This window comes from Crotalus tigris, unplaced genomic scaffold (assembly GCF_016545835.1).
Source record: "Crotalus tigris isolate CLP2741 ecotype Arizona unplaced genomic scaffold, ASM1654583v1 scf7180000017952.28453644438:3035480, whole genome shotgun sequence".
Classification (NCBI taxonomy): Eukaryota; Metazoa; Chordata; class Lepidosauria; order Squamata; family Viperidae; genus Crotalus; species Crotalus tigris.
In genome coordinates, this window is record NW_024096741.1 from 404,368 (window position 1) to 476,456 (window position 72,089).

The 72,089-nt window shown below is 37.0% G+C and overlaps 3 protein-coding genes across 7 annotated transcripts; 1 reads left to right on the forward strand and 2 right to left on the reverse strand.

Annotated features, from left to right (window-relative positions):
- Positions 1 to 10,674: 10,674 nt before the first annotated feature.
- TRAM1 (translocation associated membrane protein 1) lies at positions 10,675 to 22,224 on the reverse strand. 2 transcript variants are annotated; one of them, XM_039345402.1, is made up of 11 exons: positions 22,085 to 22,207; positions 19,087 to 19,150; positions 17,521 to 17,642; positions 17,244 to 17,360; positions 16,708 to 16,766; positions 16,339 to 16,423; positions 15,323 to 15,393; positions 14,690 to 14,794; positions 13,934 to 14,077; positions 12,470 to 12,627; positions 10,675 to 11,238 (listed from the first exon to the last, which is right to left on the reverse strand). In XM_039345402.1, exons 1-11 carry the CDS (start codon positions 22,205 to 22,207, stop codon positions 11,165 to 11,167), a joined length of 1,122 nt encoding a protein of 373 aa, XP_039201336.1. In that variant the 3' UTR covers positions 10,675 to 11,164. The 2 variants fall into 2 exon arrangements, with proteins under 2 accessions (XP_039201336.1, XP_039201338.1); XM_039345404.1 differs by lacking the exon at positions 19,087 to 19,150 and having other exon boundaries at positions 11,034 to 11,238; positions 22,085 to 22,224.
- A 3,933-nt stretch (positions 22,225 to 26,157) lies between these two features.
- Positions 26,158 to 37,379, reverse strand: LACTB2 (lactamase beta 2). Its single transcript, XM_039345410.1, has 7 exons — positions 37,122 to 37,379; positions 33,854 to 34,017; positions 32,102 to 32,225; positions 30,257 to 30,435; positions 28,647 to 28,795; positions 27,719 to 27,800; positions 26,158 to 26,501 (listed from the first exon to the last, which is right to left on the reverse strand). Exons 1-7 carry the CDS (start codon positions 37,241 to 37,243, stop codon positions 26,458 to 26,460), a joined length of 864 nt encoding a protein of 287 aa, XP_039201344.1. The 5' UTR covers positions 37,244 to 37,379; the 3' UTR covers positions 26,158 to 26,457.
- Positions 37,380 to 43,854: 6,475 nt separating this feature from the next.
- XKR9 (XK related 9) lies at positions 43,855 to 53,557 on the forward strand. 4 transcript variants are annotated; one of them, XM_039345405.1, is made up of 4 exons: positions 43,855 to 44,262; positions 45,824 to 46,302; positions 50,692 to 50,885; positions 51,528 to 53,557. In XM_039345405.1, exons 2-4 carry the CDS (start codon positions 45,965 to 45,967, stop codon positions 52,154 to 52,156), a joined length of 1,161 nt encoding a protein of 386 aa, XP_039201339.1. In that variant the 5' UTR covers positions 43,855 to 44,262; positions 45,824 to 45,964; the 3' UTR covers positions 52,157 to 53,557. The 4 variants fall into 4 exon arrangements, with proteins under 4 accessions (XP_039201339.1, XP_039201343.1, XP_039201341.1 ...); XM_039345409.1 differs by having other exon boundaries at positions 52,072 to 53,557; XM_039345407.1 differs by having other exon boundaries at positions 46,208 to 46,302.
- Positions 53,558 to 72,089: the final 18,532 nt, after the last annotated feature.

Sequence of the window (72,089 nt, forward strand, 5' to 3'; positions counted from 1 at the left end):
TACAAGAAAGATCAAATGAAGAACAGAATAGAGGCATGGGAAGACAAAGCACTACATGGCCAGTACATTAAAAAAATAGCTGGGAAAGCAGATAATAAAAAGACCTGGCAATGGTTAAGAGCAGGAAAATTGAAGAAAGAGACCGAGGGACTAATTCTGGCTGCACAAGACCAAGCCTTAAGGACAAATGCATATAAAGTCAAAATTGAGAAGACAGCAACAGACAGTAAGTGTCGCCTATGCAAAGACACTGAAGAAACAGTAGACCACTTGGTAAGTTGCTGCAAGAAGATCGCACAGACTGACTACAAGCAGCGGCATGACAAAGTAGCAACAATGGTGCATTGGAAGATCTGCAAGAAATATCATTTACCTGTAAGCAAGAATTGGTGGGATCATAAAATAGATATAAAATGATAAAATTAAACTGCTCTGGGACTTCAGAATTCAAACAGACAAGCACCTGCAACATAACACCCCAGACTTAACAATTGTCGATAAGAAAGACAAAAAAGTCTGGATAGTGGACGTGGCAGTGCCTGGAGACAGCAGAATAGATGAAAAAGAACTGGAGAAGATAACAAAATACAAAGACCTACAAATAGAAATAGAAAGACTGTGGCAAAAGCAAGCAAGGGTAGTACCATAGTAATAGGCGCCTTGGGTGCAATCCCAAAACAACTGGAGCACCACTTGAACACCATTGGCATTGACAAATTCGCCATTAGTCAATCGCAAAAGGCGGCCTTACTAGGAAACTGCTTCCATCCTGCAACGATATCTGTAATAACATCAAACATTCACATCTGCCTATCCCAGGTCCTTGGGAAGGACTCAATAGGTAGACAAAATGCCAAATCCAATCTGAACATCTGGCTGACTGTGTGATGATCCATAATAATAATAATAAAACATTATCAGTATTAATATCTCTTTTGGCTTCCAGGAGAGATATGATGAACAGCTCTATGAAAGCAAAACCAATGACCACAGCAAAGACCAAGTAAATAGACTGGTTCCTTGAAATGTCTCTGAAGAGAACAAAAGATCATGCACATGTGCTCTGGATGGCTATTCTGACAAGGAGGCTGCAGGACAATGGTTTTGTGCAGGTTAGAATGCCAGGAGATGATGGGATTAGTGAGCTTGTTCATAACTGTGGCCAAGTCTTTTAAAGGACACTAAATTTGCAAACCTCACTTTCCAATAATTTTCAAAAATTGCTAACCCTACCCCTAAGACATGTTTGAAAGCACCAGGTGAATCTGTTTTCAATTTTGAATGAAAGAAAAAATTAATCATAAGCTTAAGAATTTAAAGAAACTGGAATAAACAGCAAAAAGCTAAATAAGATTTTGATTTAGAAAGTGATAAATAGACTAATGGTCCAAATAAAACTGGAATACTGAAACTTTCACAATAGAATTTTGAAATTAATTATAAAGAAAAACAGGTTCTCTTGAGAAATAGGTTGTTTTGTTTTTTACAAGAAAAAGCAAAGATAAAAATGTCATCCTCTAGAGCAGTGGTTCTCAACCTTTCTAATGCCGCGACCCCATAATACAGTTCCCCATGTTGTGGTGACCGCCAACCACTTATACATCACTGGGTGCCAGGGGCATGGCCAAAGAAAAGGGGAAAAAAATGGTGGACAGCCTTGTTTGGTGACCCCCGTGAAATGGTCGTTCAACCCCAAATGGGGTCCCGACCCACAGGTTGAGAACCACTGCTCTAGAGTCTAGACTATGTTTGAAAGATGGTATTGAAGAAATACAGATGTAAAACAAATTTTATTTGACAAGATAGAGATGGTATTGAAAGTGGATTTACAACTGACAGACCAAAAGAATGGCTTAGAAAAGGATCTTCTCTGGATGTACAAATGAAATTCACTAAAGTTTTAAAATTTAAAAGGAAAATAAAATGACAAATCAAAAGAATGATTTGGATACTTTTTCTTACTGGATTTACAAAAGAGGCTTGTAAAAACTTTGAAGAACTTTGGATGATAGGACAAAGAAGAAATATAGAGAAATCAAATTGTATAACAATATTTGAATGAACTAAAGATTTAATATTAAAAATAAAAAGAATATAAAGTTGCTTTATTTGATTAAGGTTAAAATAAGAAATGTTGAATTTTGGCAACCCGTTATGAACTTTCTTTGACACCATGATGGAAAACATGATGCTTTATGAATTTGTTTATAAGTAAGGAATAGATTATGGGATGAAGAGATAAATGTTTGTAACCTTAGAGGTGGTGAAAAGTCATTAAATCTTTTTATGCTAGTGATAAAGTATTCCTTTTCATTTTGTTATATTCTTACTTTTTTCTTTCTTTCTTTTTTTAATTGCACTTTTTACTCCTTTCTATTTTTTCTTTAAGTTTAGTTTGTATTATATTTTACTATTATAATCAAAATTCTTAATAAAAATTATACATGGAGCTGCACTAATATCCATTCAGAGCCAAACTTTTGATCCACCTCGTATTTAAAAGAAGAACTGCAATTTCTGTAGTTGGAACCCATTACATGTAGATTTGGTGGAATTGTCAGACTAATACCAATAGTATGTATTGTCTGACTATAATAGTTGATACATGTCAGTGCACTGCAAACTATTGTAAAATGGGAAATCTCCTTCCAGTCAAGCTCAATTCCTAATTATTTAATGGACATACACATATACTTTTATTGGCAGCAATTCAGAAATACCTTTTCTTGTGATGTTTGACTTCTCAGTCTAGCCTACTAACCTAGGAAAAACTGAAATTTCTGAGAAGTTCCCATTTAAATATTAACCAGTGTCATACTGCATAGCTTTGTTGATCAACTGCTGTCCCCCCACCTGAAATAATCTTTGCTAACATTCTACCACATGCCAGTCGCAGAGGGAATTATCTTGTTAAACAAATATTTATCCAATATTGTATTTTTCCTAATCATGTTAAGTATTTTGCAGTAGACTCCTTGGCTATAAATGACTCAAATAAAAGTCAACTTCTGCTCTTTGATTACTGCAATTTTAACCTGATAGAAAGTCTTTTTTTGGATGATTAACTTTTAATAACATTTGCTATAGAATAATATGGTTGTTGTAAAATGCATAATTTTATGCAGATACAGCAAATATGGTCATACATATAGGCAAATCTGTCAGATGAATGCAAATAGCAGATTCCAAAATAACAAATAGAATTGTGTTACCCATATGTACCTTAATGATAAATATCAGAATACTAGCACATTTAGTAGGCAGAATGCTATATTTGTGGCAAAAATGCTTATTTTGTTCTAACTCTAGTGCTGATGATGTTTTGCCAACTGCCTAATCACAATTATGAAATCAGAAGTTGGTGACAGGATCGATAGTAAATCTAGGAAGTGAAGTCCACACATCTTAGTCATTGAGGTTGAAAGAACTGCACTACAGCATCACTCCTCAAGTGCCAGGACCATGATTGAAACATTTACAATTTTAAAAGAAAAATAGAGGAGGGGAAACTTTCTCTCCTTTCCCTGCAAGCACTATGTCATATGGAAATGGGCAAAATCACAGCAGTGATAGCAGTGGGCAGAATTACAGCTAAAAGTGCTAGAGTTAGCCATCTTCTTCAATTTCCCCATCCCCTACTCCTTCTGGTTTAACATTAAATTTCTCATCTCTTCTGTAATATTTGCCTCAGCACTGAGAGGAACAAATAACTTCCACATTTCTTTCTTTCACTTCACTGATTACCTTTATAGATAGTTTATTGAGTCCTGGATGGTCCAAAATCGTGACAGACCTTCAACTGTTAAAATTTACATAGTATGAAAGTATAGGTGGAAAGAACATTTTAGCTTTTTGAAGGATCTATGTTTCACGGAAGCATGCTTTATTGAAACATAATGAACTCAATTCACCAGCTATCAATAAATACTAGAGTATGAGGCTGAAATGAAATCCTATTTATTATAACCAAACAAGAATATTTTCAATAAGGATATAAAACATGGATGGCTGAGTTGGAGGCTTTTGGTTTAGAGCAGTGGTTCTCAACCTTTTTAATGCCGCGACCCCCAACTGGTCGTAAGTCGAGGACTACTCAACTGGTGCAGCACCATTTGCAGAATGGGACTTTTGGCGGGCTCAGCAGGGCAGAGACAGCCTGGACAATTCCTATTGGCTTTTGATAGCCAATAGAATTAGACTCTATTCAAAAGAGTCTATTCTATTGGCTTTCAAAATAGAATAAAAGAGAGTAGCACAGCTAAGGAAAAGGGGGAAAAATGGCGGACTACGTTGTTTGGCGACCCCAGTGAAATGGTCGTTCGACCCCAAATGGGGTCCCGACCCACAGGTTGAGAACCACTGGTTTAGAGTTAACAAAGAAAAGTTTATTTACTCTGTTCTTGATTTTTGTGCCTCAGCAGCAGCAGCTGGGGAGAAGATAAATAGCTAGATCCCTTGGAGTAATGATAGGAAGCAGTGATAGAGAGTAGGGGAGCCAAAAGGGCAGAGATGGGGGAAACATAAGTAAATGGAGGAAGGTAAACACACATTGCAATCACAAATATGGATGGACCTGAATTTTGATTGTGTGAATGCAGTTCCCCAATTACAATGGCTGTAACTTTAAGGGACAGCCACTACCATTTGTCCAGGATTGTTGTAACTTTGAATGGTCACTAAATAAATGGTTGTTAAATAAGGACTATATGTAAACATGTCATGAAAATTAGAAGGTTTTATAAAAATCTGTCACTTCCAGCTGTCCTTCCCCTGGGTGAAGTTTGCTGTAGCACTCCAGTTTTTCCTACTGAGTTGTCCTTCCTGGGCCCACATTCTGAAGTACAGTAGTTACACATCAGAATAGACTACTACCTCCTGATATTTTAGTGGAAGTGCAATATTTCTCAAATAGTTTATATTTCTAATTAAAGCACTATCATATTTGCATTAATTAGTTCAAAGAAAAAATGAATACCCTTTTCTAAATTTTGGGCCCGATTATGGATTATAAATGTTTAACATAGTATATAAATGAAGCAAATGCTCATCAAGATAGAAAATTATTTCATTACTGAAAAAAATTAAAACAAAATATTATTTGCCTATATGAGACTCATATCAGAAAAAGGGTACAAAGTATTTGATTTATAAAACTTTGTGTGAAGAATTTATTTTACCAGATATCAAAGATGTTGAACTGTCTTGTATATTAACCCACAATTAAAACCAGAACTTGCATTGATTGACTGTTCTCACAAGGCCTCCTGCACTCCTTACCTTATTGCCATGCGTCTCCCCTCAGGGGCTAAAGGTCTTGCTTGGATTTCAGCTCCCTAGTCTCTGGAAGAAGGTTAAAAGTGCCTCTGCTGAAGGATTTCAGCTCAGTACCTGCTTTGCACTGAAATCCTTTGGCAGAGCAGGCACAAAGAATTTTCTTTTTTACTTTTATTTATTTATTAAATCTCTGCTGATGGATTTCAGCTCCATGCAAGCAGGCATGAAGGATTTTAGTTCTGTACAAGTAGGTACAGAGTTGAAATCCTTTGGCAGGAAGATCTTTCAGCTACTCTCCAGAAACAAGACGGAATCCTCTTGGCAGGTAACAGCAGCTTGTAACCTTTCCTGCAGGCTTCTCCATTGACTTTTTGGGGAAGCCAGCAGAGAATATTGCAAATGGCAATCACAGGATCATAGCATGCTTGGTAACTGTCGTAAGTGCAAATGTGTTGCCAAGCATCCAGATTGCAATCACAGACTGCAGGGGGGAGGGTTGCGACATAATATGGGATATAAATGAATAAATTTTATAGTGGTTGGAAGTGTTTTACATCCCATCATTAATCTGAACCATCTTTAAGCAGTTAACTATCGTTCCTTCTCTTTTTTTTCATTTTGTATATTTCTTAATTTTTATTTTTTTAAAAACTTGTTTGTGTGTGTAGAAATTTTCTGAAGGGCAATATAGTGAATATTCTTATACACTGATTAAACATTATCACTTGGTCAGTTTTTAGCAACATATATCAATAATTCCCAGTTTTAAAACTGTAGCATGGTAACATAATATTTCTTTAAGAAGGCTGGGGATTTATTTGCTTTTGTTTTACTTTTGTGGTTGTCCCTTTGGCTATGATGGGTTTGTGATTTATTAATAGCACAAATGGACATCTCTACAAATACAGTGTATGGAATTGTATAGCTGTGTACATCCCAGACTTCATGCTTAATTTAGTAACACTTCTGTTTCAAAAAAGAAAGCTCACATATGCAACAGGTTTCTTTGATCTGTCTTCCAGAGTCTATAGCAAAATGAAACCAAGTTCACAGGAGTGGCATTAGTTACCTCAAAAGTTGGTATTTTCTGATTATACTAGACAACGTTCCTAAGTTAATGCATTTTGGTTACTAAAGTGCAGTTAACTGTTATAAACCGGTGCCAATGGTCCCTTCTGTAGTTAGCAGGAATATAAGTATATATATGACTATACTAATATAAAGTATAGTCAGCAAGCCCAGTGGCCCTCAAATATCTGCATAATTAGGGATATATTTCATAAGATAGACACAGGTCACTAGAAAAACAATGCTGCAAATCCAGATTTTCAGGAGTTGCAACTTGAAGAACAGCTTCAACCTTTTTTGGCTCAAATTTAATTCCTTCAGCTGAGACATATCCTGATATAGCAATTTCTTCAAGACCAAAGTGGTATTTGCTTTCATTTGGTTTAAGTTCTCTTTAATGGCATCAGCCAAAAACTCCTGTCAGTGTATGGCAGAGCTCTTAAACAGTTGCTGTACAGCTAACAACATCAACCATATGCCAACAAGAAGAGTCCTCAGGCTAAACTCTATTGCCTTTTGATAAGCTTCCAAAGTACTTGAGATAGGAAACAGTGAACTTTATAGAACCTCAGTTCATTACTATAATCGTCAAATGGCAAGATTCTGCTGCCAATTTTATTTGCCAAAATATTGTGGAACAAGTCCTTGGTTAACAACTGTCTTGTTTAGTGACCATTCAAAATTACAACAGTGCTGAAAAAGTAATTTACAACTGGTCCTTGCATTTATAACCATTACAGCACAATGATTGTAATGTGGTTTGTAGTTTTTCTTTACAGAATATAAAGGCCAAGAGTAGCTTTTCAGCCGAATAATGGATCTTGAGCTACATGAACAGCAGTCATATTATTTTTCCAAGAAAACTGCAATACAGCATAACATAAGCATACGGGTAAATGGATCTGTCATGGAAAAAAATGCTGGCAACAATTTTATTCCTTGCTGGAAAATACTGCATAATAAAGACTGTTGCAAATAAATTTCTATACAATCCCACTATTAATCATTAATTCCTGTTGCTTCCCAATAATGCTGTCATTTTTTCTTCAGCATTTATAAAATAAACTCTTCCTCTTCCCTATCGTCACTTTTTTGTTGCACTAAAAAACTTACAAATTTTTCCTTGAGAATGTTTATGTCCTGGCTATGAAATTATTTCTGGCTATCTTGTAACAAATTTAAGCTAAAGGACCCATTTGCAATATAAAGAAAGTGGTCACTGCATTCTGTGACAACAACAATCCACAATATCACCACCTTTTGCTGATGGATATGATTAATGAAAAGGCCTACAGCTGCTATCAATCCTTTTCATACGTTCTGGTTGTGACGAATGCTTTATTCACTCAGATTTTCCTGCTGCAGATATATATCATGCTGAGTTTGCGGAGTTCTTTTTGTACTTATGGTTTTTGTTTTTGTTGTTGGATGTCTGTTAGTTTGTTTTCTTTCCCTGCCTTTGTTTTGTATTTTATCTTTGGAGATAAATAACATCACTTTTAGACAGTGTCTGTCCAATCTTTCTCCGTCTCGTCTCTTAAATCTTTCCTCTTCCTCTCTGCCACAATGTCTTTTAAGTCTTGTAATATTACACTCTAATCAATTTTTATTTTTTCTTATTTTCTTTTAAAAGAAGTATCATTATGGTTATCCACAGAAAAAATTTCTTTCCCCCCCCTGCAATGTAACTAAGCCTAATCTTGCATGCCATGTGCCTAAATCTATGTCAAATCTACCTTCCAGAGTTGGCAAAAGGCTGAAATTTCACTTTAATGTCTGTTACAGTTATGGCTTTGATACTATCACATCAAAACTATTCACTATATTCAAAGCTTTCCAAGTGTGACAGTTTCCTTCTTGAGAAATAGAAGCCACTAGTTCCTTAAATGCTTTCTTAATCTCAGCTCAGCATGTAACTTTTTTTAACTTTTCCATTTCCGGGAGAAAAATATAGCAGTGTGGCAGAGTTAAACAGAGAAATGTAATCTGTGGTTTCTCATTTCTTTGCTATTTGTCGGAAAGAAAAAGCTTGACTATAAATATCTATCACTCTATTCCCTTTCAAGATAAACAATATCATGGTAAATACAGAAAAGAAAAAAGAAATATTAAGCAAAAGAAAGATCATAAGAGAAACAGAAATACAGTTAAAATTAGCTCCATCTTATTCTACCTCCTCTTCAAGTAGAAAAGGAAAGTTAAAAAAAAGTACCTGGATACAAAGCTCACATATAATGCAAATCAGCAACATAATCCAATTATTCAAGGTAAGGACTTTTTCAAAAAATAAGAAACACCTAACTCCAACAACAGGAAAATACTGCTGTCAAAGCCCTTTGTATCTTGGTTACAAGGCAGGGAAATCTGGTTCAAAGGATTAGTATTGGATAAACAGACAGTAGTGTTAGGGAATAAACAGACAAAAGAGAAACACTTCTAACAAGGGTATGCATTTTCAGCTTAGAAAATTGGATATACCAGACTCATTTATGTTAAATGCACTACTGTTGTACAGAAAAAGGGAAGTTTGTGATTCTTCCTTATTTTCACAAAGACAGATATTGATTACAGGTAGGCATCAAGCAATTTTAACTTATTTTAAGAAAGCATGCCATTCTTTAGAAGAAAGTTTTCTTGGGGCATATTACAATACTTTTTCTTTTCTCCCCAAAATGATTCTTGTTAGATTAGGTTGGGTCTATTATATTTTTTATCATATTGATAATCAGTCATAATCCAACATGGAATTACAAGAACAAAATGACTCTGATGATTTTTGAGCAATTTTTCTTTTCATAACTACTATACTATTGAATTCATATATTTTTCACTTACAGTGCCCAAGGGTTTCTTCATTTAAGCAGTTCTTTTAAACTGTAAAGCTGAAACTCATGTAGATCAACCGCATTCTACCCAAAAGCTATTCCAAGTACTCAGCTTTTCTATTAATCCTGATCCATAAAAAAAGTGGCAAAAACTGAAAAAAGAGAGTATTAGACTGTAAGTTGTTTGGCTTCTTTAACCATTTGGAAGTTAGAAATATATAACATAAATTAGTTGCAAAGAAGCTCTTCTTAGGCATTACTGGTGATTCGATAACTCCTATTACCACCTTTAAAAAAAAAACTTTAAAGTTTTGTTAAGCTCAGTAAATGCTACAAGGAGTAATGTTTGTTCACGAATCCTGGCCCAACCTAGTAACATTAAATATTAACATTGTTAACATTATATAGTAGACCAGATGATTGAGTCTTACTAGTTTTTGTTAGGTTTCTCTTATTCAAGGTCATAATACAATATAGAAAAGAAGAAGCAATTTTTGAAATGATATATATCTAATTTGTAAAACTTAGGACATCTGTGCCCAACATCCAGTAAGAACACTTTCTGGACCAGCAAAGGTATAGGGATAGGAACTTCAAGTAAGCTGCTCACATTGTTCATTTACAATTGAGAGCAAAGATGTTTGAGGTTGCAAATGAATTACTTTCATTAGCCTAGGAAGCAAAATTATCATTTTGTCAGCCAGCTATTTCTGTGTTCTCTCTTCAATTATATCAGATATAATTAAGAAATCTGAGAAACAAACATCATAATATAACCCTTGTAGAATAGTAGTTTAAGTGTAGTCATGAGTCCAGAGAAACCCATCACAAACAGATCAAAGTATTCATGGGATAACTTTAGGCCAGCCACATCTCTAAGTGTACTCTATCTTGAAGGGCTGTTGTAAGGAGCACATGAGATTTTGAAGAGCAATCCCTTGAACTCCAAGAGGACAGGTTAGAGTTGAGTATAATAACAAAACAATAAAAGACTCAATACTATTTTGAATTCCATACAAGTTGTATTTGACTTATTAACTAAATATTTATATTCATAGATTAGGGTTGTGAATCTATGAACTTCATAAGGATGGTCAGCATCATTACATTACTGAAATTCAAAATTCAAAAAAAATGGCCGATTTCCAGAAAACTTGTCCCATTTCCTCCCTTAAAATCTCTCCTCCCACAAACTGCATTATTCAAGTTCTGTTGCCTTACAAAGGAATCTCAGTAAGAGGATTTTTAGCAGTTTTCAGATCTTGTACAGATTTTAAAGGTGAGAGTAAAAGCAGTCAGCCTTGTGACCCATTCCTACCTTTAAACTTCCCAAAGTCTGAAAAATTCTGGCCATATCATGGAATGTTTACTGTAACCTTCCAACAGACTGGAAGGTGATAAGTCCTCACTGGTCTCAGTGGCTGGTCACCCATTCCTAAATAACATCTTACTAAATCTAGAATTACACAAGAGATTCCTAGATAAATGCATACACAGCAACATTTTAATCAGTTAACTGTGTTTTAATAAGGGAATTTTTTGAATCAATGTAGATATTGTCTACAAAAAAATGATTATTTTGGCGGTTACAAATTCTGTTCCAAACTGTGTTTCAAAATATTAGAGAATGCCTAAAAAAATAGTACAACTTTAACTTTGATTTAACTTCTCCTTTAAAACAAAAATGTCCTAACATAATATTCAAATGGATTAAATTCAATCACTATAAAGCTATAAGGACTGGCAGACTATATTCCTGTGTTTAGAAGTAAATTCTCATTAATACCCAAAAAGATTTTTATAGCTACTAAAAATAAAGTGGCCTTTTTCATTTAAACGTTTAAAAAGTTGCAGAAAACATTCTGATATCAATAATCAAAAAGGCATTAATTTTATTATTTTTTGTTAACAGTAGGAACTATGGTGCTGAAGGATTTTCCAAGTAAAAAGCAGTTCTCTTTGGGGATATTAGTCAATTAATTTAATAAAGTTCTGTTTTAAGAGGATTTTTCTTTTCTGTTGCGAGGTGAGTCTGCTCCATTTGAGGTTAATGTTCCATTGATTCCATTTTCTAAAAATAAAAAACAAACATAATTAACTCTTTTCTCTGGATCCAAGCCCATAGATTATGAAGATTTAAAACATCTTAATAGAGAGCTTTAAAATTAATTCAGGGGAAGAAGCTTCAAGCACATCATAAATCAGAATGTTTCTCACAGATGCTCTAACAGTATAATGTCCAGTGATTTCTACTAGCCCATTTAAAAATGGTGTCCATTTTTGTTCTAACAAAAAAGACTGCTGAATCATGTTCAGCCACTTTAGAACATTATGGAAAAGGAGGAAGCAGGTCCTTCTGGGGAAGAGTACAGCTCATCAGTTTTCTCCTTCTAGGTGGTAACATTCTTGCACCATGTATGACCATCACTCCTGAATCGCAATGCATTTTTCTTCTCTCTGATCTTGTATTCCATTCTAGCTTTCACTTGAAGAACTTAATAGTTTCAAGGGCTTTGCCCAAGCTTGCTCCTCTCTTCCCTTTTTCTTCATTCCCCAGGCCAAGCCATCTACTAGTACTCTCGGGAGAAATAAGCACAATAGTCTTTTTATAAGCTGCTTAGGAAATAGAAGTAGTTCTTGGGTTATGATGGCAATTGGGATTGGAATTTCCATCATCAAGTGATGTGATTGTAAAGTATGACATTCATGTGATCACACTGTTTAGTGGTGGCAATCCTGGCAGTACTGGTTGCCATCATAACGCCAGAACCATGTGGGTCATTAAGTGAGGACATGAAATAACTACATAGGCAGGAATTCCAGGCAAGCAGGCTGGGGTGTGTATGTGAAGTGGTGCTGCATGTTGGTCTTGTGAAGCAAGAGTAATCGCCATGGGGTGGGTGCTATGGGGAGCGAACAAGTGACTTGCGACCTCCAGCTGGCTTTCCAATTGACTTTGCTTGTGAGAAGTCAGCAGGGAATTTTGCAAATGGTGACCCTGTGCTTCCAAGACACTGCAGCTATTATAATTGCAAGCCAGTTGCCCAGTACCCATGGACGTGACCACAGGAATGCTGCAACAGCCATAACTGGTTTGCAGAAGTTGTAACTTTGAACAGTCACTGAATGAATTTTAGTAATCCAAGAACTACCTGCACTATATGTCCAATGATGTGTTGCAGACTTATATTAGAGAACTTATCAGATTAAACCACATCATTTATAGTTTCCTAATTGTGCAAAGCATCTACTTCCCTTTTGTACTTCTGTCAAAAATATACAGAAATAATTAAAGCACAAACCTCTTTCTTTTTTCGAGGGCTTGCCTTTTGTTGTCGTAAACTTCTTTTTCACTGGTTGAGGAGGTGTAGAATGTTCTCTCCACCTTCTTAATTGGAAATTAATGAATTTCCACATCATAAAGGCCTGTGTTAAACAGATTGATGCCAGCACACTGATTCTATAAAGATCAGATATAGAATATTAGAATTTCTGATGATCCAGACATGGAAAGGATTAGAAAAACTGTTTCTTTTAGGAAGATGTTTCTTGAGGATACTAATCTTTATTTTGCTAGATAAATGCCAGCACAATATCTGAAGAATAGAAAATATTGTGATAGCATCCTTCCAAGAACTGCAATACAGTCCTAGTCTTCTGTAATAGAAAGTAAACAATGAGTTTACTTTGAAAGTGAATATCAAGTTGTTGCCGCTATTCCTCTTCTTCCTTTTTGTACTTTCTAATTATCAGACACACACTAAGCAGTCACTCTCATTCTACCATAAAAATGTAATAGGTCTCTTAAAAGATAACATTGAAAAAAATCAAAGTAAATTTAGTACCATGTTTTATATATAAGACTAACAAATTTTAGGCCCTCAACTTAATTTCAGATTTTTTTTTGTTAAAAATACAGATATAGAACCTAGGAAGGTTCTGGGAAAGTTGTTAAAGGAGAAAACAGAATATGCCAAATAATCTATTTTCCTACTGACTTTTAACTTTGGTGCCATTCACTATTAAATATTTTGATAACCATCTAAATGTACGTACAAGTGGCCCTTGATTTGCCACAATAATTTGTCAGTAAGTGACATGACTGCCCCCAATTTTATGACTTTTGTTGCTGTGGTCATTAAGCAACTTAACCATGGTCTTTAAGTGAGACATTACATGACCACTGGCTTTCCAATTGACTTTGTCAGAAACCAGCTGAGAATGTTATAAATGGTGATCATGTGACTGCATGATGCTGCAACTGTTGTTAACTGGCTTCCAAGCACCCATTTTGTAATTAAGTGTCTTCAGGAATTTTGTGATGATTGTTTAAGTGTGAAGATCAGTCTTAAATCATTTTCTTCAGCACCACTGCCACTATGAACAGTCGTTAAACAAATGGTCATAAGCGAAGGACTACCTGTATCATATAATTATCCTAATTCAACACAGATGGCACAATTAGCAAGCATCTGCTAATTTGGAACATTACAATTTAGTTTTGCCGCATAGATGATTTAAACAAGCCCAGGTGGAAAAATTATTATTTTAAAGCATCATAAAAATGACAAAAGAATTTGCAAAATATAGTAAAAGGTATTTTAAATATTTTAAATATTTTTCTTTCTCATAATAATATACCCAATATTCCTAACAAAGACCAGAGTTTTCTCAAGCAATTAGATCAAGAAAAATCTCTCTGAAGATAATTTTTAACTATTTTGTTTTAATATTATATGCTCCATGAACACATATCCGTGTTATACCTGATGGGTAGCACATTAAAGTTTCCAGTACTAAAATCCAAAGTTTGATTCTCTGCTCTAGCAAGGCCAAATCCAACAGTAAGGACAGACAGAATTAAGGTCAGGAGTCTTCCCAAAACAAAAAGAACAGCCCACAATGTAAACCTAGCAGAAAGAAATAAAAGATACATGATTTATCAGAATTCATCCACTAATTGCGTTACTCACATCTTCAGTTTCAGACATTTATACACATTATGTACTAAGTATTCTCGGTGAATAATTCTGCTTGTTAAGATAAAACATTTCTGAAATGTATCAGGAGAGATTTTTCAGTATATCGTATTATCGAGCTCTGGCACAGATTTGATACAACACTGCTCTTCTCCCACTGATAAATAAAGCACAAGAAACCTTCTGGAAAGGCAGTTATGTACTCTTCAGTTGAAGGATACATTCTAGCAAAGATTCCAAGGTATGGACAGTCCATCCTTTAAAATGAACAGATTTGAGGTCCTTGCATATAAATGAATATACCAATCATGTTTAATTCTATTTTGAACAAAAAGCTCATATAAGCACAGCTACTAATATATGACATATTGCATACATATTTATTTTATCTAAAAGTAGGTAGTATTCCCTATATTGTTATACAGTATACAATATATGCATTTATGCATGCAGTAAGTATTAACTAAATATGAACAATATTTATAGACAATATTTATAATGTGTGAGATGGCATATGTGAAATATAACAGTAGAAGCACGTACCCTTTCTGGTATTTTTCATCACTGAAGTAAAAAAGTCTGGAAATATGGAACAGAAACTCCACAAAGTAATGTAACACAAGAAGAACAAGACCAAGATGGGTCAAACTATAAAAAAGAAAAAAAATTAGCACCAGATGCTAATTGGCAAAGAAACAAAAGATCTTTAGAATTATGTTTGTCATAAAAATGCATCTTGAGAACATTTGGTACATCCAGGATAGAATACCAACCTCAAATTCTCAGACGCAACTGAAGGATAGAAACTGGCGTTGTCCCATCCTCCCCGTGAGTTGTGTAAAGAACAACATACATCTATTTGCATGGTAGGGAGGACAGTAGAATCCAAGCATGGGTAGCTGCCAAGGTCTCTCTTTCTAGAGACCTCTGCTATTGCTATGCTATCTATTAAATGTGGGATGGAATCCTTCTAAACATTGGCACAACATATTGAAAATTGATATGTACTTTTATAGCTTAATTTGTCTTCTGAACTATGCTACAGGAAATATTGCAAGATAACCTATAATGTATCATTGGAGGCATCAGTTTTCTACTTTATTTATTACAAATTATTGGACTGTATTCTACAAATTACTGGACTCCCTGCCCCAGCAAAATAACAATGTCACTCACTTTAACAGATAAGCTCCAGTGATATGGAAAAGATATAACCCAATGTAAACAAGCTGGCGAGGAATGTCTTCCTATGAAAGAGATGCAAGCTTATGAATTTTCCAAGAATTCTTATCATATTTAATTAGTTTTCATAACTGTGTTTTATCTATGACCCTCTCTAATTGTTAAAGGTTGCAGAATATGCTGTTTGGGAATTATAGGAATTGTTGTCCATTATCTAGGAATACTTAGAAAAATAATAAACTTATCAATTTACTGCAAAAAATTCTGATCAATAAATCCTCTCTTTCTTGCTTACTATTGTTTTTAATGGAAAATACCATATTTGTTAATGATATAAAACACTTAACTATTCCATTACTGCCTAAAAATAATCTGTTTAATTTATGTAGTGATCTTAAAAAAGGACACTATGACAGGATATATAACATGCTAAGTTGTAACAGTTTATTTATTCATGTCTCAGCGTACTGTATGAAATCAGCCAAAAAGCTTTATTAAAATAAATGATGACATCACCCACTCACAAGTTCCAGGACAGGTAGATTTATAACTTAAGTGCCATACTGTAACAGCTCTTACTTCAACAGTCCAAAACTGAATATGGGTTAGGGTTAGAGAGTGGGGAGAGACTTAACATCAAACCAGAATCTTAGAAGAAGAAATTATGGAAGGTTCATTTCCTGGTTCTTTAAACTAATCAAGAAATTGTTTCTCAATTTGAGAAACTGCTTGAACTGGCTGCAGGAGCAGTGAAGAGAGGCAGATTTGGATTGGCTGAAACAAGAAGCAAAACCTTCCAATTACTGAAGTAGGAGAAGAGTACAAGACTCTGAAGTTACATATCTAAACCTTACTTTCTGACATTTTTTCAGATTACGAGCTCCATTTTAAAGGTATCTTTCTTTGCAAATCACATAGATATTTCTGCTTCTTCTTATCTAGATAACCATGTTTATTATTTATGTATTTATTTGATAAGCTTATGGACAAGATCTTAGAAGCAAACTTACTTTTTTTATCTTTTGAAAATAGAATTCTGGAAAAGCATGAAACCAGTATGCCATCTGTGAGATATAAAAGAACTTCATTTGAAACCTGCAGAATACAAGATGTAAAAATCAAAATTAAAATTTACTGATTATTTCATATAAAAACATCTGAGTTAAGATTATACAATGGAATATTTTAAATTTTTTGGAGTACTTAAAAACTAATGACATAAGATTACTGTAAATGCATTGTTAATAAAATAACTTGTTATTTGCCTGAAAATACTAGATATCTTTATACATAATTAAGTAATTATATTAATAACTACAAAAATTAGTTGGAATAGATACAAGAAATTATTGATGTCATTCTTAATTAAAAAAACTCACGGCATTGATGTGTGTGGATAGTCTCTCCAGAGTGATGTTGGATCTGATACATAGTTTTCCTGAAAATAAGACACAGGAAATATTAAAGTATAGTGCAATCCTTGTGAAGTTGCTTAACCTCTTTCTAAGCATGGCCAATAGCAGGGAAGGCTGACACAGAAATCTGAGTTAAATAACTTAGCATGCCTCAAACTGAACTGATTCCTCATTTTAAACAAAAGTGCTTCTAAAATACAAGAAAAAGAAGCAACAGTTTTACATGAACTACAAATTTCATAGAGCTCAAATTAATGCCAGATGCATATGAGACAACTTCAATAAAAAGTGAACTCCTTGTTGTACCATAAAAACTATCTGAGAATCTTTCCTAGCCACAAACATTATCTTGGCTGGCAAGTTCTCATTAACAAACTACCATCCCCACTTAATAATTTCATTTAGCAACATATTTTCTAAGTTTTTTGCATTCTAGGGTTAACATTTTAAACTTTAGCATCTAATGTCCCAGGAAAGTATTGATCCTCTGACATACTCACCGACACAAGGATGCTTGTTCCCCAGACGCAAGAGAAAAGATAAAATGCACTAAGTTGTCCAGATTCATTGAATTTACTATGTTTTGTTTTGGAAAAGTGCATTCGCCTGTTAATTTTCTAAAGAAAAAAGTTATCTCATTATTGATAGTTATGATAGTTTAGATAGTAAGTTACTTGTCATATATATCAAAAGTCCATAATGTAAGTCCACAATGCATGCAATCAATCAATTTCTACTGTGGTAGAGCCCATTATTAGTCTAACAAACAATACTTACATCTAACACATATTCTTGAATAACAGCATGTATGATTATTGCCACTAGCATGTAGAAGAAAACAGTAGCCAGATCTTTGATACCATAATGATATAATGTCACTGTTTCTGTAGGCTGGTTTTCTGAGAGAAACAAAGAACAATATTTAAGAATGCATTTGTTTTAACCAGCCTCATTCAATTTATATCGGGAATCAAAAACAATACTTTAGAATTATATCTAATTTTCTTTCTATACTCCAAGTGAGTACAAACAGGAGTAGCAGTACAGGAAGAACAATCCAGGCAACAGTTTAAAATATTGAGATTGATCAGATTTTCACTATCTTTCTGTCCAAATTTTAAATTCAAAAGCTGATTAGCAAACAGATTTAATTTAAGATGTGATTCCTAAGCTGTAATCTGCAGATACTGGTGGTTCATATGGATTCCCATGTTGATTTGCCAAAGCCCATACTCTGCCTTAGATATGCTCTTCTCTTTTCCTTGGCAATTAGCTGGCTGGCTGACCAATGGTGCAAGATGGAGGTTAAGTGAAGGCAGAAATTGGGCTCAGGCTCTGGCTTGGCCAGCTGGCTGATGGTGCACTTAACCAGGTCGCTAAATCAGTTGGCCAGAGTCTGTTCACCTCTTAGCTCAAGTAAACCTGTAAGTTCTTGACATACTTTTTTTTTATACAAAAGTTAGTTTAAAAAGTTTTTTTTTTTAATGGAAGACATGACTATATTATACACAAACTCATCTTTTGACATACAAAGGAGAAGGGAAATCCATGTCTTTTCGGAACATTTAGTGGTTTGTGTTGTGTTCAAGTGATACTCCTTTAGGGCAGGGGTTCCTAATCCCTGGTCTGTGGACCGGCACGGGGCCACGTCATGCCAGCAACCGGTCGGCGCAAACAATTGAAGCCCTGTCTGCAGGATGCAGGCAGCATGCAAAACCACGTCCCCTCTGGTCTGCAGAAAAACCTTTCTTCATGGAACTGATCCCTGGTGCCCAAAAGGTTGGGGGCTGCTGCTTTAGGGGATGCAAAGCAGATGCCAAGGCCTAGTTTCATACCATGTAAACAAGCTTTGTAAGATTGCCAGATTTATTTCCACTTCTAGAAAACTGATTCCTTTCTATATCTGCAGTATGCAATGATATGTCATTTTGTTGGAACTGGTAAAGATTCGCTAGTACATTAAATGCAAGTCAAAATTAAAAAACTAGGATCAAATTGTGGCATCATATTTTATTGTTTTGATGAAAGAACTAATTCTGATTTTCCACAAACCAGGAAGATAAAGATGAAATCTCCATCCAAGAGAAGAGGAATGAGCGAAGACTGGAAGAATCCAAACCTCAGAGCCTTTCAAACAGCAACCATACTGCACTGAACCAGTTTGATTATATATCTAAACCATTTCTGTGGTCTCATGCCACAAATGGAACAGCATTATCACCCGCTAAACATTTCTCCTGATGTATGTCATTCACATTTGATTATCTTTCTCTTAAGACTCAGTATGTTCCTAGTGTGTAATAACATTGCAGACAAATACCCAAACATTTATTAGAAGATTACCTGTGACAGGAATGGTAATATTGTACTGAAGTGTAACAAAGACAACAGCTGCTTTGGCTGTAACCTGCAATAAAACAATTTGTCTGTGTGATTGCACGGTAAATCATAGGAACATGCTATATTCCTTATATCTGAAAAAATACATTTAACTGGCTGAAAAATAATGAACTAGGCTGAGTCAAAAATAAAAGATGACTGGCTAAACGCAAATAAGCATTCTGACATTTTTGGTTAGCCTGCTTACTATTGTTTGTTTGAAGTCCAAAGGATGTAAACTTCCTTGGCCAGTTATATGGTAGGAAACTTTATATCTATAGTAGGGGTGTCAAAGTCAATTTCACTGAGGTCTGGTGTCCTGGGTGAAAGAGAAGTTCTCAGAATTTGGTCACCCTGCGGGGCACAACAGCCACCTGAGATGCCAGGCCCCATACGCTCGCTGCCTCCTCTGCACCAGGCAGGTTCGGCTTCTCACTAGCTTCGTGCCGCCCGGCCCAGTCTTAGTGCTGTGAGGAGAGCGCCCTGCTGCCTGCCGAAACTGAGCAGGCTGGGGGCTGGGTGACGTTGCATAGGTAATGTTGATTGTCATGCCGCTCGTGGAGTCTCCTCCCCCGCAGCCCACCAAGCCAGACATGTGAAGTAGGCGAGGGTCATTTGCTGGCCACTTCCAGCAATGGTGCATTTCTTCATTCCTCACGAAGGGTGACACCTCCCCAGTGCACCCCCATGGAGCGGGGCCGTCGCAGTGGGGGCGATGGATCCCTTGCAGTTTCCAGACCTTGTGGAGCAAAGACTGAATATGTTCCAGCATGGATGGCCACCACGAAATTGTACATTGGCTCCTGGCCAGCCTGGGACAGGGCCAAGGCAGTGGGGCTGTTCCCTTACTGTTTCCAGGATGGCTTTGCAGGCCTCATGAAACCACTTTGTGTGACATGTCTGATCTACAGCATGGCAAATGAGCTATCATCTATAAATCACTGCTGTCCAAGTAATGAAAGTAATTATGCTACTAAATTATCATTTTTTAACCACAAAAGCCTTATTTAAAGTAGTCATTAGCCAATTAGCAATTTAATCAGGATAAACCTATTAGGACATCACAGATAGGCAAAATAATACCAAATAGACTTCATCTTCTGCAACCTCTTCTTCATATGATGAACAAATCCACCAACTAAATTAGTATTATACTGATTGAATACATTTTACACAGTGGTGGCTGAGTTCATACTGAACCATCATTAATTTAAGAATGGATTACTGAATTCAATTTCCTTGCTTTGCACAACAGTGAACCGTAATGATACTAGTTACATTCAGACAAAATTCTGAATTGAAAGCCAATTCATAATCCACAGGATTTTCGGCCTATGAAGTTTGGGACCCCAGCCAATGATTATTCAGCACAAAAGACAGACTGCTATTCCTACTTGAAATTCCAATTTCACACCTTTCAAGAAAGCATATTTTCTCCATGCTAAAAGTGATCAGAATTAGAAATTTTAAAGTTATGCCATTTAAGTCCTTTATTATCTTCTGGAACAAATTTTCTAACAGTGGGTGAAGCTCCAAGGATTTTATCTCCGCTCCACTACCACCGAAAAGCAAGTTATGGAACTGGGGCGTGCTGCAGCTTTTCTTCCGGTACCTGTTTCTACACTCCAGCCGTAACAGGCAAAACTGGATACGTGTCATACCATCCTCAGGGGCGTGAACCAACCCCGCCCCTTCTGATGTGCATCGCGGACGACTCTCTGTACACGTCACCAATCATTTCACCGTTTTCGAAGCGGAGGGGAGGAGTCGCTTGCCGCAACGCCCCATGGGGTTTGTAGTTCTCCGGCTGCACACAAAAGCCAGTGCCTCTTCTCTGCCCCCCTCACCCTCCCGTCAGCTTTATCAAGGGGAGACGCCTCGCCAGCAGCCCCCCTCGCCCCAGCCCTGCCGGCCCTTCCCGCCCCCAAATCGCAGAGGGGCGGCCAACTCCCCCCGCCCTGACACCGAGCTCGCGCTCCGAGTGCCACGTAACCTATCCGAGACCAGGAACTCGCGCGCTGGAAGGAAGCGTGCGCGGCGCAGCGCCTTCTGCAAAACATACAACTCTCTTTCCCTTTTCCTCTTCTTCCCTGCCAATTTCGGGAAGCTAAGCATCGCAAGTCGCTGCTGCACGCTTGCTTCGAAAGCCGTTCAATAAATTGTATTTCCCAGGAAAGGGGCGTAAAATACAAATGAGTAAAACAGGCTCTCAGCATTGTATTTAAGCCCGGGTTGCTCCAGGATACTGCAGCTGCCCGAAGAAGCTCCACTGAGACGAGCGACAGAGCTGCAATGGGTGGGAAACCCTCCTAGACGACTCTCTCAGAAACGGTTTGATGAACCAACAGGGACAAGGCCACGACCAGCCTATCCATCGAGAAGGGACCACCGCTCCCGCCGGCAGGTGGTTGCACCTTTGAGTTGCCGTTCTTCCCATCACCTCGCTACAATCATTGCTGAGCCTTCAGACAAAAACAGGCAATACAAGGAACGACCATGATATGACCCAGAGGACAGACAGACAAACGAAGCTGCCCTTCCACATGGAGTCACAATCTCCATTTGCTTATTTTTTTCCTCTTCCTCTAAACTAGCTACTAGAGAGTTCCGACAAAGATTTACGAGCAAGAGACGATCGCTTTCCTCATCCGAATCAGCCAAGCAATTTGTGGTACGGGGATCCATATGATCACACACTTGGGTATCTTTAACACGTATACCGCTTCAGGCATTGCGTTTACCCCACCCCGGCAACGGCAGTTAGGAGAAGCGGCAGCCAAGGAATTAAAGACTGCTACCAGAGATCAGTTCTGGCTTTCCTGGTGTTGACCATTCCCATTTGGTCTCCTCATCCGTATCACTCCGAAACATCTTCCCCGCTAATCTCCGCCCGGCCCTTCCTATAGGGTATCCGGCAACCGCACTGAGGTCTTGCAGCGCTTTGCCTTCTCCCTCCTCTCACCTCGAACATGAGCCCCAGCAGGAAGACCATGGCCATGCAGGAGACGATGTCCGCGTGGTTCTGCACGACGAACTCATGGCTGAGCACGGGAGGGTTCTTGTTAGTCTTCTTGCGGATCGCCATGGCGAGACCCTCCTCGGCCCCTGCTCAATGGCCTCTCCCTCCGTCCCCTCGTGCGTCTGCTGCGCGGCCCGAAAAGAAAGCTCAGGCAGCCGCTCCGCCCAACTTCGCCTCCGCCTTTTCGGGCGACTCTCTAGCTCCAGCGTCGTACAAAACCGCCACTCGTCGTTTCCTGCCGCTCAACTCGAACGGAGGGACCTCGCTCTCTGTGGGTAGTCGCAGGAAATGTAAGACAGCACCCCCTTTCGGATAGGCAGACCAAATCCGGAACTCGCAGCTGATTGGCGGTAGCAAAGACAGGATGAGGCAGCTGGGACAGCTTGGGGCGTAAAAGGTAAAAGTGGGAGGTCCTTTGCCCAGCCCCCTCGCGCGTCACCTCAACGTTCAGGAGGGACGTTAGCCAATCACAAAAATGCTATCATGCGGAGAAGCGCGCGCCTCCAGAATAGTTTTAATCGTCTGTTGTCTGCTGAAGCTGCAGTCTTCCCCCATAGTCGTTCACCAGTTGGGTGCTGTCCAAATAGGAATTCTAGACCGTGATTTTTGAGAGTTGTAGTCTGAACACATCTAGAGGAATCCTGCTCTAATATTCACCTAAGACAATTTGTTCTTCTCATCTTTTCCTTTTATTGAGCAGGAGGTTTTATGCCTACAATTCTTTTGTTAACTTTCTGTCGACCTGGTTCTGTTTGAAAGGGAATCTCATAGGCAGAATTTCAAATAAAAATCCCAGCCTGTCATACCTTGGGTTTCAGAAAATATGCAAAAAGTCATTGCAGAGATGACTATCGGAAAGTAAATATTGTTAAGATTCATTATAAGAATAAAACCTCATTTGTGTAGGAATCCAACTGATAACACACTTGAATAGACTAGACTAGCATCCTTACTGTACAAAAATTTAAACTTAGAACTTGTGAAGCAAAACAGTTTGAGCTTATTCAGTTTCCCAGCCCAACTTGAAAGAAGTTTTATAGTAGCTTTCATTGCCCTCCAGATGTGTGGACTTTGATCTGCAGAATTGTCCACAGTAGCTGTACTTGTTTGGGAGCTGACGTGTAAATATTTGGAGAACTCCCTGATTAGAGGAGGTGATTTTAGAGGACAACATTGATATTTTCCTCTCACATTTTCTCTTTATCTTTTCCTTGCTTGTACTTTCTTTCTTTTAGATATAAGCCATGATTTATTTTGGAAGTTGTACTGGCAAACATTTTGGTTAAATGATCCATTCCATTAGGTCCTATATTGGAGGGACCTAAACCCAGGAAAAGTGAGAAAATTTAAAATTTAATCTGGATGTAGTAGAGGATACACAGTCCATTCAAAATATAACAAATATAAAAATGTGAATTTTAAAAATGAGTTCTTGGATTTCTTTACAGTTATGCCTTTAATATTGTGGAAGACCAGTTTTTATTTAGTGTGCCAAATTCTTTACATATGTTTAGGTAAGGGAATTATCACTTACTAGGGTACCTGTCAGTGATTTTGCGCTTTCATTTTGACCATGACACTGAACATATCTGAAGGCAATAAGTTGGGGACTAGTAATTAAGAAGTGTGCCCAAAAGCAAATTTTTATTGTGTAGCACTATTTACTTTTCAAATCAATACAAAAGTATAACTTGATTTCATATTAAAAGGAACAAATGAGATTATGAGTGTTGGTAATCCAAAACTGAGGCAACAAGATCGGGTCAGGATCATCTAACACAGGGGGATTCATCTTATGGCAGTGCCTGATAGTTAATTAAAGAAATGCGGAAAATGTGTTCTTTGAAAATGACCACGATGCCTAATATCTCTTTATTTTCTTTCAGTTAGCATTCTCCCAAAGCAAAAAATGGCATAGTGGTTAATATACTGTATATATTAACTTCTATCATTATAATAGAATTTTTCAAAACTAGTTTTAAAATGGTCTCCTTATATCAATTTTTCTGAAAATTTAACAATTAGCATGTTACCATTCAATCTTACTTCTGCCGCTTTTGGGATCAAAGAACATTTAACAACTTTGGATATCCTGACAAAATGTTATAAACATGTCTATTAATTCTAAGCTCAAAATAGAATGTATTTTTTACTTAGATCTTTTACTATTGGAACAGTGGAACAACCTGCCTCCAGAAGCAGTAAATGCTCCAACACTGGAAGTTTTTAAGAAGAGACTGGACAGTCATTTGTCCGAAATGGTGTAGAGTTTCCTGCCTGAGCAGGGGGTTGGACTAGATGACCTCCAAGGTCCCTTCTAACTTTACTACTACTACTACTACTACTACTACTACTACTACTATTATTATTATTATTATTATGAAGAACGGCTGCAGGACTTGGGTTTGGCTAGTCTAAAGAAAAGAAGAAACAGGGGCGACATGATAGCAGTATTCCAGTATTTGAGGGGCTGCCACAAAGAAGAGGGTGTCAAACTATTCTCCAAAGCATCAGAGGGCAGGACAAGAAACAATGGTTGGAAACTGATCAAAGAGAGAAGCATTGTGGAGAAACTTCCTAACAGTGAGGACAATTAACCAGAGGAATAGCTTACCTTCAGAAATGATAGGCACTCCATCACTGGAGATTTTTAAGAAGATACTGGACAGTCACTTGTCTGAAATGATATAGGTTTTCCTGCTTGAGCAGGGGGCTGGATAGAAGACCTCCAAGGTCCCTTCCAGCTTCCATTCCATTCTATTCTATTCTTTCACAGCTAACAATCTATTTTTATTTCACAAGATACCATATATTTTATTTTTTTTCTAATTGACACAAGTATTGCTTATTTGCTGTCAGCAGTATAAGCATGTAGCTCTCCTTTAGGGCTCAGATGAGATGCTTGGTGTAATCAATGTCAAATTTTCACAATGTTCAGTAGAATGCAACTTCATTATTCAAAACATTTAATTCTGTCACTCCACATAGCTTATACAGTATAAAGACTACACAGCTTGTTCTAATGCCTTACAGGCTTTTCCTAAAGCATTCACCAAATATTACTGAACTACAACTTTCAGCATTTCATATTGCTAAGGAATGCTGAAAATTATAGATTGACACTTCAGAAACACATTTTCCCACACTGATTATTATTTTTTTTGCCATTGTTATGAATGTAAAGGCTGCAAGCTCAGACATTCATGGTTTATCGGACTTTAAGCCAAACAGACTCAGATAACTCACATTCAAAAGAGAAATATATGTTTTCTGTGATATGAACATAGGAAGATAATCCAGCCCCTTGCTCTGCTAGATATAAAAAAAGTTTTGATCCTTTTAAAACTGGGAGCAGAGGTTACTGTCATGAAAATATAAAAGTGAGGGCTTTAACACTGCTCCACCATACCTTTTGATTAAATCTTAAAGTTTCCAAAAAGGTAGGAATACAGGAAATTTGAAACAGGAAAAGAGATGCTTCAGGGGAGGCCAATTCTGAAGAGATAAGTCAAATATTCTAGTGAGGAATATAAATTTTAATTATTCTATGTTGTGCTTTTAATGTCATTTTTTTTTCTTTATATAATTTATAGAATTGAATGATTGTATATTTGCCTATATCTGGCCACCATGCTTTTCATGCTTTTTTTTGAAGATGCACAGAATTTTATCATTACTGTACTACATGCAGATTTGGTAATTTGCAGGAAAATTGCAAACAAAGTTCAGATGTAAACATTTCATACTTTCATTCAACTGTATTTAAATGAGGTTGAATGTTATATTGCTAGTATTCATTAATCTGTAGAAATCTATTCTATAGTATTTTCTAGTCAAGTTAAAAAAAGATTCTGAAAAAGTATATAATGATTATAATAATGACATTATAATGATGTCAAAAAAGGAAAACAACTAAATATGAACAAAAATAGTTAGTTGTTGTATTTATTATACAAATAAAATAGTGACAATGAAATTACAATGTTTAAATAAAGAAACAAGCTTAAACCCTCATATTGCTGAATCAGAAAGCATACAAATTTAATCAATAATAACATTCCAAATTTCTTTACAAAACTATTCAAATGTTCAAAGGAAGTTTTAAATATTTTGCTTTGAAATAAATAATTCACTTGTTCCTCCCTGAATGATTCTTCCAATCGCTCTCTGACAAGTTATTATTTAATCAGATTAATAATAAAATCCAGGTCCATTTATGTATGCGATTTATATGCAATTTTGGCATTAAAAATGTTAGTGCTTTTAAATTCAGAATATAGAAGAGCACGTCTGTCAAACTTGTGTATATGCCATATTTATAAAACACTTTTCCACTTGAAGTTAGGAGAATTTTCATATACTGTAACAGAAAGAAGGGTCATATAAATAACCTAATCAATAAAACTTCTTTAATGCCCTAACCCAGTGATGGAGAACCTTTTAGAGACTAAGTGCCCCAAACCAGGCCCCACCTCCTGCCCCATCCCACCTGCCCTGCCCTGTCCCCCACAAGGCCACTCACCACCTCCATGGCCCACCACAGATTGCCCAGGTGGCCCAGCAGCGCCACGGTGGCCACACCATCCACCCATGCCCCACAGAATCAACTGTGTGCGATGGGGCGCAAGGGTGGAATCTTGTCCCTGTTGCCCGGCTGCCATGTCCTTGGCTGCGCTGCTCCATGTGGGCTGCGCTTGGGGGCGACTCTCCTCTGGGGGGGGCTGCTGGTAAGGAGGGAGCTGTGCATGGAGGCAGGGCTGGGGCAACGACCCGCGTGACCATAGAGAGGGCTCTGAGTGCTGCCTCTGGCACACATGCCATAGGTTCGCCACCACTGCCCTAACCAATAATATGTAAAATATTTATCTTAAAAAACATAAATGTATATACATATTAACTACATTTCAGAAAATCATGAAATCGATGTAGTTAATTTTCATGTTTTCTGATGATGATACACAGAGAAGCATTTTGTCAGATAGTTTTAGTCATTCTTTTAATCATCTTTGTAATATTTTTAACACAAGTTATTTTTTTTTCACCAAATAAGAATGTATAAAGAGTATAGATAGTCCTTAACAACCACTAATGGGACTGTCCAATTCCACTACTAAGTGACACAGTTGTTAAGTGAGACATCATATGAATGTGACTTGCTGGCTCCTCCATTGATTCTGCTTGTTGATAGCCTGCTATGAAGTGTGCAAATTAAATAAACAAAAATAAATGATGGTCATGTGATGATGGGATACTATAAGGTTTGTAAATGCTCACTGATTGTGGGCAGCCCAAATCCTGATCACATGATTGCGGGGAAGCTGTGATGATCCTAAGTATAAGGACTGGTTGTAATTTTTAGCACTGTCGTAATTTTGAACCATTGCTAAACAGGATAGTCATTAAGTGAGAACTATCTGCACCGATCATGAAAAAACAGATATCAAGTTCTGTTTCTAAAAATTAAAAAAAATATATAAGACACTGACATTTACAATCAGAATTGAACATTTTATCTTTCTTTCACTCCTTCAGTATCCAACAATGTAACTGTTCTATATAAACAGTGAAGTTACTTACAAGCTTTCCCTTCTTTTTCTAGCTTCTTCAAGTGATGTTGGAGATTAATTTCTGCAGCTGGATGCAAATGGACAGGTGTGTCCTGGAATAAAGCATTAAAAGGATACATATTAATAGAACTTCATTTTTTAAAAAAAATCAAAATCAAAATCAAATCAAATCAAAAAGAACAAACATAACAGAGATAACACAAACCTAGAAAGAAACAAAGAAAAAGAAGAAAAGGGGGTTTCAATCACACTTTTCAAAGGCCTGGGTGAAGAGCCAGGTCTTCAAGACTCTTTGGAACACCAGTAAAGTGGGGGGGGGGGAATTCATATCTCGTGAGGGGGGAGCCTCATTCCAGAGGGCAAATGTTGCTACAGAGAAGGCATTTCTTTATATTTTGAGTGGTTCTTTGCAAAAAAAAAAATAATAGGGATATAGAGAACTCATTGATTCAGGGACAGAACATTCCTTAGAACTTAGGAACATTCCATGCCCCACCCCAGTGTTCCCCTCCCCCCATAGTGAACCTCTTCCTAGACCACAGTGAAACTAGGGTTAATTTGAAAGTGTCTGGAATAATTTCTTCAAGCTGGAAGCAATTTGAGGCATTCAGAACATAGTGTTTTTGTTTTACTTTAGTTGCAGTTATTAAAAAAGAAAGGAAACTGGTGTTTTGGGGGGAAAATCATTAGCAAATTTTACAAAAAATGTGTCTATTTTGGAAGAGATGTTTAAAGTCTGAACAAGGAATGATAGTCTTAATATTTTTGTATAACTATTAAGACTATGTACTTTCCAGCATACAATCTGGTGCAATATACATACATGGTGTTCTTTAGATAAATGCTGTTTTTGCTATGAATCATTAATTTCTTTTTTATTGCATTACTTTCTGCATAACTGAAATCAATTTTTAACCCAAACCAGATGCCATCTGTACCTTGTAAACAACTTTCACAAGTTCCTTTGCTGTGAAATACTTCCCAGCATTCTCATCCAGGATGTGTAGGATTTGTTTCTCACGTTCATTTCTATGTAAAATATATTCTTGAATTTTAGCTCTTGCTTCTTTTACTACTGGCCCATGTCCTATAAAGACAACAACAGATGTTTCTTTAACAAAAATTTCTGGGAGAACTTATTAACAGTGCGTACATGATATTTTTTTTTTCAGAAGAGATTATTTAAAGTGTTCATATTGCAGAGTTAACACAGGACAGCCCAACAGCTTCTAATTTTGTAATGTGTCTCCTTATCTATTGCAGCACCATTCCTCTGGAGTGAGACCCCTAGAGGTCCAGATGTCTCCCCCGCCCCCAACATTCAGGAAGCTATTAAAAGCTTTTTTCAATTTATGTCTTGATCTTATAATCACAGCTTTTCTTCCAGACTTTGAAGGAAGATAAAGAATAAGCTCAGTTAAATGGGATCCCCCCCCCCCCGATTCTATGTAGTCTTTGGTAGAGATTTCTATCTTTTTCAAAAAAAAGTTTTAAATTGTAAGCCACCCAGAGTTGTTGGGAATTGGGTGGCTTGTATATTATGTAAACAAAGAAATGGGAATTGTGATAAAAATGCTGGATGGGATGAAAAAAGTACAAGTCTCTGATGAACTATGGAGCCAATTTAGTTATCCTATGGCTTTGGTTCCATCTACATTTCATAATAATAGGTATGAGGATAGAATGGAGAACTTCTGTTCCTTCTGGACCAGTGTTTCTCAACCTTGGCCACTTGAAGAGGTATAGACTTCAACTCCCAGAATTCCCCAGCCAGCTATGGCTGGGGAATTCTGGGAGTTGAAGTCCATACCTCTTCAAGTGGCCAAGGTTGAGAAACACTGTTCTGGACCATCTTGCATTACCAGAGAAAAATACAGGGTAAATAAATACAGTAAATGGATGAATTGAAAATGACTTCAATTTGTTACATCCTGAAACATCATTTTAAAACAGGTTTGAATCAGATAAGACTTCCGGCTTAGTATTATTATATTATATCATATTCCATTTCCATGATTTCTTTCATACGTTATTTGGAGGTGCTGAATTCTGAATATTGTTTTCCTTATGGGGAGTTGGGGAGGGGGGAAGGAGAGAGAGAATGAGTGTAAAGAACAGACATTTTAGCAGCTAAAGGACTTTTCACAAGTTAAGTAAATAGAGGATATATTTCATTTACCACAAAGGAAACAGCAAATGATATTACAGTCTAAACCACAAGGAAACTAAAATAGTGTTTTATTTAAATAAAAAACACCTGAACTCCCCTCCCAGAATGACCACTTTCTATGAAGCTCTATATGTAGATGAAGGTAAAAGATTCTGAAAGCTGGAACATTTTAGCATAGAATATTCTCTTATAGAAAGAGAAAAATTACAAAACATCTTGCATACAGGAGTCAATAAGAGATACCCATTCCTATTTACACAGTATCTGTGATTACAGAACAATGAGATCAAAAATCTCTAGTTGGCAATGCAGTGTTTGAGACACTTAATATACTTATGGCGAAGAGTTAATATAATTAATATCAAATGTGTAACTTACCTGGATATATTAAATCAGCTTTGATTCCCAGGAGCTTATCCAATGACTTCATGTAGTCATAAAGGTCTTCAAACACAGCTGTTCCTTCTCCTAAAATACAGTCACCAGAAAATATTGCATTTTCTTCTAGCAAATGTAAAGCCATGTGGTCATCTGTATGCCCTGGGGTATATAACACCCTGCAAAGTGACAGAAAAGTGAAATGTGATTATACTATTCAAGTAATAAATTGAAGAAAGTTCTTACAATGGCAAATGAAGATACATTTAAAAAGCTCAGATACAAAATTTAAATGAATGATCCTTATACTGTGTGGAAGCAAAGCTATGAATACTTCGTAAAAGTATTTTTAAAATAAGGACAAGTTTTAACTACCTATAACTTAAGATAAATTTCCTAAAGAAACCAAAGGTCTCACAAGGCAGATAAAGTCATTCCAAAGAATCAACCAGGAATAATTTTATGCAAATTGCCATCCACCAAAAATACAGGTGTAGCCTTACCATGTATACAGGTAGTCCTTCACTTACAACAGTTCATTTAGTGATTGCTTGGAGTTACAATAGCTCTGAAAAAAGTGACTTATGACCATTTTTCACAGTTCCGAACATTGCAGCATCCCCCGTGATCATGTGATCAAAATTCAGACGCATGGCAACTGACTCATATTTATAACAATTGCACTGTCCTGGGGTAACGTGACCACTTTTTGCCACCTTTTAACAAGTAAAGTCAATGGGGAAGCCACATTCACTTAACAACCCTGTTACTAACTTAACAACTGCAGTGATTCATTTAACCACTGTGGCAAAAAATATTATAAAATGGGGTAAAATTCAACAACTGTCTCACTTGGCAACAGAAATTTTGGGTTCAATTGTGGTTGTAAGTCAAGGACTAATTGCACTGAGAAAAGAGCATCACTTAAAGATATTGAGGCCTGAGCATACACATATAGGGAAACCTAACTTACTTAGGATTTGAAGAAATTTCTTTAGAATGTTGTGCAGAAAATATCAGGAACCAGTAACTCTTGGAAGAATAATCAAATTTGCCTATAAGAAGCCTTTGTCAATAGTCTGAACTAGGCAGATATCTTCAAGCACATGAGGGTAGTCTAATCATGATCACACGATTTGTATCGTATGATTACTTCTGATATGTAAAGGAATGGTTATAGTGAATGTTTAACCCTCAGTTGTGCAAAACTCATCTACTGTACATGACAAATATTTATACCAAAGTTTATGATGCCACGGAATTGAAAGAAAGACAACAGACCCAAAGGAAACAAATAAATGTAGTTAACACATTTTCTAAATATTTATATTTGTGTGACGGTACAGAGATAAATATGTGTACTTTGGGCATTAAAGGTAAAGGTCTCCCCTGTCCATTAAAGGTAAAAGTTTCCCGTGTTCCTACTCTACGGGGCAGTGCTCATCTCCATTTCCTAAAAGGGAGCTACCATTGTCTGAAGATGTGGTCATGTGGCCATCATGACTACAGGCCAAGGCTCATTGAATGCTGCTACCTTCCCACCTAAGTGGTACCTATTTATCTACTCGAATTTGCATGCTTTTGAACTGCTAGATGGGCAGGAGCTGGGGCAGATAATGGGAGGTCACCCCTCTGTGTGGCGCTCAGGTCTCTAACTCAGTCTGTCAGCTGAGCCATCGCACCCCCATACTGTATTCATTAAAGGCTAGACAAAACATATAATCTATATGAACAGATCTCACAAGCTTTTTTAGTTCTGAAATGATAAAATCTGCAAATGAACTGAAAAAAATCTTGTACATGAAAAACTTGCAAACAACATCAATATGAAATGTTAACGTTTACCTGAGAGTCGCTCCCTCTGTATTTAAAACATCTCCATCTCTTAAGTACGCATACTTCTGCTTTCCTTCTATTACTTCTTCTTGATGTGGGTTACGTGGAAGCTTACTTATACAATATTCATAACCTAATTTAAAAATTAAACAATGTGTATCATACCAGAATTTAGTTGGAAATTCATACATCCCTTTTTTTAAAAAAAATAGTGCGTCCAGATGAATTCAGGACTGAGACACATGGAACTTATGACCATCTCTGATCTTAAACAAACTTATAAAATAGCTTCAAATTATTTCAAAATTTGGAAACTGGTAATACATTTAAAAAGTGGCTTTATGTTACCCGTTTTATTTTTAATGAACTTTTTTTATAAATTGATTTATGTTATGATACAAGTGCAGATCAATCAAGGCAGAACATACGTTCTATGCTGTGCATGCTGCCTATTATTCAAATAATTGTGACAACAGCCTCCAGATTATCACTACAATCTAGCAAGTCCCTTGTATATTAATTGTTTGTTTGTTTTGCAATAGCAGCTTCTACAACTTTAACTAATCCTAATGAAACAACTGTTAAAATACATATTAGCAAACATGCCTGCAAATATTAAAACAATCAATGTTCTTTATTTTGCAAAGAAGCTCCATTTCCTGCCCTCATGAATAGATTTGAAAAGACCCATTTCTGCAGGATTTTGTAGTAACTTAACTTGAACAAAGTCAATACAGCTGGGAAGAACACTTGTTGCTGGTGCTTGGGAGATCATTCAACTCAGCTTAGTAATAATTAATTTAGGTTGGTGCTCACTTTTAAACAAAAATAGAACATATACATACTTTGAGATAAAAGCTTTTCTGTTTAAAATAAATGTTTGACTTTTTACATTCAAAAAGAGCAGTCAAAGTTTTCACTAATATTTATTTTAACTAATTTTTATGTACTTAAATCCACAAGGCTGAGGCAAATGGATAATGAGATATAAGTTAGTATAATTATCATCCTCTTCCCAAATCTGCAAGAGAAAGAAGATGGTATCTTCAGTTTTTATGAATAAATAAAAACAATTTATTTGCAAGAGTCAGGCTTATTGAAGATAAATTCCTTTAACAGAATGGCAAATGTTATATTTTTATAATATAATCCTCAACTTATGACCAAAACTGAGATCACAATTTTGTTGCTAAGCAAGGTAGTTGTTAAGTGAGTTTTACCTGATTATATGTCCTTTTTGGCCATGGTTGTTAAGGAAATCAATACAGTTGTTAACGGAATCTAGCTTCCCCCATTGACTTTTGTCAGAAGTCAGCTGAAGAGGTCACAAGTGGCAATTACATGATTGTGGGGTGTTGCAACCATCATAAATTCATGCCAGTTGCCAAGCACCTTAATACTGATCAAGTGATCATGGTGATGCTGTGATAATTATAAGTACGAAGACCGGTTGCAAGTCACTTTTTTAGTGCTCATAATTTTGGATGGTTGCTAAACAAATGGTTGTTAAGTTGAGGATTACCTGTACCTGATTTTTGCTAGCTTTAATTTTGGCTAAGTATACTTACAATTGGTGCTTGGGAAAGTTCTGTCAGAAGCTGTTTCTCAAATTTAATTATTTCCCACCGTGTCTGTTAACAAGCATTTAAGTTCAATGTTTCTAACATCCTTTGCCTATCTAGTATATAATTTTTTCAATATAACTCTAACCTACTTTGTACATAAAGCATACAAATTTTAAAAACTACAGAAAATACTTACCAGCTGGAATCTTTTCACAAATATCTGATATGCCTCCAGTATGATCATGGTGCCAATGAGTTACTAAAATTTCCTGGATGGAAATGTTGAATTCATGAAGTGTTTGTTTCAAACAGCTTATATATTCAGGGATGCGTGGCTCTCCGGTATCTATTAGGATCCTTCTATAATAAAACCAGATTAGGCCAAGAAAGAGCTAATTAATAAAAAAATGATGCTAACAACCTAAAAAAGTTCGTAATGTGTCATGAAAAGAAATATAAGAACAATTAATCAATGGAACAGCTTGCTTCCTGGGCGCGTCGATGCTCCATCACTGGAGGTTTTAAAAAATTGTTTGGACAACCATTTGCCTGAGATAGTATAAAACTCCTGCCTTGAGCAGGGTGCTAGACTAGAAGACCTCCAAAGTCTGGCCCAACCCTATCATTCTAGTTCTATTTCTATATCCCATTCCTTTTGTGTAATTTGGAATCCTAAAGAAAATTATGTAAGATGCAAATCAATAAACCAATAAATCAAACTGGTCATATATGCCTTTTCAGTTGTCTCTGACCAGCTTACATATGTTATTTTATATACAAAATTTACAATAGCCACCCAGAATCACTTGACAGTGAGGAGAAATAAGTACACTTGTTCAAATACCCCAAAGAAAAACATTTAAGTACTGCTTTTAAAGTATGCTGGAAGAGCGAGATTCCATTGCCTTTCTAAACACAATAAAGCTTGGAGCCATACACATCTCAAGCGGGATGCTGTTGCAAAAGAATCTCTTTTAATTTCATAATACTGTACTACACAGCTAGTAAGCCTATGAGAATAGAGATAATGGTGAAAAAAAATCCACTGGAGCAGAAATCTAATCAGGTGAACAAAAGAAATGGTACTTTATAATAAAATGGATCAAAGATGATCCAATAAAATGTAATAAAGAGAAATTTGTCCACAGAAGGGGAAAAATCTTTTGCCAAGAGCAAAAGAAAAAGTGACAAGCTAAACGTGATTCCAAGTTGAGACTTATATTGCATAAGAAGAGAACTAAACTGTAATAACCAAGATTCAAGATAGGGCTTTGTAGAAGAACCAGACACATGCCCTAGATAGTAATCATCATCAAATCTCTCTAACTGCATCATGATGTCTAGCTGCTTTTAAATGGCATTGGTGCCTGAGATTGCCTTTATTTCATTCATCCTGTAGTAAAGGAAGCCTAAATTTAGCTACAGTTATTCCAGTTTTAAAATGTCCTTCCTGGACACAATTTTCACCATAAATATGATTTAGAATGCTTCATTGATTTTTTGATTGATCAGGGAAAGAATCAGCCCTTCTGGGGTCACTTTGGGTTGTTGTGGATTCACACCCTCCTCTTTGGTCCCTGTGCAATGGCCCTTCTCCCAACACATGACCAACATTTGCCCATACAATGGCTGACTGGCTCTTTCTAAAGTATTTGTCAGTGTTACGTAAGCTCCTTATTTGCACAGATTTATTAGTGCACTTCTGAAAGTATTTAGGTTTAGAGAGAGCTCTTTTGGCTATACAGAACGCTGTTCTGAATTGTGACAGGAATGTTGTGGCAGGTGGGTGTGGCTAACTTTTGCCTGTGAGGCATTACTGCTTCTATAGTGCTTCAGCAAGCAAGAAAACTGGACATTTTTTTTTTAAAAAAAACTGGTTTTAATGTTTAGGGGGAATGATGCCATTTTACTTATTTCTACAGCACCACACCTATTATATAGGTTACTTCTGGATATTATACCCCAGGACTACTTCCTGCCAGCACTTCCATTGCTTGCAGCATTACAGGTAGTCCTTGACTTATGATCACAAGTTTCTATTGCTAAATGAGACAGTTGTTAAGTGAGTTTTGCCCCATTTTATGACCTTTCTTGCCACAGTTGAATCTAGCTTCCTCATTGACTTTGCTTGTCAGAAGATTTCAAAAGGTATCACATGACCCTGGGATACCGCAACCGTCATAAATATGAACCAGTTGCCAAGCATCTGAATTTTGATCACATGACCAGTGATGCGACAATGGTTGTTAGTGTGAAAAACAGTCACAAGTCACTTTTTTTCAGTGCTTAAAATGGTCATTAAATGAATGGTTATAAATCGAAGACTACCTGCAATTTAGGATGAAGCTTGCATGTTATTAATTATTCCTTCTTGTTTTATTCCATTCCTCCAATGAATGTGGAATAGGAGGAGTGTGAAGTGCCCCCAATGCACTTCATAACCCCTTCTCCCTATCTTGAAGTGTCACTTCGGGTATTTCTAAACATGACCTCTCTTCTACATCGGCAATCTGTGAACCATGGCATTTGCTGACATGGTAAAGCACCATTTCAAGAGTCAGCCCAACTGACTGATCAAAGATGTGCAGCTTTTCTGTGCCTGCAATTTCTTAGTTGAGCAACTTGACAGGTGACTAAAAGAATCTGCCCTTACTTGTCCAGTAAATAGAATAATAGTTATTAAATTTCAAAGTAAAATATTAAACATCAACTAACAAAAAGGGGAAAAGAGAAAGGGAATAGCAAAACAAAAGTGATTAAAAATAATACAAACATGTTTATAACAAAGCTGGCTCACAAATCTTAAAAGCTTGTCTATGGCAAGGGAAAGGTAGAGTGTTTTTCTTAACTTGTCCTGCAAACAGCACACCTAAGCCTTAGAGGTTTTGTCAATGAAGCAGAACAGATGTTTGCAAATTTCTGTGAGCTTAATGACCAGAGAACAGCACTTTAATACAGCAATGGAAGAGTCCTAAGCCTGCATTGCTAGGTGAGTAAGACCCTGGACTTAAATAGGATTTCTGAATAGAGAAGACTGCACTGCAACACTGCTAGGTTGCATCAATGGCTTTTACATTTATTTATTTACTAGATTTGTGTGCCGTCCACCTGGTCTAAAGGTGACTTTAAGTGCATACATATAATAATCCGGTTAGCTATGTTTCCTCTGCCCTCAAATGTTTATGGATTTTTTGGGTTGTGTGTTGTGTGTGTGTGAGAAGATATAAAAAAAATGTTTGTTATTTCATCTAGGCCCCGCCTTCTTCCGTCACAGTACTACTTGTACAATAAAGAGAAATAGTATGAATTAATAATACTCAGAGCAGCGCGTGAAAAGCAGGGGAGTCAAAATACGAATTCCGGGTAGCCTTCGAGCCTGGCTTTGCTAAAGGGAAGGGAAAACTCGCCAAGGAAACGCGTTGGCCAGCAGATCCCAGGGAGTACACCAGCTGCTTCCCACCTACCTGGGCCCGGTTCCCACCAAGTAGGTGTTGGTCCCCTGGAGCGTCATAGGCCCGGGGTTACAGCCCAGGACGCGGATTACCCGCGCCGACAGCTTCTCCACTTTGGGCAGCACGGAGAACATCTTCGCAACCACCTTCGCATCCAGCCAGAGAAGACGGGCTCAGAGAGAGAGCGAGAGAGCAAGAGGGAGAGCAAAGAACGTAGAGATAAGGCAAAGTGTAGAGTGACAACTTTTGGAGACTTTGTTGGTTTTCTTTTGCCGAACTAGGTAAAGAAACGAAAGATTGCTATAAGTGTAGAATGTAATGGAAGAGTTAACTAGATACTTCCTTAAGAGCAAAATGGGCAGAACCTGCACAGAAATAGGGAATCCAGGAAAGGCGCTTCACAGACCAGCGGGGGAGAGAAGGGCAAGCCTGAGAAGCAGAGCCACTATGTAGAAGAGAAAAGGGAAGCGTTTTTAGCAATCATTCTTTACCTATAGGGGACGTTTGTTTCTAAAATATGTATTTATAAGAAACTATAAATATCCTATACTATCTATCCTGTAATATTATTGTTAAATAAAATTTTAATTGCAGTCAGCTAGTCTTCTGGCTAAATAAATATACGTTCCCCATAAGATACTATGCAAATGTACTAGAGGAGATAATTATTGGCACAATATCAGCAATCACTTTATAGTTTATATCTGTATGGTTTACCTAGTAAAATAGAAGTGGTTTGCCCTATTACTCTCTCCTGTGCCATATGAAATGATGCCTTCAGTATTGTTAACAAAGCGAAGCCCAGCATCTTCCTATGTTGCTGCTGCCCAATAAAGGAGCCAGTTTGCTTTAGCTGGGCAGCTGGGCTGACCTTCACACCTTAGGTGACCCTGTGAGATCATATTATTTTGGTATATATATGCTCCCAGTATTTTTCATTCATTTCTTGCAGCATTAACACAGAGAGAGAGAGGGAGAGAGGGAGAGAGAGAGCACCATAATGAGGCAGCCTAGCATTTGACACAGAACTCCTAGATAAAATTGGGACTATTAGATCTGAGCTACAAAAGCTACACATTCCTCTTGAAGACAAAGATTTAAACTGAATTCAGATACATCTGAATGGTATTCAAATTACTCACCCAGATGGATGTGGTTTCATTTCCATATCTGACAGCCCTGAACAGAATTGGAATTAGGTTTGTGGAGAATTTCATGGAAGGAACCTCTTTGCCTTGCTCATTTCCATTGGGTGGGTGTTTGGGTACTGTCCAGATATTTTAGAAATCAGTTGCTATAGATCCCATTTAAATCACCATAACCTTTAAGGATTGCAAGTGTTATGGGCTTCAACAACTGAAAGGTTTGATGTTCTCTACTGTTATTAATCTTTGTAGTTTAGGATAAAGATTGAGAAAATGTCTAATCCCTTGCAACTTCAATTCCCAGAAGGTCCTTAACCAGCAGTGGTAGAGGATTTTGGGAGATTCAGTTCAATGATGTTTTCAAGAGTCTCTCACAGGTTTATGCTGAGGATAAATTCAACGACAAAAAAACTGAATATTTATGCTTCTTGGGTTCAAGGTGATTTCTAAGTAAATTGCATAAATGAATAAAAAATGTCTTAGCAATTCAAACATTATGCCAAGATATTGATGTAACATGACCTTGAGAACACATTTTGTCTGTAGATGGCAGTAACAGCACTGCCATAATAAAAATTGTGAGAAAAATTAAATTGCAAAAAAGCCCCAATATTGTATCTTTGCAAAGCAGATGATTAAAATTTCTGGGTATATTTATAATATTGTGTGTAGTTAAATTTATATGGTTCTTTTTGAGTTTTGTACTGAAACATCATTAATTGTTCAATAGATTTGTAGTATTTTTTTCCAAAGATCTACTGGCAATCTACCACCCCAACTTTAATACTCTAGTTAGCACTGGATTATTACTTCTTCACTGTACAGTGAGATAGCTGTATTACAGTGCAGTCCATCCTTGAACTAAGGAATAAATTGCTTTGCCCTATTGGCCAAGAATGAAGAATGGAACAGGAGACTAGAATAGAATAATAACTTTATTGTCACTTTAAATGTACATTAGTCTAAAGAAAAGAAGAAATAGGGGAGACATGATAGCAGTATTCCAGTATTTGAGGGGCTGCCACAAAGAAGAGGGGGTCACATTATTCTCCAAAGCACCAGCGGGTAGGACAAGAGACAGTGGTTGGAAACTGATCAAAGAGAGAAGCAACCTGGAATTAAAGAGTAACTTTCTGACAGTGAGGACAATTAACCAGTGGAACAGCTTGCATCCAGAAATCGTGGGCGCTCCATCACTGGAGATTTTTAAGAAGAGGTTAGACAGTCATTTGTCTGACATGATATAAGTTCTCCTGCTTTAGCAGGGGGCTGGACTAGAAGACCTCCAAGGTCCCTTCCAGTTCTATTCTGTTCTGTTCTATTCTGCATACATTAAAATTAAATTTTGTTGCATTCAGCTCTCAAAGGGTCACCACCTCCGATATACACTACATAAATAAATACAGAATTATGCATATATCCACATATATGGCACAGAGAAACAGCAGTCTAGTTCAGGTTATGGTGAGAAAAATGAATTTTGTGAATTTACCAGACGGATGGATCAGTATCAGTCCGTGGATCAGTATCAGGCCGCGGCATACCAGCAACTGGTCTGCACAAACAAACAAAGCCCTATCCACCGGATGCAAGCAGCACACAAAACCATACACCCTCCAGTCCGCAGAAAAACCATGGAACCAGACCCTGGTGCCCAAAAGGTTGGGGTCCTCTGGCATAGGGAACAAAACTACTACAGAATCGGGTAGTCCTGCTAGAAATATTTGGAAGCCTTCTCCCAGAGGGGAGCAACAGAAACAGACTGTAAAGTGGACGTGTAGGGTCTCTAACAATGCTTTGAGCTCTAAGCACATAGCGTTTATAAGCAGCATCCTCAATACCAGGGAGCGAGTTTTCTGTGATCTTCTCAGCTGTCCTTACCATTCTCTGCATGGACTTTCTATCTGAGGCACTGCTGCTACCAAACCAGACAGTGATGCAGTTTGTTAAAATGCTTTCAATCGTGTCTCTGTAAAAAGTGGCTAGGACAGAAGGAGAAAGATGTGCTCTCCTTATCTGATGCAGGAAATGCAGATGCTGGTTTGCATGCTTCACTGAGGATAACATGTGGAGAGACAGAGTCAGATTGTTGTTCTTGCATGTTTAACCCCTGGACAAATTAAGGAAATTGACTGATGGATTTTTCTTGGGTTGTTTCCTTTCCACTAAAAATCACCTTGCCGGGAAGGAAGAGAACTAAATCCTTAACATGGGTGGGTGGGGATCTATTTGTCTTCTTGATTAGTTAAAACAATTAATCAGTGATGACTTGCTTCCACAAGTTGTGGGTGCTCCACATATGAACATAGCAATATATGTCTCAGTTACATTGGCCATATCACTGGAGAAATCAATTACGTTTGGAAGAGTTAGCGGTAAAAGGAAACCAGGCCATTAAAGAACATGGTGGCTGGACACGATAAAGCTGACATCAGCCAGAGCATAGAAAAACTCAACGAAATAGTGCAAGAACAGAAGATGGCCCATAGATTTGCCAAGAATCAGAGATGACTGAAGGGATAACATCATCATCATCAGCAATATACATTTATACTATATCAATTATATGTGCTAGGAGTAAGCTAATCCATAATTCATGATCGTAATATGTACCTGTCTAGTGAGCAGTCTTCAAAGACCTTCTGAAATAACCAGGTTTAGCTATCTTTTGTATTGGAAAAGGACTATTCTTGCTTTGGGTAGAAAAGATAGGACCGCAAAAAAGTTCTTTGCTCCCTCTGGCTGAAGGTCTTATAGGTGGGTGCCTTCAGAAAACATTCTGTATGTATGGACAGACAGGTTCTGGTCAGAAAAGGCAGTCTTGAAGATAGCAGATTCCCAGTCATATAGGAATTTATGATAAGAACCACCATATTGCATTTGAAAACAAACTTGAAGCTAGTACAGTGCTATCAAAGGTCACTAAAGGTCTAGTAAAATGAGAATGTTTGCATTCCCCACTGTAGGTCAGCACAATACAGCTTCTGTCCCAAACGGGTGTCTAAATCCTGATGATCAAAGATTAAATTTTATTTATCTGTTTGTTTGTTTGTTTGATTGATTGATTTATGTGGTGCCTATTTTGTCTAGAGATGATTCTAGATAGTCTGCTCCTCTACTCTAGATAATCTGCTTCTTCCTTAGACCTATTTAATTGTTGTCTCATCACCTTTTCAATCACATGCTTGCATAGAGGAGGTGCAATATATAACAATATATAACTAAGATTCCTGGACTGACTTCAAAGGAGGAGGGAAGCCAGAATGTCTTTCAAGTAGTTGCTAACTTCTGCTTCTGCAAGAAATTACTGATCACTACTTGATCAGCATTACCTCCTGATACCATTACCTGGTATCTTAGCCAGACTGGTGGGACACAGATGAACCTTCCAGGTGGCCAGGCTGCATCACAAAGGATCTTTCTTGGTATGCGTAGACTTATAGACACTTCTACAAAACATTCTAAGGTGCCGCTCCTCCCAATCTATTGGATTTTGATTATCTGGCTTTCAGTTTGGAATTATAGGTATGATTTTATCCACGAAATGACTGGCGTGCTGATCATAAAGAAATTAGAGTATAATAATAATAATAATGATGATGATGATGATGATGATGATGATGATAATAATAATAAAGTTGGAAGGGACCTTGGAAGTTATCAAGTCCAACCCCCTGCTCAGGCAGGTAACCCTATACCATTTCAGACAAATGGCTGTCCAGTCTCTTCTTAAAGATTTCCAGTGTTGGAGCATTCACCGTTTCTGGAGGCAGGTTGTTCCACTGGTTAATTATTCTAACTGTCAGGAAGTTTCTCCTTAGTTCTAGGTTGCTTCTCTCATTTATTAATTTCCATCCGTTGTTTCTTGTCCTGCCCTCAGGTGCTTTGGAAAATAACTTGACTCCCTCTTCTTTGTGGCAGCCCCTGAGATATTGGAAAACTGCTATCATGTCCCCCCTCCTCCTTCTCTTTGTTAAACTAGACATACCCAATTCCAGCAACCGTTCCTTATATGCTTTAGCCTCCAGTCCCCTAATCATCTTTGTTCCATACTTTCCTGATAATTCTGAATAGTCCTGCTGCCTGCCATTTCATTAATGGAAGAAGGACAAAAAGTCCTTATTAGACCTGAGTTCAGTTCCATGTCTGATTATATCCTTCCAGTGATACTCCAAAGGTTTTATCATTTGCAACTCCTCACTATACCAATGAAGGAACCTTCCTTCATTATCAGATAAGGACAGAAATCTTAGGAGCAATCCCATCTAATATCTTTATTGCTTCCTGTATTCCAGAGCTCCAATTCCATCCTAACTTTATCTTACCAGTTTAAAATTATCATTTTTATTATCCAAGAGATTAATAGACCCCAAAAGGTGCAATTAATCCAGCAGTAGGCTAGAAGAGAAAGAATACTCTCTCTATATATTTGCAGAATCCTAAGTCTCTTTGTCCAAAAAATCTCTTCAGATTTTTTGGAGTCAGATGGGATCCTGAATAAAACACATAATTTAATGAAGAAAAGAGTTTTACAAGAAAGATTGATTAGCTCTCACTTTCTGCCCATTTTTCTCTTCATGTCACTTCCTTGTCAGAACATTAGACATTTGCAGAGTTAGTTAGAGGAACTAATGTTTGGTTTAGCTTCTAAGTGGAGATTTTGTTGGACACTTGCAAGCCTTGGGGATCTAATTAGTGTTCTAAAAATTGCAGCTAAAGCACAGCTGAGTTTCTTCATGGAGCAGAGAGGGCACATTTTAGGGAATTAGGGGCCATGAGAAGAATAAAGGCTGTTCCATCATCGAAGTACAATCCAAACAAAAATAGAACTCAAGGTAAAATTATTGCACCATCAGCAATTTGGAGGATTTAAATACATGGTTAGCCTCATATTTCCAGTGTCACAGATCAGATTAATTTTAGTATTAGGTAATTTCATAACCCAACTACATGTGGGTAGTGCCTGTGGAATTGAGTGTTGCCAGTTTATAGGACAGTTACAATGCCTACCTTGAATGGCTCAACTAGAATACCACTGCCATTAAAAGAAACCTAGTTTGCAGAAAAAAGTAAAAAAGGCTTAATTCAATTTTCATGATATAAAAAATATGCTGAGACTCAAAAAGAGTTCAGAGAAGAACAACAAAAGTTCTGGAGGACTGGAGGATAAAACATATGAAGAACAGTTGCAGGAATTGGGTATATTAATAAAAAGAAGGATTAGGGGTGACATGATAACAGTTTTCCAATCTCTCATGGGCTGCCACAAAAAAGAGAGAGTCAACCTATTCTCCAAAGCACTTGAAGGCAGGACAAGAAGCAATGAATGAAACTAATCAATGAGAGAACCAACGGAGAACTAAGGACAAATTTCCTGACAGTGAGAACAATTAATCAGTGGAACAATCTGCCTCCAGAAGTTGTGAATGCTCCAACATGAGATTTTTAAGATGAGATTGGACAACCATTTGTCCCTTCCAACTCTGTTATTCTGTTACTAAGTTATCACAGATGGAATCAGATTAAATGATTTATGAACATAATAATTCAACTAAAGGAATGATTATTCAATTTTTCTTTTGGTGCCTTTGAGTCGGTGTTGACTCTTGGCAACTGCCTGGACTAGTTCCTGCAGTTTTCAGAAGTTGTTTGCCATTACTTCCTTGCTAGATATGAGAGAGAGAGAGTGTGTGTGACTGGTGCAGAGTCAGCTGGCTTTATGTCCAAGGTGGGACTAAAACTTACAATCTCCCGGTTTCTAGGCTGAAGCCTTAGCCACTGTATCCAAATACCAGATGATTATTTATTTAGATTTGTTTGTCACCCATCTTGTCTAAAGGATCACATGGCTTGTGGATAAAAGCAGTTTCACTTTATATTTTGCCCACACCCAAACCTCTTCTGGGTGTAGACTACAAAGTCCAACTATGCAAAACATTAATAGTTTCTTTCTATCGAGGATATAGAGTTTTCTACTGAAAATGTATATCTACCTGGCAAGTTTTAAGGTAAAACTTTTTATTAAAATATTGTTGAGATTAATTAATTACCTGGGTGGTATCTAAACAGTTTATTCTGTAACATTATAGAAAACAATTTATACTATTAGGAGGCCTAAAAAACTGACTTCACTGGGTATGTCAGATGAAAAAAAGTATTAATTGATCAAAAGGAAAATTACATTTATGTTATCCAGAATATTTGTCTGTAGTTGTATTATCAGGCCAACAATGTATATTTGCTTGATCTCTGATGAATTTTTATTTTTCTCTGTGGAATCTTTATATTGGTTTTCAATGTTAACCACAGAATTACATAATTCTCAATGGAAGTGTAAATATCCACAAAGATTTTTTTTCTCTTGGATTCTTTTCTCCAAGCATTGATTTCACTTTCAACTTTTCTGAAATGACATGCATGTTTAGAAATAGCATACAGTATAATAATTTACCTTCAAACTGGACATTTCTTATATTTTACTCAATATTAACTATAATTACTCAATAAGCAACATAGTAGCCTGAGAATCCTTGCAAGGAGCTTTTAATTGTTTGATTTAGAATACCATAAAGTCAATTTACCTAGCAGTTAAGGTCTGGAAAGACAGAAGTGACCATCTCTTTTCAAAGAATGTTTAAGTCAAGAAAGCAGAGATTTATCCAATTCCTTTCTGTATGAATTTTGCTTATGCGTGCCTTCAGACCAGTTCTAACTTCAGGCAACTGTCTGGATTATATTGGCAAGATTTTCAGAAATGATTTGTTATTGTCTTCTTGCCAAGGCTGGGAGAGAGTAACTGCACTAAGTTTATCAAGTTGACTTCCTGTTTCACAGTCTCTCAGTTTTCAGCCTGATGCCTTAAGCTTTATACCAAATCAATTCTCTTCTGCCTGGCAATTGCAGTAAAATCAATTGGTTTTATAGTACTTAACAATTAAATAGATTTATTAGAGCATATATTTTTATGCAAGTGTTAGAACTCAAGTTAAATAATGTCAGGCAGGCATTAGAACATTGCAATAGCCCAATCCTCTAAGGAAAGGGTTAGGCAGATAGTAGAAAGAGTAGGCAATATTGTAAGAACATAATGTTGCAAAAAAGTATTTCTGGGACTTTCCACATAACATGGCTTACTTGGGAAAAATGCCCAGTTTGCTTGAATCTTAAAGACAGGATTGCCTTTCCTAATATATGAGAAATATGTTGTCTTCCAATAGCATTTATGTTCCATCATGTATGCTTTACTTTTAATCTGGAATGCCTTTTAATTTTTTTTAGAGAATGTAGAGGCTTTTTATACAACCAAGTACTTAAATGCCTTAGGGAATTATGGGAAGTAGAAAATAAGATTTCCACCAGGACTCAAAAAAGTCTCCAATTTTTCTTTTTTCATCTACTCAGTTAGTGTATTTTTCCTGAGGAAATATCTTCTTGAGCTCAGTTAAAACATGCATAGGATTACACATTATCATAAGCTTTCATTCCACAGGTTGCCCTTTTACAGTTATTGAAATTGATAATTGTTTTTTATAAACCTCTGAATAGTTACTAATTACTTATTTTTTGCAGGACTCATAAGGAAGAATTAACCTTACCAGCATCTTTTAAACTACATGCTGTTACTTTCTCAATGACGTCTTAGTGGTCAAACAGATTTTATAATATACTTATGATCCCGACTTTTTAGATTAACCTGCTGTTTTGACCAACATGTTTCATTCTACTAAGAAAAACATTTTGAATTGTTTTATCTGCAATGAAGTGGTCAGTTGTGAAAAACAACAAAAAAGATTTACTAAAGTAGATTGTGTTCTTATTATTTTTGGGCTTGTGGTTTATATATCTGATGTTGGAACAGATCTCTGGACGGCAAAGAACTTTTTGTGTGAAGGCCAGTACTTGAAAGGCATCCTAATACTGTCCACAGGACTGTTTTCATCAATAATTATTCAGTTTTTCAGTTGTACCTGGTTTAAAGAAGATGAGACTGAAAAGCTTAATTGGAAGTTTTATCTATTCCATTCTTTATGTGGTGGAATTTTTACACGGTAAGTGCTAAATTTTAACCTAGAACAGATATACAATATGTATAAGGGCATTAAGTGAATTTTTATAGATAGTGGTGATGTTAACACATAATGTGACTGCTTGTTGAATTTTTCACACATTTTAAATTATTATTCCTACCTGTATGAACCAGTTTCTGTAAATAATTGCTTCATTGAGTTCATAATAGGTTTGGGTAAAGGAGGCACAATATACTTGGTACTTCAGTTTGACATCCAAGGCAATGATCTGCCTTGGGCTCAAAATGAAGATGACATGCTTGCTTTCACAAAGTGTGGAGGCAGACCCAATCTGTTTTCAGCTGGTTGCTTTGCTTAAAGGCAGCTGTCTTCTATGCATTAACTGCATTATGTGAAGAAAACCACCAAAGGGCCAATAAAACAGGTTACAGTGGAAGACAAAGGTGTTTGTTGCACTAATATACAAGTAGAGGCTATTAGGTGTATAGTACCAGAAATCTGTATGTCAGCAGCATCTGAAAGACCATAAATCACATGTTTCTTTCATTTCTTTTATTTTGTTTTTTTATTCATTCAGTTCTTACATTATTGTTGTTAGAGTTCACCTATTCTGTTAGTTGATAAAAATTGTAAAGGTTTAAAATTAAAATTAAAATCCATATAACTATTCATACAGTATCTATAAGACAATTTATATTTATCTAGCTTTCAGGAAGTAGAATCAAATGTAACTCATCTCCTTTTGTTGTTGGTTGAGAAGTCGTGTCCGACCCATCACGACCCCATGGACAACGTTCCTCCAGGTCTTCCTGTCCTCTACCATCTTCTGGAGTCCATTTAAGCCTACTGCTTCAGTGACTCCATCTAGCCAACTCATTCTCTGTCATCCCCTTCTTCTATTGCCCTCAATCTTTCCCAGCATCAGGGTACAATAAATACATTACCTTATGAGATTCAGTGTAAGGCTAAGTCCCAAACTAATTTCTAAGCTGTAAATTTATCCACATTTCTGTAGTCAGTCTGAAAACACAGCTTGGAAAACAACAAGCTCATATGAATGAATGATATAACAGCCTGATTTATTTGACTTATTTTTTCTGGATTTCACAATGGTTAGATGCTAGAGCCAGATGGTCAATGTTTTTGTTTGTTTTATGAGAAAAAAATCCTGTAGGGTTATTCTGAAGGATAAATACATATCCATATAACATGAAAGTAGTGTTATTTTGACAGAAGATAGACTTACCTATTGTTTCTGTCTGCACAGGAGGCATTCTCAAAGCACAGGAATCAGTTCTGGGATGTTATTTCACAGCTGTATTCTTGCTTTTTAGTAATATTTTCTGTTGAAGGAACATTGTTTCTATGGTGGAAGAAAATGGCACTTTCATCTGGTGCAATATAGCATTTCAGATAAACTGTCTTTATCTCTATTTAGCTGCTATTACCATGATGTTCTACCTCTCCACTCTAGAAATGTTCAGAGAGAGTAAGATCTGTGTTTCTGAACATTGATAATTAAAGCCATTCGTTGAAATGTCATAAAACATACAGTCAACACTCTGGCAGCTGCAAAGAGATACTACTGTCTATTTTTCTATATGATGAAAGGCATTTAACTCAATAGTGCAGCTGTTTTGGGACTGAGTAAAACAATGAAAAGCTGGCCATTGCTGGGAATCATATATTTTTTAAGTATGTGAATGGAAGAAAGGCCCCTATGCTGATTTAGTGCTATCATCCCTACTTTATGTATTAGCTGGTTTCTCGCGCTGTTTCTACCTATGATGCAAAAGCTTTCTTCTTGGAAGGATGCCTAATCAAAATAAATCCAGCTGCCTGCGTTATAATTGGGGGCTCTTGATCTACTAGTACATCAGCAGAGTCTGATGTAGGGATCAGACTTAGATCTATGGTTTCTCTATTGGCAATCAGACAAACATCCAACACAAATGAGAAAAGGAGGCATTCCACCTAATAACAGACTATTAAAGTCATTAGCAGACTATTAAAGTCATAATACTCTGCAATCAATAGCCATGTGTTTCACAGTGTGGTTGCATATATTTGTTTTTTTAGAACACCCAACCTTTCTAGTGTACATTGCAAATAGAAATGGAACACAATTTTCATTTAACTTAGAGATGCAATAACCAGAACTGGTGTATATACAGTATATCACAATAAATGAAGGCCCTTCTGTATGCAAGAGGAATTATATTATTCCTGTTTATATCCCAACGGGGAAAAAAGGGACAATATGCCTTTAGCAACTGGACTGTAAAAACAAAAAATTGAATCTCAAGCTTTGTGATGCAAGATGTGTGAAAGTATATATGTGGATGGATGGCCGGGCCCAATTGGAAGGACTCCTTCAGAAGTCAAAAATACAATCACAGAGCATTGTTTAAAGCAGACTGTTAAATACTTCCTGCAGGTTATCATTTCACAAACCACAGCAACACAGGAGTTTTTTTTTAAAAAAATAACAAGTTCCTACTTTATGAGGTAGAAGAAAAGTTCCTAAAAACATGTCTGATCTTCTAGCACAGTGGTTCTCAACCTGTGGGTCGGGACCCCATTTGGGGTCGAACGACCATTTCACGGGGGTCACCAAACAACGCAGTCTGCCATTTTTCCCCTTTTCCTTAGCTGTGCTACTCCCTTTTATTCTATTGGCTTTTGAAAGCCAATAGAATAGACTCTCTTGAATAGAGTCTAATTCTATTGGCTTTCAAAAGCCAATAGGAATTGTCCAGGCTGTCTCTGCCCTGCTGAGCCCGCCAAAAGTCCCATTCTGCAAACGGTGCTGCACCAGTTGAGTAGTCCTCAACTTACGACCGGTTGAGTAGTCCTTGACTTACCACCAGTTGGGGGTTGTGGCATTAAAAAGGTTGAGAACCACTGTTCTAGCACAAGGGTGTCAAACTCAATTTCACTGAGGGCCGCATCAGCATTGCGGTTGTCCTCGGGGCGGGTGGGTGTGGCCTGGGTGGATGTGGCCTACTGGGTGGGCGTGGATGGAGTGGTGTGGCCTCCTGGGTGAGCATGATTTCGGCAGGCAGCGGGGCGCTCTCCTCACAGCACCGAGAGGTTGAGCTGGCTGGTGCGAAGGTCGCCAACTTTGCACCTTGCTGCCTGCTGAAACTGGGCAGGCTGGGGGCTAGGCAGCATTGCACTTCTCATCAGATTTGCGCCACCCAGCTCAGCTCTTGGCGCTGTGAGGAGAGCGCCCCGCTGCCTGCTGAAACCGGGCAGGCTGGGAGCTGGGTGGACTTGCGTTTCTTTTTGGATTTGCGCTGCCCAGCTCAGCCTCTTGGCGCTGTGAGGAGAGTGTCCCACTGCTGCTAAAACCCCTCTCCCAGAGCCCATCAAGCTGGATAAGTGAAGTAGGTGAGGGCCATTTGCTGGCCACTTCCAGGCGATGGTGCATTTCCTCATTCCTCGTAAAGGATGATATCTTCCCAGCATGCACCCAGGGGGTGGGGCCGACGCGGCAGGGGCTGGTTCCTCACTGTTTCCAGACGGCCTTGTGGAGCTAAGACTGAATGCGCTTCAGCATAGATGGCCACCACAAAATTGTACATTGGCTCCTCGCCGGCCTGGGCCAGGGCCAAGGCAGCGGGGGCCGTTCCCTCATTGTTTCCAGGGTGGCTTCGCGGGGACATGAAACCACTTCGCGGGCCGCATCCAGCCCCCGGGCCTTGTGTTTCACATGTCTTTTCTAGCACCTCAGTACTGCCATCTATTGGTGATTTATAGCAATAAAGGCAGTATTTGTAATTCAACTTTCAGCATCAAGCAAATATCAGCTAATTCATCTTCCTTTTAAAAAAATGTTTGGGATGGGGCAGGGAGGAAGAGTGGTGAAATGGCCATCTGGCCATTCTTGGGATTGCTGTAATAATAGAAACATCTGTGTTAAAATTTTATTTATTTCATTTGAAAGATGTGTATGGCAGTCTATACTGTTATATAAAATAACTGTGTGGCTTACAGTAAATAGATAACAAAACACAAAAATTAAAAGATTTCTAGTAGCTGAAAGAATGCATGTTCTAATGGTTAAAGAGAAGAGAAATAGAAAGATACATGGACAGAAAGACAGAAAAGCAAGTATGGGCAGTTTTGTATTTCAAGGAAAGGAGAGATTGTGGGTGGATATTTTCTTCCCTAACGGATATAAAAACTTCAAGCTGTGAAAGACTGAATAGAAAAACAACTGGAAGGAAAAGATTTAGGAGCTTTTTCTCCTAGTAGTGGCCTTCTTAAAAGTCTCACTTCCATGGCTGCTTTTTAGTAAAACAAAACAAAACAAAACAAAACAAAACCCTGGAAGTTGATCTATGTCTAATTCTCTATATATTTAGCTTTTTACTTTAAAGAGAGGTTTTTTTTCTCTCACTATAGATACTGTTTCACATTAAAATTTGGATATGAGGCTGCATTTATATCAAACAGTTCCACCAACAACAACTTATGCATCAGTGCAATGGCTGATATAAGTATGCTTCAGGTATTTAAAGCCTTCTTGGAAAGCACACCCCAGCTTATCCTTCAGATCCACATTGTGATGGCATCTGATGATTCTTCTTTTTATCAATGTAAGTTTAATCTGTATCAAAATGCAAAGCAATGCACTTATTTAAAAATAGTTGTCTGCAATATTACAATAAAGATCAACATTATGATTTGCAAAATGTAATAAATTACCTTGAAAAGTAATTAATATATTTTAATATTTGTGTAATTAAGTATTAAAATATAAAGCCTTGGTCAATTTTAAAAAGACTTTATCTGGGATAAACACTTTTACCAATGAGGGTGCCTTTGAGGAAGGAGATTATTGGGCTGGTAGCTAATTCTTAGTTTTCTTCTGCTTTACTTCAGGTACACACAGGCACCTAAAGACTGTTTTTCAAAATTAGCTGTTTATTTTGATTTTGTTTTTAGTTTTATATTGGTTATAAACCACTTTGGGAATATTGTCACCTCAGAAGGTTGCCAATGAATTTTAATAATCATAAATGTCAGTCCTCAGATCAAGGCAACATGAACTATGGCTGAAGATCCCTTCAGAAGCCATTTCATTAGTGTAAGTTGATTAGTAGAGCTTTTAGAGTAGACAAAGTAGTTCGTGGTCCTGTGTTATCCACCTTTTTTTTTTTTTTAAAAAGTGTTTTAAAAAAAATTGGCAACTTTTTTGGCCTGAACTAACCCTCGATATTTTTTGCTTTCTTTTAAAGATGTTTCCATCGCTTTGTCTTTCTGCAGCATTTCCTGTGCAACAGTGAACTATCAGATAGTTTTGCGAAAATCTCTGCCTGATAAAAATGAATTTAGTGGGGTATTTTGCAAACTTATATATCTTGTCTATAAACTGATGACATTAACTTCTTGGATACTTACCATTATTTTACTCACAATGTTGAACATTACAGGTTCTATTGTTCTGCTAATTTTTCTTTGGTTTGGGAATCTAAGCTGGGTGACAAAGCAAAACACTGAATTTTGTAAATTTAAAGCAACAGAATATGTTTACAGAATGATTGTGGCAATTATTCTCATTTTTACCTTTTTTAATATCAAGGGAGAAGACACAAAAATTGTCCAAATTGTTTATTATGTTTTTCGAATAATTGTAAGTGTAATTATACTGTGCATATGTGGGTACTGGAAATCATTACTTGATGAAAAAATATATTTGTCAACATGGATTGTTGCAACTGTAATCTTCCTAATATTAGGTATTATTTTTCTTATTATATATTATACCCTTTTTCATCCTAGTACCTATTGCACACAAGACGAAGTTGATGGACCAGGAGTAGAAAGAAAAGAACCCTGCAGATTTAGTAAATTTCTGATACAATAAAGGATGCTAGATTTGGTCTGAAAAAATCTGTATGATTGTTAGATGGCAATATGTAGTTTTGGAAACTTTGGAACAGTGTTTAAAAGTCTGATTTTTCCAGACATTCAAACCTATTTTGCTCCTTGACATTCAGGTAGGATCAGTATGTTTTTCATTAATTTATTTTCATCGGATCTTTTTTCTCACTCTCAGCTGACAACCCTCCTCACAGACTTGTTGTGGAGAAAATAAAAGAAGGGGGTATTGTGCATGCTATCTTGGGCCAAGCAAAATATAAATCTAATTAATAAATAATGGGAAGATGATACATGGTCCTCTCAATACTGTCACTAGTAATCTTTGCCTTTTAATGTGAAGATTGAAAGAATGAGTACAGGTAGTTCTTGACTTACAACAGTTCATTTAGTGACCATTCAAAGTTAAAACAGCACTGAAAAAAGTGACATGACCGTTTTTAACACTTACAATGATTGCCGCATCCCCATGGTCACATGATCAAAATTTAGAAGCTTGGCAACAAAGTCATATTTATGATGGTTGCATAAATATGGTTGTTTAGGATCACAGGGTCATGTGATTACCTTTTGCAACCTTCTGACAAGCAAAGTCAATGGGGAAGCCAGATTCATTTAACAATTGTGTTACTAAGTTATCAGCTGCAGTGATTCACTTAACAACTGTGAAAAGAAAGGTCATAAAATGGGGCAAAATTCATTTAACAACTGTCTCACTTAGCAACAGAAATTTGGGACTAATTGTGTTAGTAACTCGAGGACTAAGTCGAGATCTAAAGTAGGGACGTAGGACTCTTGAATGTCCCCAAGATCCTTTCAGAGACCACAAAATCATTATTTGCCTGCTTATGTTGAAAAATAATACAATTTTAAAATCATGTCAACAAATGTAACAAATGGTAGTGTTAGCTTATGCATCAATTTTAATTTTAATACAGTAAATATAGATAAATATAACCCATACAGACAAAAGCCCTTTTGGGTCTTCCATAATTTTTAAAAGTGGGAAGGGGTCCTGAATGAAAAAATATTGATCTATGACTTCCTCTGGGAACTCAAGAAGTTGTTTTGCATGTTATTCAATGTTAAAGCCATAATAGCATTTGTTTAATTTTGCCTACCATGTGTCAAAAACCTACTATATTATATGATTTACAAAATATAAATGTTTCACAAGAGATGGGAACTAATAGTGAACTAATGTTGTAATATTGTATTAATCAGAATTCAATTAGAGGGAATAATATGTGAATATATGGGGTTTTATATGATGCACCTTTTTAAAAGTCTTGATTGTTCTGTGCTTTGTGGGGTTTTTTTGTCTTGGATTTTTTTAGAGTTTTGTATCTTGACCTTGTTTTGAATAAAATAAAATATATAATAAAAATATTGTATGATTTACAAATTATTGTGGGTGAACCAAGCCCACTATTATTTATTTAACAAACTATTATTCAGTAATGATGCAGGAATTTTCTCTCTCCCCCCCCATTGCCTGTTTTATGATTATCAGAAAATGAATTTGGTGAAAGGAACAAGGTTTTCTCTTATGCTCATCAGGATGGAAGATTCCTGAGAATCATTATTTTAAAAATCTATCTGTGGTTTAGTCCAGCCAATTTAATTTCCATTTCCGCCATGTAATTTCTTGATTTCACCACATGAGGGCTCATTTATTAGAACAAGGAATAGATAAATACAGCACAGAGCTCTAAATTTACAAGCATTTCTTGCAAACAAACAATAAATCCAAGGTTGTACTGCATAGGTATTGAAAAAAAGACATTTTAATATTTACTGATCATTTTTAATTAATATCAATCTACTTAAATAGTAGCATGAGCATGCATATCATTAACAGAAGTATTTCAAATATAAGTTGCCCTTTGCAAAATTAAAATGGTAAAAGATTTTGGAGTTTTTATTCAGCTGTATGTGCACCTTAACTATGTCCACCTTAAAATTTAGCTGCCAATCTGTCAGTGGATTGTGCTTGACCTTGTCATTTTAATCTATCTGCAAATTGAAAACAAATGCATTCCCGCCCCAGCTCCAGGTTGGCCATGACATCCTGCAACAAGTATTTTAATAAGTTAAATGAAAGATAATAAACTATTTCTTCCTGTTTTGACTACTGTCAATGCTATGGATGAGGGACAGGATTCCGTAGTATTATTTGAATTACCCTGCTGGGCTCAATTGTGACATCTGGTGGTATTTGTGAGTTTACCCGATCTGTGACAGAGGGCCTTGATTTATGAAGCTGTAATTGGCTTTCCAATAAACATTTGTCAGTGTAATGTACCCAAAGCCTGCTTTATATGATCATATAAAAGAGCACTTAACTTTCAGCAAAGAATTGTCTACCATCAAAAACACTCCATAAAGGATGGAAATTTATGAAGACTTAAGTACTAAAGAGTAATCACTGGAAGGTCAAAGTTCATACTAAATGGTTAAGGCATTGAGTTCTGTGCAGTGGTTATTCCTTATATATATATATATATATATATATATATATATATATATATATATATATATATATATACGTGTTGTACCCTAAATCCTGGATTTGTTTCTTTTTCTTGTTCCTGGTGTGAATGTGACCATATATTTTAAACATAAGTTACTAACAAAATACTTTGTGGGTAATTAAGATGACAAGGGTAACATGAGAGGAAGTATATAGATGATTCAATGAAAATAGATTTATTTAGAATTGCAGTTGGCTTTCATAGACCTGCATGCATTTCTGGAGGGTGAAGAGTTATATAATTCAAAGCTTACTACTAGCTATAGCTTTTGAAAAGGTCTGTTTGACACTATTGCAGTATTGGTAGACCCTGATTAGGAATAAAGGCCAAGTTAGGCCTAGTCCATGCCATGCTCCAAGGCAGTTCTAAGATAATCTTAGATAAGTTTGTTAATAACTTAGTTGAGGGAATAGAAGGGGAACTTATCAAATTTGCAGATAACACTAAGCTGGCAGGAATAGCCAACACCCCAGAAGACAAGCTCAGGATCCCACAAGATCTTGACAGACTTAAACAATGGGCCCTATCCAACAGCATGAAATTTAATGTGGAGAAAAGCAAGATTTTACATCTAGATAGGAAAAACCAAAGGTATAAGTACAGATAAGGCGAAACCTGGCTTAAAACAGTCACTGTGAGAGAGACTTTGGAGTCCTAATGGACTATCACTTAAATATGAGCCAACAGTGTGCAGCAGCAACCAAAAAGCTAATACAATCCTTGATTTCATAAACAAAGGGATAGAGTCAAGATCATGTGAAGTATTAGTAACGCTTTATAAAACCTTAGTAAGACCACATCTGGAATCCTGCATCCAGTTTTGTCACCACATTACAAAAAAGATGTTGAAACTTTGCAAAAAGTGCAAAGAAGAACAACTAAGATGATTAAGGACCTAGAGACAAAAACATATGAAGAACGATTGCAGGAATTGGGTATGGTTAGTCTAGAGAAAAGAAGGACTAGAGGTGACATGATAGGAATATCTCAATATTTGAGGGGCTATCACAAGGAAGAGGAGTCAACTTATTTTCCAAAGCACCAGAAGGCAAGACGAAAACAATGGATGGAAAGTAATCAAGGAGAGAAGCAACCTGGAATTAAGGAGAAACTTCCTAACAGTGAAGACAATTAACCAGTGGAACAGCTTGCCTTCAGAAGTTGTAGGTGCTTCATCACTAGAGGTTTTAAAGAAAAGATTGGATATCCACCTATCTGAAATGGTATAGGGTCTCCTACTTGAGCAAAGGGTTTGACTGGAAGATCTCTAAGGTCCCTTCCAGCTCTTTTCTGATTGATATCTTAAACATTGCCTATTAATTTGAACAAGGACCCATGTTTTGTCATTAAAAGTATTTATACATTATTCAAATAATACTAGAACAAATAATCTAAACTAAGGCTCTAATCTAGAATATTTAGACCAATCTTTGATGATGTTATTAGTTTGGGTAATGAAACATCTGCAGGAAAACAAGCAAGCACAGAGAGAACCAAGGACTCCTCAGTCTTTTGCTAGGAAAGTGCAGGTGATAATATCAAGATGTGGCAGAGATCGCAACCCCGGAATTCTCCTTATAATTGCCTTATAAACGTATCAAGGAGAGATCTAACCTAGAACGAAGGAGAAATTTCCTGTCAGTGTGAACAATTAATCAGTAAAATGGCTTGAAGCTGAAAGTGCTCTATTGCTAGAAGTTTTTAAAAAGAGATTGGACAGCTATTTGTCCAGAATAGTATAGGGCCTCTTGCATGAGCAGGGGTTGGACTAGAAGACCTCCAAGGTTCCTTTCAACTCTGTTATTCTGTTAAAAGAAGGAAGGCTGACATATGTTCTTTGCAACATTTCAGAAACATATTATCAATAATAATGCTAATGATTCCAACCGTACAGTATTCGGATGTACCATTGTGTTAAGCATCATAGGCTGTGCAGGGAAAAATATATGTATTTGTGTAATTATAACATTCAAAGTTTGGAGAGGAGAGGAGACCCTTCCAGATATCACCGTGTCAGTGTAGAAATGTATAAGAGCGTTCAGTTAACAACATAGTCAGGAATACCAATTGTACAGAATTATAGGGAGGAGCATATGTGTTTGGCCAAATTCAGATTCTCTTTCTTGTCAGACCTTCCTGTCAATGCTGGGAGATAGTAGCCATGTGTCCTCACTTCTCCTCTATGCTTAAGGATTTACAGCCTCTGTAATAACAGGACTATGGCCAGAGCATAGACCAGGGTGTCAAATTGGCAGTCTATAGGCCGGATGCGTCACACGCAGGCCACACCCACCCCACATCATGATCACGTGACGCGATCGAGTTTGACACCCGTGGCATAGACAGTGACATAGGATATGAAATATAGCTGCTTCAATTATCCCAAACAGACATTAAAGCAGATCCCTGGGGAATTTTAATTTACAAAGAAAATTGAATGTTCACCTAGTTATATGCAAACTAATTATTTTTTTTCTTTCTGGCATAGGAGCTGCCTTAAGAAAGAATTCTCTTGTTCCCTAATTTGAGATGAATGTTTATCCAGACTGCCAGTGGAACTGACCTTGCTTTAAGGATTACTTATTCAGTTATATAACACCGAACACAACAGCCAGGTAGGGCACAGTTGTGAGAAATAATTCCCTGAACAGCATGTAGAACATTGTTTGGGTTGGCCTTTCCAAATTTCCAGTCACACTATATGGGTTATGTTTGAGCATATGGCATGGAAGCATTGTTTCTGCTGATTGCGTTCACTGTGGAATCGACTTGCAAAGAGAGCTTTTAGCTAAACACAGAAATATTTAAGAAAAAAAAATCCTAACTGACATTTATGATTAGGCATCGCTTACATAAAATGTGATTCAATGTATTTTGAAACTTTTAAATTGCCTTACACAAGTATGAGCAAAATTCCAATTTGCTCAGAATCTGTTCATGACAACAGGAGAAAGCCAAAGTCTGCCATGGTGGGAAATGCCCAGTCATGTCTTGGATGAACCAGGAGAGGTTCCATTGCTTTCAAAGCTGATTTGAACCAAATTATCATGAATTTGTTCTGTGTTATTTTATAGCAGATGATTTTATCTTCCATTCTTAGTCTGCCTTGATTTACTTCTACTATCCATTTTTAACAAATGTTTGGTAGGGTTTTTTTTTTAAAAGAAAGAAATATGAAATAAGTTATAGATTTTACACTTAAGCAGGAAAAACCACATGTACAAGTACACATTAGGTGCAATCTGACTCAAAAGCAGTAACTGTGAGAGGGATCTTGGAGTCCTACTGGACTATCACTTAAATATGAGCCAACAGTGTGTCGCAGCAGCCAAAAAAGCTAACGCAATCCTTGATTGCATAAACAAAGGGATAGAGCCAAGATCACGTGAAGTATTAGTAACTCTTTATAAAACCTTAGTAAGACCACATCTAGAATACTGCATCCAGTTTTGGTCACCACATTATAAGCAAGATGTTTAGACTTTGGAAAGAGTGCAGAGAAGAGCAACTAAGATGATCAAAGGCTTGCAAACCAAAACATATAAAGAACAGTTGCAGGAATTACGTATGACTAGTCTAGAGAAAAGAAGGACTGGGGTGACATGATAGCAGTGTTCCAATATTTGAGGGGTTGCCACAAAGAAGAGGGGATCAACCTATTTTACAAAGCACCAGAAGGCAGGACAAGAAACAATGAATGGAAACTAAATCAAGGAGAGAAGCAACCTAGAACCAAGGAGAAATTTCTAACAGTAAGAACAATTAACCAATGGAAGGGTTTGCCATCAGTTCTTAAAAGCCTCATCACTGAAGGCTTTTAAGAAGAGACTGGACAGCCACTTGTATGAAATGGTATACGGTCTCGTGCTTGAGCAGGGGATTGGACTAGATGACCTCCAAGGACCCTTCCAACTCTATTTCTGTACTGTGCTAATGTAATACAAAGTTGTATCCCCAATTAATTCACTTGCTCTCTTATTTATTTATTTATGAGATTTATATACCGCTTTAAGTGCAAGCACTCTCTAAGCAGTGTACACCAGTAAGCAATGTATATATATATTTACATTGCCCCAACAATCTGGGTCCTCATTTTACCTATCCCGGAAGGATGGAAGGCTGAGTCAACCTTGAGCCGGTGAGATTTGAACCGCTGACCTGCTGAACACAGTCAGCTAAAGTGGCCTGCAGTACTGCACTCTAACTGCTGTGCCACCTCGGCTCATCTAGTCTGTTCTTTACTTTGCTATTGTCATTAATTGTATTCTTCTCTATATTTTCTGTTCTGGAAGTATTTCCTGATCAATTTCTTTTGTCGATAGTTTGATTTTTTTGGTACATAAATGTTTTCCTCATGTGTTCCTCCACATGGTCCAGAACAGTCTTGTTTTTCTCTACACACTTCCCCATTTTCACAGCAGGCAGTAAACTTTCTGAATGTATTGCAGCCCAGGCAACTTCCCTTAAATTTTATTTAAATGCCCACACTTGTTTTTGAAGCCGGTGTGGCATCCCTGGGAGATGGTGGCCATGTAGCCTCACTTCCCCTCCATGCTTAAGGATTTTTAGGTTTTGTAATAGCTTCAGAGGCTTCTCCCACACACACAAAGGAAAGGAAAAGAAAGTCTATATTTTGAAAGCAGATAGTATTGCTGCCTGCCTGAGGATGCTGCCTAATTATTTAGGTAGTCAAAACACCATTATCAGCAAACTTCTGAGATTCTCAAGTTCTGCAGAAATACCTCCAAAGCAAACTTTTTAGGAAGTAAAGTGCAAATCCAAATATGTTCCTTGTTCCCAAGAAAAAGAATCAGACTGATGGAGGACAGAAACATATAGGGAAGGGGATAATGCTGACTGATCTTTGGAATTTTTTAGTTTCTAGATTCAGCACAATCAGTATGTTTTCCAGAACTGTAAAAGACCCAAAATAAATATTTTATTTCTCAGATTCCTAAGCCATGATATCTGAATTTCAGGCTGTTCACTTTGTGCATGTCTCATGCCAGCATTGCATGCTGAGATGCATTGAGGCTAAAATTACATTGTGTAATGAGTTGCAATTACACTGCAATTCCTAACACAATATTTTGTATCATGTAGGAAGAGAAATACTTACACTGTTCATTGACAAATGAGACTAGACACTTTTTTCTTTTGTCCAACAAAATTGTCATGTGGTGTGTTTAAAGTTTCTAATGGTGATTGATATCTGGAATAGCACTTTTTTTGGATATCTATCTATCTATCTATCTATCTATCTATCTATCTATCTATCTATCTATCTAATCAGATAGGTATTTTTAAAGGTTAATGCATTCTTAATTATCTAAACTTGATTAAACAATTAATTCAATTTAATTATCTAAACTTGTCATATAAATTTTATCAGACTCCTGACTTTAATTTTCCTTTATATTCTGGATAATTTACTTATTGTCTTATGTCTGGTGTTCTGCTCTTCATTTTACAATTGTTGTCATTTTATTTTATTTTACCTTATTGATTAGATTTTTATTCTCCTTTTATTACTTTATGGGTAACTAAAAGCAGTGAACATACCTAATGCCCCTTCTTCCTCTTATTTTCCCTATTGCAACCCTTTGATGTGGGTTGGGCTGAGAGACTGTGACTGGTCCAAAGTCATTGGACCAACATTTCCAACATTGTTGTAGCAAATCTAATCTTAATCTGTTTCTTTCAGTGGATGTTCTCTGCATTTTTTTTTTTTTTGGCTATATTGCTGTGCAATGTCTTCCTCTTATGAATTTTCTCACCTGCCGAGTAACAGTCTCTCTTTTTTCTACATTTTCCCCCATTTTCAAAGCAGATGATATAGGATCTGAATGTCTTTGCTTTACTTTGAAAATAAAGCTTAATACATCTGAATGGCCCCAAATTTGGATATTCTATTTTTATATTGAGAATATCTTGGATAAAGAACTATTTGCCACTCCTGGATGAACCATTTGTATCAATGACAGAATGTTGTAGAAGTGCTAAATAATTCTAGGGAGTCACTCAAATATCTATTTAATGAATAAACAAAAGGCCAGTAATCTGAATACCAGAGCCAGCATTATATTTACCTCATGTACAGGTAATCCTCGACTTATGACCACAATTGAACCCAAAATTTCTGTTGCTACCGAGACAGTTAAATGGCTTTTGTCACATTTTATGACCTTCTTGGCTCAGTTGTTAAGCGAATCATTGCAGTTGTTAAGTTAGTAACACAGCTATTAAGAGAATCTGGCTTTGCTTGTAGGAAGGTCGTAAAAGAGGAAAACAGGACTCTGGGACACTGCAACCATCATAAATAGTCAGTTGCCAAGGACCTGAATTTTGATCATATGACCATGGGAATGCTGCAACGGTCGTGTGAAAAATTGTCATAAGTCAGTTTTTTCAGTGCCGTTGTAACTTTTAATGGTCACTAAATGAACTGTTGTAAGTCGAAGACTACCTGTAGAATATTAGTTGTGTATTCTCTGTTTTGGAACTATAGCTGATAAACTTAATTTAAATGCTGCAACCTCAACCACGCATGAAACTAACCCCAAGTACTTTGGAAGAAAATCAGAATAACAAATAAATTATAATTAGTTTGAAAAATAACATTGGCTATGATGAGCTTATGATGAGAAATGGTGTCCATATCTAATGCTATACAATAGCTATATTGTGCAAGTATAGATAAAACTGACCTGCTGACTGAAGCTTCTTCTAACATTTATTCTCCCCCCCCCTTTTAAAAAAGTTGATGCATGCAGGAAGAAACAATGATTTATTCATTTATTGAGTTGCTTGTACTCACCAGAATATCTAAAAAGCTTTGGTATTGTAAAAAGTACTTTGTAGCAAAAAGATCACTCAGAATTTAGTTATAACAAACACTTACTGAAATGATTTTGCTTATACTTGCAAGTTTGATGCAAGAACTTTTATCAGAAATGCCTGTACTAAGCAACTGTATCATTAGCTATGTTGAGCCAGATCTTTTAATGTGCAGTGGGTATGGTTAATTGTGGTAGTTATACACAGTTTCTGTATGATGTCATTTTTCTGTAGAGGGCAGTTCATGTTTTTCCTCCCTTCCATCCGACATTATTTCAGTGGGTCATCTGATCAATACAGTCAGGTATCAGGTTTGGGGGAAAATGGGTTTTACACCAGCAGTGATTGTCCTTTTCTTTTTTGGGCTAAACTTCTCCAATATTGTTTCCTTTCATGGAACTGAGCATGTGCATTGGTATTGCATTTATTTCTGTGGTCTGAAAAATTCTGGTTTGGAATCCTTGAGTACAAAACAAACAAACATTTGTGCAAAAGTCAATTAATTAATCAACTCTCTCATATTTGTAAAGGCATAGGTTGGGGGAAGTGAAGAAGGAAGAGACAAGAAATTAAACAGTAGAACAATGTGCTTCTTGGAGTCATGGATGCACCATCATTAGAGGTTTTAAAGCAAAGGTTGATATTCTTTTATCTGGATTAGAATGAAGACCTTGGGCGGGGGGGGGGGTTGGACTAGACCAGGGGTGTCAAACTGGTGGCTCACAGGTTGCATGTGTCACGCACAGACCACACCCACCCCAGTTCCGCAAAAACCATCGTGATATGTCATGATATGTCACGTGACGCAATCAAGTTTGACACCTGTGGACTAAAGGACCTTCAAGATCCTTTCCAACATGATGATTCTATAATTCTGTCAGGGCCAGGATAAAAATTATGAAATACACACTTTGTTATGATCCAACTATAGAGCATTTCTTTACAAGAATGGTTCTACCAAAGAGTGCTTTGTTAAAAACTACTTTTAATCCAAATGTACAATACAATCTTTTACTGTCTTTAAAGTGTAATTAAGGCTTTTCTGTCTGGTTTATTTCTGCCTCTGAAAAAAAAATTGAACTTTGCCCAATAAAGTCATTGAACTGAGGGAGTTAGAAATGTCTGGATATCACCCGGAATGTGGTTCATTTACTAACATTTCTACAATCCTCCAACTTTCTCCACAGCTCTGCAGATTTTTGGGTTAATTTCTGTCCTTGGAGGAGTTAATGCTCCATGCTGTGCAGAATAGCACTGTTCCATTCTGGTAATATTTTTCTCTCCATTATTTTCCAAATTCTACCATAAAAGGTTTTGGAAGCTATAAGCTTTCCTTCTTTCTCTGTCAGCCAAGTTGCTCTGATTTAAAAGGCCTTATGTTGTGTTGGCATCACACAAACAAACAAACTGCAGGGAGGTGGGAGCATTAGAATGAAACCATGAGCTTTTGTTTTGTTTCTGTAGAGGCAGTGGTGGGATTCAACTGGTTCGCACCACTTTGGCAGAACTGGTAGCTAATTTGTTGTTGCCCAGGCCCAGAATGGACTTCTGGAAGCAGCATCCACACAGAGAACCGGTTGTTCACATATTTGTTTCCCACCACTGTGTGGAGGATGTTCTTTTCGAAAGCTAGCTATGCACGCACACCCTGCCATCTTGTTCAAATAGAAGAAAGAGCAGAATGACGGTTTTATACTTGTGGACATCTGTCCCTGATTAGAATAAAACAAAGGCAAAGACAGTACATGCTGGTGATGATGGTGCAGACACATTGTCCCCAAATTGATTTTTGAGGTGCCATAGAAAGAGCTAGGTATTTCTTGAGACATTCCTTAAGAAGAACCATAGGCAGCATTTCAACAGTAAAATGTTGAACATAAGTGAAATGTATGAACACCTGAGAGCAAGAAAGAACAGGAAACAAGTGACATTGGCAAAAGATGATGGCTTGCAGCTGGTCGGCCTGAATATTAGAATTCTCTCACTACTGTTTGCTTTTTATTCAGAATATAGTATAATTGAGGTGGGGAGCGGACAGAAAGGGCCTCATATTTCCTTGCTAGTTGACTCCATAGGGTTAGCCTAACTTACCATTAATTATTTTTAGAAAGCAAATTTCAAAGACAGACAATTAAAAACAATGGCTGGCTTTCCACACAACTTCCTTAATGACTTGTCAGATACAAAAGCAGTACTAATCTGATTAGTAACTGCCATTGAGAAAATCTACTGTAAAAATGAATCGTGCCCCAGATTTTGAACATGATAGCAGGCAAGACATTTGAGACTGGCCACTGAGAGACATAAAAGGGTCTTTGATGGAATATTTATTTCAGAAGATTTTTTTTAAAAAAGTCATAAGAAATAATATTGTTTGTGTTTGCTTGTAAAATTTTATAGGTAGAGGAGGCGATACCCCAGATGTAAATTAATAAAATCTGTTATATCATAGGAAGGGAGAAGCAAATTCAGCTAAACAATTCCCACACTAAGAGATATTTTCAACCTTTTGGCAGCAGCTGCATAGGAGTTAAGGAGAGGAGAATACTGCATTTTGGAATCTTGGCTAAGCAGAAAAATCAGCAAACTTTCTTGCATGGAACTTGGGCATTTTCCACAGTGTTCTCTCTCCTCCCTCCCAGTCTCCTCTTATATTTCTTCTTGTCACACTCTGGCACTCATAACTACTCATTTTAAAGCAGTGAAAGCTCTTTATTTCTCAAACCATGTAGACACTTCTATGAGATTTATTAGAAAATGACAAAAATTCTCTGGCAACTGAAGTCAGGGCCAGAGATATGTCACCATCAATGATGAATGACTCCCTGAGAGGAAATGGAGAAAGGCCTGAGTACTGTATAGCTCTGGGCTTTTGTGTTGAAAACTCCAGGCTGATATTCTGCTTTGGACAACTGAAGCCCAACACTCAATGGCTTAAATGTAGTCACATTTATATTTATCTGGAGGGAAAGAGACAAGCTACATTACGTTTTCTGGGACATCTATTAATTGATGATGGTGAAAGAGATCAAATACTCCCACAGATTCAGTTTATGACCAAAGGAAGAACACAAGTTTTAAAAAAGATATCATATTTTAAGGTGGTATGTACTTTGAGGAGTCACATTTAATTCAAATAGATCCTATACTACAGTATTTGTCTGGTAATTTTTGAGTGAGAAAATGGATAAATCTGTCTCATATCATACCATCTATTCTAATGGTGGGTTGAATCCCTCCTTGTGATAATTTCTTTTATTTTTTAGTAGTTTTTCACTATTAATCAATAGATACATCAATTATATACTTGTATAATAATATATTAATTCTAAGTTGAGAGATTAGTACTCTAAGTTCATTATGTTGGTGTCCTTTCAGATAAAAATTAATTCCTACTTCAACCCTTAGTTAAGTTGAAGGTGAGATTGAAAGGTAATTATTTCAATTATAGCTGTTGTTAAATAATTGGGAACAGGAAATCCTTGCTGTTCTACTGTGAATCATCCAGAGAGCTGCTTTTAGAGCTAATTTACTTTTTACCTACTTTTTACACTCCTAGTAGACTGTCCAATTACAAGCCAAGAACTTGCCAAATAAAAAACTTGACAACTCTACAACTAAGAATGTTTAAATTAGAAATAGCCATAGACTGAAAATTGGACAGTCATTTTCACAATACTTTGTCCTACCTCTCAGATAAGACTTTTCCACAAAAGGATTTACAGCTGTCATGGTTACATGAGGAATGTATAAATGATGATTTGGAAAAACATAAATCAACTTCACAATTTGATGTTGTTTTCCTTACCTGATTTGCATCACTTTCTACATCTAAGCTGCTTAATACCAAGCTAACAACAATAATATTTATTTCCCGAATTTAAGCAGCTCTGTATTTGTGAGTTTTGTGTTTCCATACATAGTTTATGCTTGAAATAACAAAGATGCAATTTGCCAAAAGTGCACATGAGGGCATACATGCATCGTTGTGGCTGGTTAGATGCAGAAACAAGATAGGAAGATCCTACAGCTGAGATTGTTGAAAAACTGTGTTAAACAGTGCTGTGAATGAAGGAAAGTCACAGTTCTGGTAGCTTGAAGAGAAAGAAAAAGAAGAAAAACACATCAGCAAATTCATTTCCCAGAGAGCTACAGCCAAACTTTGGCTAGAATCTACTGTTATGCGGTTAACATTTTTATTTCTCTGCCAATCACCCATATGTGATGAGAACAGAAAAATATTATATAAATCATGTGCAGAACTGCCTATCCTTCTTTGTGGTTCCATTCTTGAGGCATATATCACTGGAGGCGGATCTAACTTTACCATTGAAATAGAAAATCCAAGTTAGACTTGATATAGTAACAGTCTTAATGGAAAGAATAAAAGAAAACTCCAGCAACTCTTTTTGTCCACAAAAAGATCATCACAGCATCATCATAATTGATGGGGATGTGAGGGCGTGTGGGGCTTTCTCGGAGAAAGAATCTGAAGATAACATCTAGAAGATCATTGGAAAAAGCTGTGCAGCATGTCTTCACATCTCAACTGACCTTAAAAGCTAGCTAAGGAGAGACAATTTCTATTTTCTCAACTGAAAAAAATGGAAGCATAAAGTGAAACTTTGTTTGTAAGGAAGTATCAGAGCACAAATCACCTCCAATATTCTAGTAAACAACTGTAATTTTGAACAGCACTGTAGATAGAGTTGAAGGAATACAGTCCAGCTAGCTAGCTTAGTGATTCTCCATGGTTCTTCTAGTCCCCTCTCCCAGTTGACAGGAGAGTGTACATCTGTTTCTGCAAAAATCATTGATTTGCACATTTGTGCTTTCCCTAAACTTGGTTGCTTAAAACAGGGGTGTCAAATTTGCAATGCCACGTGATGTGTTGCGACGTATCGTGACTTTTTTGCCATTGCTGGCAATGGGGTGGGTGCGGTTTCATTATGATGCATCCAGCCTGTTGGTTTGATACCCCTGGCTTAAAACATTCTTTGCATAATAACTCTCTTGTGCAATTAGAAGTTTATTTTAATAATGACTAAGGATTTCCTTCCTTCCTTCCTTCCTTCCTCCCTCCCTCCCTCCCTCCCTCCCTCCCTCCCTCCCTCCCTCCCTCCCTTTTTTACCTGGGAAGCATATGTAAACAGAGGAATTTGATTCTTAGTGATATCAACAATGCCAAGGAATATTTTGCTCAAAGCTGTTTCAGAATGATAAAACATATTCTTCCTGCATTCAGTCCTTAAAAAAGGATGCCTGAATAGTGGCAGCTACAAGAGCAGGCTTCCCTGTTAATGCAATAGAATCAGGAAGGATATACATAGAATTATATTAGTCAAATTAAATAACAAGCATAACGCTGTATCATAAATACTGTAGACAGATTTCAGGTTTGTGTCCTGTCTATCGTAAAGAATGACTCCGAATGGTATAATTTGTCTCAAGAATGAACAAGAGATGAGAACAAGGATTCTGATGAACAAGAATTGAGGTTCATAGATAAAACCATTATTTTGAGGACAGTGACTATTGCTGGTATCAAAATAGCCAATGAATTGGTCTCCTGCCTTTTGAAGCTTTTACAGCAGGTGGCACTACGCCTGCGTGCGTGTCATATCCTGAAACAAACAGCACTGGGCACAAAAGAAACTGATATCCTAGTGAGGTCACATGCCATTTCAAAGAAACCTGATCATTTTAGCATACTGGGAACCCATTTAACATTATCTCTCTGACTATTATCTCATCTCTATATTTTATCTGACAGTTTTCTAACTCAGCATTTTATATGCACACACTATGCCATCTGAAAGGTCAAACGCTGCTGTGAGTGTTCGCGGCTTTCTTAATAATATACCAAGCTGAACAAACCACACCAGTTTTAGCAGTGGGGTATGTTGGTTTGATGTTTTTCTATACTGACCTTGACAAGGCAGGTTGCATTTATCATGATTTTTAATGTTCTTGTACATTTTAGTTTACACTCACCGACTAGTAACCTAAAAGTGAACACACTAAATGCAAACACTACATTCCATTTTAATAATATCCGTTGAGAAAAGGAACTAAATTCAGGGAGCATTCACAAAAGCTGAATAATGGATGTCTTTTTTAAACCTTTAAGCACCAAGAAAAAGTAAATGAAGAGGCACCCACGTTATAAAAGGAATTATATTAGACCCCACAATCCTATGAAAAAGGTTTTTTTTTCTTCATACTTTGGAAACACTAAACAGAGACAAAAGAATTAATTATCTGAATCAACCAGTGTTTCATCTAATTATTTGTAATGATTGCTTCAAAGGAGGTAATCAACGCTGCACTACGCTGGAGGGCTGTGCTTCATCTTTCTTCAACTTAGTGCTCTCCAGATGTGTCGGCTTAAACTCCAATAATTTCCAATCAGCTGGCTGAGAATCATGGAAGATGAAATCCAACACGTCTGGAAGGCACTAGTTTAGTGAAGTAGAGCTTAAAATGGGGAAACTCAAGCTATGTAACCAAATCATATATTCTACAGTGAAATCATTTATATAATCTAGCTTCTGGGGCATCAGTGATCATATTCTATCAGGAGACAGCAACATCTTAATTTCATGGCCTCTGTTTTCTCTTTGCTGGGGTGGGGGGAACAACCCCAAAGCTTTACCATGTATTAATGTTGTGTAAAAATATATAATTCAAGTTCTTAAGTAGGGCTCTGGGATGATTACCTTCTTGATGTCTTGTTTTGAGATTTAATTGGTGCATGGGAAGCCAGAGAGATCTCTGCAAGGATAAAAGACAGGATTCCCCCCTCCCTTTTGCTGTCCTCCTTTTGTAATTAAGATAAGCACAGGAACTCTGCACATCATCTCTGGGAATTGCAGATTTTTATTTTTTTTTAAGAAACCAAGTCAGTATTGACTCCTGGCGACTGCCTGGACGAGTGCCTGCAGTCTTCTTACTGAGTGTTTTTTGGAAGTAGTTTGCCATCGTCTCCTTTTAAGGTTGAGAGAAAGATCACCCAGTAAGTTTTTTTCTTGAAAGTGGGACTAGAATGTACACTCTAGTTTTCTAGCTTTATGTCTTAACCATGACATAAAACTGTACTTTAATTCAAATGAATACAACAAAACAACACAATTCATTTTTAAAATGACCTTTAAAAGACAGCCACTGTGATATACTCTATTTCCCAGAATTCAGACTTATAATTATTTATTGTTTACAGGTAACCATTTAATCTTGACTCAACAAAGAGCAGTCAAGAGAATGCTTTATGTTCTTCCTAGGAATGGGCATTCGTAAAATGGAAAAGGGCACTCCTCTTAAACTCCCAGTCTGAGGATCAGTTATTGGGAAATCAGAATTCAGAACAAAAATACTGATCTCAGGTTGGCTAACAATCTTACAGGTGGTCCATAGAACAATCTCAGTCTAATATTTTAGGGCTCTAAAAACCAGTGCCTTAATATCTCAGAAATGAAACCTAGAACAGCTGTCTTTGTAGTTGGCATATATGACCATAAGAAGCAGAGATAGGCAAGTGACAAAATGTGTTTTGCACTTCCCAAAAGGGCAGAGTGTCCATATGAATTTCATCACTGGGCATTGTAACAGTTCCTGCAAGTATTCTTTCTATTCTGTTCTATCCCTTTGTAATGTTTTGGACTTTCTTATTCTAATAACTGGGACAGTGTGATGGCTCAGCATTAAGATGCCAGGCTTGTCAGTTGGAAAACTGACAGCCCAGGTTCAAAACCTGAGCTCCACGCAACAGAGTGAGCTCCCATTCTTGTCCCAACCCTGACAACCTAGCAGTTTAAAAGCATGTAAATATGAGTATATAAATATATACCACTTCAGTGGGAAGGTAACAGTGGCCACATGACCACAGAAATGTCTTCAGACAGTGCTGGCTCAATGGCCTTGAAATGAGATGAGCACCTACAGTATAGTCGGCAACAACCTGCAGAGTAAAATCTGCAGTGACTCCTATTCTAATAATCAAGCCTGGGTATACTCTGGAAATATGGTAGTGTGTGTGGTTGCTTTTTCAATACTATCATTACATGATGTTGAACTATTCCACAAATGGAGAGCTGAAGAGTATGACTTAATGGGTCTCCCACTTTCAGAAAGCAACTTGTCCAAACTTGTCTACTAATATCAGAGAAGAAATAGTTTCTGTCCTGCTTGCCAGATAGACCATAAAAAATGGTAATTGCTTAGGAAATCTGAAATGAAATGCCAAAGCATCTGGTACAAGCTATGATGATTTCAATAAAGGAGAATAATTGTAGCTCAGGGTTGGAATGAGGGGTTCCTTGGTGCTTTCTGAGCTTGGTTGTTTTCTTGCAGACCTTTTATTACCCAAACTCGGTAACCTTATCAGTGCTAGTCTGATGAGGTTACCTAGTTGGGATGATGAAACATCTGCAAGAAGCAACTAAGCTCAGAGAGCATCAAAGACTTCTTATGATGTTCACTGGCTTCGTGGTGTCACCTATGTCACATTGCAGATGCCCATGGCAGCTAACTGCTCAACAGTCAAATGGTCAAGTAAATTGTCACCTATGTCACATTGCAGATGCCCATGAGCAATGCATGCCAGTCTCATTCATCACTCGGAGAACAAAAAAAGCCTACAGTGTCAAAGCCAGCAAGAACATCAGAAAGGGAAGTTAAATCCAGACTGTACTGGGTATATATGGCAGCTAACTGCTCAACAGTCAAATGGTCAAGTAAATTTAAACTAATATACTAACATATATTACTTGTTGCTTCAAAATATTTAAGTCAACCAGATGTGTTTGCTCTCTGTGAAGTGGATGTAGGATTTTTATTGCCACAGTCCTGCCTAGGTGACACCACTGAGCTACCACATAATTTCAGGCTGGAAAAACTAATTTTTTTGCCATAACTCCCAGTTGTATCTGTAACAAAGCATAATGATGCCAAAATGATGGCATGCACATGGTAATGCCATCATGCAAATGCTACAACTATGTATTTGCAGTATGACTTCTGATACAAGTATCAGAAGGCTCTGGCACTTGCATGATTATGTCCTAATACCATGTCATCATCACTCTCCCCTCCCTTGCTGTCTTGCTGTTTTATTTTCAAGGCGAGGTCAGACCTTCAAGATAGGTCATACTATAAAACTGGTGCCATATAGATCAGCACTGCTTTTATTGTAAAGCTGTAGTACCTTTCCTCCCCATTCTCTTAATCTTCATGTGAAAAATTGTGTGAGATGATTTTCTTGGCCTGCAGTCAGGCCCCCTTTATCTGGTCATTGCTTTAATAGTAGTTCTTTTTCCTGTTCTTCAAGCCATCTCCTCTGCTCCGTTCAGGCAGATAGAAAATGAGGTGTCTGTCTCTTTTATGTACTGATTTGGGATATAATAATTGTTTGAAAATAAAAATATATATACATAAATTTTATTTCTAGAGTCTTCATTTTGTCCTTTTAAAATTGAAATATGCTTTGTATTGGAAAATCCTTTGTATTGAAATATATTTTTATCCTAAAAGTCAGTCTTTTGAGTTGATTAAAAAGTGTTAAATGTTACAAAGAATTGAAAACAACTGTCACAGTTCAGAAGCAGAAACATTTGATGGCAGAACACAGTGTCATTCCTTTGAACTGAACATGAATCATGGAACAGCTATTGAGAAGATCCTCAGTTCCCACAGCACATACCTTGAATGATGGAAAAAACCAAGAATAGAACTTTTGTGCAGATCAGAAAGGCCAGACTGAATCATGTCAGGGAGTATATATTCTAGACAGACATACCCTAAATCATGGAGTGTTTTGGTCACCACCAACACTTGTGCACACAAATAGAACAGTAGCCACTGAGGACTGCAAAATTCAGATTGTCACTAGATGGCAAACATTTTTAGAATGTTCTGCATCTCTTTTCTGCCTCTAGTGTGAATCCTGAGTTATGCAAACAAGCTATGGTAACTCTAACTGAACTAGGGAATTATATGTCTTGTATAACTCTCTCTAGTCAATAGTATAGCTTACTGATTACCCCCCCCCCACACACAAACACATACACACAGTTAGTTCAATCTAAAAATAGTACTGTAAAAGAAATATTAGGAATACAAGTCAAAATAGGCAAGAAAATGGTAAGACAACATTTATCCACTCTAAATGACTTTAAATCGTCAAGCCCAGATGGATTACACCTCAAGGTTCTGAAAGAGCTGGCAGGTGTGATTTTGGAATCACTGAACTATATCTTTCAAAAATCCTGGAACACTAGGGAACTACTAGAGGACTGGAAAACAGCTGATATGGTTCCCATCTTCAAAAAAAGGTGGAAAAAATGACTCCAGGAAACTACACACCAATCAGCTTGACATTAATAGGTGGGAAGATCCTGGAAAAGATAAGCAATGGATTGCAAAGAAGCAAAGTTATTACTAGAAGCTAACAAGGGTTTGTCAAAAACAGATCATGCCAGACAAACTTTATTGAATTTGTGACAAAATTAGTGGACCAGCGAAATGCTGTGGACATTATATACTTAGACTTCA

Bases quoted from the DNA above. Each gene is read 5' to 3' on its own strand.
- TRAM1 (XM_039345402.1), bottom strand. From the start codon at position 22,207: ATGGCGATCCGCAAGAAGACTAACAAGAACCCTCCCGTGCTCAGCCAT. The intron at 15,394-16,338 runs GTAAGTTTGCTT...TCTCTTTCATAG, and splicing joins ATTTTCAAAAGATAAAAAAA to GAAGACATTCCTCGCCAGCT. The intron at 14,078-14,689 runs GTACGTGCTTCT...TCTTTCTGCTAG, and splicing joins GATGAAAAATACCAGAAAGG to GTTTACATTGTGGGCTGTTC.
- XKR9 (XM_039345405.1), top strand. From the start codon at position 45,965: ATGTTTCATTCTACTAAGAAAAACATTTTGAATTGTTTTATCTGCAAT. The intron at 46,303-50,691 runs GTAAGTGCTAAA...CTCTCACTATAG, and splicing joins TGTGGTGGAATTTTTACACG to ATACTGTTTCACATTAAAAT. The intron at 50,886-51,527 runs GTAAGTTTAATC...TTTCTTTTAAAG, and splicing joins TGATTCTTCTTTTTATCAAT to ATGTTTCCATCGCTTTGTCT.
- LACTB2 (XM_039345410.1), bottom strand. From the start codon at position 37,243: ATGTTCTCCGTGCTGCCCAAAGTGGAGAAGCTGTCGGCGCGGGTAATC. The intron at 32,226-33,853 runs GTAAGTATTTTC...TTTTTAAATTAG, and splicing joins TTGTGAAAAGATTCCAGCTG to GTTATGAATATTGTATAAGT. The intron at 26,502-27,718 runs GTAAGTAACTTC...TTTCTGTTACAG, and splicing joins AGAAAAAGAAGGGAAAGCTT to TATATGAAAATTCTCCTAAC.